The following is a 66063-nucleotide window of genomic DNA, read 5'->3' as shown; positions in this document are numbered from 1 at the left end:
CTCAACTGTCAAAATCAGACTGGTGGCAAGCTTGTCAAAAAGTGTACCTCGCTTTTGACAGTCCATATAGTGTGAACGTTCCGTAAACTGGTTGCGCAAAATAGGGTATACATGCCATTTCTGAGTAAAACAAACTGACTTTTTACAAATATTTTTCCTTTTATAAGTTATTTTCGTAAACCAATATATTCTCTCATCCACAAAACGGTTGGATGACATTTTATTTAACTTATTCGTATTTTTTTTTCAAAACATATTCAAAATAATTCATAAAACATTTATTTTTAAATTATTCTACACAAAAAAAACTTTTCTTCATGTGCACATTTGCTGGCACTTTTACCTTATATTTAGCGTCGGAAGGGTAAAGCGACCAAAAAAAGGGGGCCACGGTCCAGCCAATGTGAGTATCACGGTTCATACACTGAAATAAAAAAAATAGTACCAAATTCCTTTATTCTTTTGTCACTTGTCCTTATTAAGTAATCGGGTTTTTTGGATTGCTTAATAAGGAAAGGAGCCAAATTTTTTAGAATTTAGGAATTTGGTATTTTTATATTATTTTTTTCAGTGTACATACGATTTGACAATTTTCGTTTGAGGTTAGGCTCCAAGATTTTCTCGATTACGGCGTTAGATTCTTTTAGTTTAGATTGAAGATTTTTAATATTTTAGTAAAATTGATTATCAACTGTTTACAGCATAAAATGATATTCTTAAAATGGTTCTTAAAATGCTGTAAGCTTTTTGCATTCAGTGGACCAAAAGTGCCAAATTTTGTATCATTTCAGCCATGTAATTTCTTTTGAAGATAGAATTTTTTAAATGATGTGAAAAAAGTGAAGATTATCATCGATAATTTCTGGATGTAATTTAATAAGCAATAAGGAAGCACTTTTGTGAAATTACATTCCCAAGATATAACCAATTTAAAATCATTTTTTCGAAGAATGTGACTTTATTCTCACTTTTAAAACCATCCTGATATAAATATTTCAAAAAGCTAGTATTTTTATTACAATTTACTGTTATTAACTTTGTCAAGCTAAGGCTTTCCAAAGAAAGAAAAAAAGCTTTCCCATTCAGGTGATATTTATCAATCTTCTGTATCTTAGAAAACTGAAATTTTAGTGCGATTTTGTCATCTCTTTAAACATATTTTGTTTTTCATAATTTCCAAATCACGCCCAACATTTCAAAAATAAATAAAACGTATTATTTAGCATTTCTGAAATGTTATTCAGCTTTTTGAGAATACTTGTTCCAGAGATGGAAAGAACACTATTTTTAAATTTGAAAAAAAGAAAAAAATTCGAAAATTTTGATCAAACCTGATTATAACTTGAAAATTGTGCACTTAATCAAATTTTAACAAACTACTTTTCAATTGCAAATTCAAATTTACATCCAGAAATAACCTTTGAAATAAATCAAGTGCTATAAAATTTGAGTTTTTGTAATGAATAGTCAAAGTAGTTATGACGTGACATAACCGGAATGGCGTTAAATAACATACCTAAACAGAAAAAAATGATGGTAATATTCATCAAGAAATGGTGACAGATTTTGTGTCAAAAAAAAAAAAGATTAATTTTACCTCTGAAAATGTTGTATTTTCATCAGTTTTTGATGAATATTCCTTAGCCTGTCCCATTTTGAGGTCATGTCGAGGAATTTCAGGTGCTTACTTCGTAAATGATAGATTATGATGTTAGAAACAATGTTTTCTTAGACAAGAAAAAATAATAAAATACTTTCTCGCACCCCCTAGTCAATTTACTGAAAAAGTCACTTTTTTAACAAATCTTCTAAAATTTTGGAATCAATACAGGATCGGATTATCATCTTCGAAAAAATCGCATTTTTTCGAAACTTTTTCAGAAATGCTCATTTAATTTTGGGTAGCCTATTTTCCCTAGTAGAACCAATACATGCAGCTTGTAGGAAATTTTATTGCGAACCTTTTTCCCTCTGACAAAATGCAATTTTGACACTCCAGAGCCGAGATATTTGAGTTTTTGTGAGAAAAAAGAGCCAGTTTTCAAAATTTCTCAGAATTTAGAAGCAAGGCCTACTAATTACATGATGTTGCAAGCATATGTCTTAAAGGTCAGGGTATGCTTTCTTATTGTAATTTTGGCCGCTGAATCCGAATTCGGAATCAAATTTCGTGTAAACAGTGATGTTTTGGAGCTAAACCCTTTTGGAATGTTATTTGCGTGTTTAAATCGCTGCAATTTAAATTGCTTGCAAGTTCGGTCATACTTTCCTCGGTTTTCGTTCCACTTTGATTGATATTTTACTCACAGAACTCTTTATATTTATTTTTTTTTTACGTTCTCATTATGTTAGGCAATTCGGAAATCGCATATTTTAATTTATGGGGGCTTATGGACCATCCATAAACCACGTGGACACTTTTTTCTATTAAATCTTAGACCCCCCATTTTTGTACAAAGCAAATCTATTTGATATGGAGCGTGGACAATCGATGACCCTCCCCCTTCCAAAATGTCCACGTGGTCCCTTACTTGAATTTAGGATTGATTAATAACTGGAGAAAATTAAAAGTTCTGCAGCATTTTTTGATGGTTGCAACATATATTTTTCATGATTTTTTTTCGGAAATGTCTTCTCGAACTTATTTCAATGCAATTTTCCAAACAATTTATTTATTTATCCAAATGCAACCACTTTTCCTAAAATTGTTTCTGGTATTTTTTTTTTATAAATCCATATTAGCTTAAGCCCCCGCCAAATAAAAATATGCGATTTCCGAATTGCCTAACATGACATTCCAAATTAGTTTAGCTCCAAAACATCCCTGTTTACACTTTCTGGAAGAGTGCAAAACGATCCACCATGGATGAAATGTTTCAATCCAAGAATTCATTGGGGATTTACCCGATTGGTTTGCAAACAACGCGGCTTTACTGATGCGTATCGTTATCATAGGCCAATGTGACTCCCCGTAATCCGTCACTAATTGCAATCCATCAAATCGATACTGATAACGAAGAAACCCTCGTTTACCCGTTATCTGGACAGGTACACTCTTATCAGTTAACAGTTCTACAACCTATGTAAACATTCCCACAACAAGACCACTTAGTATTTTTTTTTTTTTTGTATGTTGAGGTATTTGTATTTGCTATCCATCATAAAAGCTTCTACGATTTTTTTTTTGGTCGGTGAACAAACAGACTTCCGGTTTTGACACATGCCAGAAAGCCAAAAGCAAACAATTTTTCGATGTGATTTGAGTGCGTGCGTCTGTTATTTCTTAAGGTGAATCGAAAAAACAGGTAAGAAAGATGCCAACCGGGCAGTGTGTTTCTGGAGAAATCAGAAAAAAAATTATAAGAGAAACTTAAGCAAACCAGTTGGAGACTTTTTTTTCGGGGGGTGTTCAGTGAAAGATGACAAAAGTTGGACACGTTGCAGTCCAGGTCGTCGGAGGTTTCAGGGTTGGAGCCTCGTCCTCTCTTCGTTTTTACTTTGTGCGAGTGTGTGTAAATTTCTCGGCCGGTTCTCTGGCTGGAGCAGAAGAAGAACTTGGCCGCGAATCTGAAGGTAATATAGCGAAGGAAAAAAAAAAAGAACAATAACTTGGCGGTGGGTGCTCGAACTCGTGGAGGAGAGAGAGACAGAGAACGCGTTTGGTCAACTGAGTATTAGGGTTTATTTTGATGCGTGAAACGAAGACAGTTTGCATAAGGTGTGAGTGGTTCGCAGGCTTAATGAAATGGAAAGCACGAACTTAAGTATAGCGGTTTATTTTATGGGTGCGTGAGAAGTATTAAAACGAAGAATTTAGCGGTGCGCGGTCGACACAGGCAGCAAGAAGCACACACTCAGATGGGGATGTATACGTTTTAGTGTTTGTATACGACTTAATATAGCAGGGTGAAGACTAGGAGAACACAAGCCCTTCATGACTAAGTCCGACCATCATTTATCAAATTTAAATCAATTTCTTCATTGCTCATGATTTGGTGAAACATTTTTGTAAAAAGTTTGTTTTTATTTAATCATTGAGCCATAACAAATCACAAATTCTTTCGAATATATATTTGTTTAAACAATTGTCAAAACTTTGAAAAATCAATAAAACTACAAAACTTCTAGTCACTTTGTTAACATTGAACTGCAACACACGCTAAATAAAAAAATATTACTTTTTGAGTAAAAAAAAAACAAAAATTATTAAAATTTCACATTTTTGAAAATGTGTTCAAAATTTGTTATTCAAGCCTACCCCAGCTATATGGGTAATTCTCCGTCAACTCACACAGCAGTTGCCCCGACCCCTCTTCGATTTGCGTGAAACTTTGTCCTAAGGGGTAACTTTTGTCTCTGATCACGAATTCGAGGTCCGTTTTTTGATATCTCGTGACGGAAGGGTGGTACGACCCCTTCAATTTTTGAAACTGCGAAAAATGTGTTGTTTTTCAATTATTTGCAACCTGAAACGGTGATGAAATAGAAATTTGGTGTCAAAGGGACTTTTATGTAAAATTAGACGCCCGATTTGATGGCGTACTCAGAATTCCGAAGAAACGTATTTTTAATCGAAAAAAACACTAAATAAGTTTTAAAACTCTGCCATTTTCCGTTACTCGACTGTAAATTTTTTTGGAACATGTCATTTTATGGGAAATTCACTGTACTTTTCGAATCTACATTGACCCAGAAGGATCATTTTTTCATTTAGAACGATTTCATTTTAAAATTTTGTGTTTTATCTAACTTTGCTGGTTTTTTTCTAAGAGTGTAATAATGTTGTAGAGTATATGACCCTATTTTGGACCTAGTACCTATTTTGGACCTATTTTTATTAATCGAGGTAGTTCAGGCTTTTAAAGTACGAAAACACTGAATCCAACCAACAGAAAGTGTAAGCAGGATCGTTTTGTAGCTTACCTCTTCCAAAAATGTTAACATTTTTGATTATTTCCGCTTTTTCAGCCACTTTTTCCAATGCCATTCGTATTTCCTACCATTTTCCTTACACATAGATAAGGTCCAAAAATTCCAGCCTCGTTGCTTATCAGATTTGGCTCGCGACACCTTGATGATTTTTTCTGTTTTGCACTGACACCAAGCAATTTCGTCCGGTTTCCGAGCCATGTAACTGTTGTTTATTCAATTCTTTTATGTTTTTCATCACTAAACCATTGAAATAACTATTCTATTATCGAAAAAAACTCAATTCAAAATATTTTTTCAAATCAGTCGCGTTTGATCAGTTTTTGGACCTACTTTGCCGTCGGTTCAAGGCTATCACCAATACATGTATAACAAGGTGTTGCCAGTTTAGTTTATCAATTTATTTCGATATTTCATTGAAATTAATTGATAATTTTTAATTTAATATTTTGAATTGAATTTCTTTACTGTAATTATTTGAAAGAAATCTAAGTTTTAAAAGCAAATGATTAACAGCAACAACGAAAATATGTTTTTAAACGATAAAATGGCAAATTGATGATAGAGATTTAGATGATTGTTAGGACCGATTGCAAAGTATCCCAAAATTTATACTGATGTTGACTTATTTTTGTCGTAACATCATTATCACCAATTTAGCTGCATATATTTTTAATTGTTGCTTCAAAAAATGCAAACTGGCTACCCTGTTGGAATTGAAGGGGAAACGATTGAAAAACCTAAAGGGTCTAGTTCATTAAATCGTCAGCTGTCACCGTGACAGGAGCTGTCAACATTGCTTACGAGTGGTTTTTGAAAAAGTCGTATGAATTAAATTTAAAAAATCTTGAGTTAGTTTTGAAAAGATCCTAAGCGCTAGTTATAAACAAATCAATTTTTTTTAAATGCTTTGAATTGTCATCTGCACGTCTTTTAAATGCTCTTTACTGGAAAACAAACAAAATTTGGTTTGATTCAGAGAAAAAAAATCAAATAAGTGTCGGAGATCGTGATGGCTGTTAGGACGTATTGCAAACTAATCAGAAAAATATTCATATGGAAAAAAAATTACCGTATCAATCATGTTAAAAACACAATCGAACCAGCTAGAAAAATAAAAATCATCAAAAAAAAATTTGTTAAAGAGGTGCGATGTAAACTTTATGAATTTTATGATTTGAGACATATCTGATTACCGTAAATCTGAGTGACTTTGATAGGTTTGAGATTTTTCCGCAAAATGAAGAGTACAAATTAAATACGTACGGAATGGTATGGAATCATACTGACCGTGGTAGAGAAGTGCTCAAAGTACCGCATGAAGAACTTTTCATGAGATTTTTAATGGTTTAAAAAGTTAGTTAACTATAATTAATAAAATGTTGATAAATATTATTATTTTAATCTTCTCAAAGTGTCATGATTTTTTCAATGAACATAATTTTGAATCATAAAACGGAATGCATTTTCGGATTCTTCAGACAATCTTGTACTAGGAAAAGGTAAAATAAGTTTGTTAATAATAAGTCTTATTAAATATTATATGTTTTTGAAACATAATTAAAAAAAATCTCCTAATTTAAAGGCATTTTCAGTAAAACAAATTTCATATAAAATGTGAAGACTTTTGATTCGTTCTTTAAAATCAGTTAAACATGTAATATAAAACTATAATTTAATAAACAAAACTAGTTTCAACGAATTTCAGGCAAAGTTCTGAATTTTCAACAATTTCACCTAAAACTTATATGTATAAGGTTAAAAAGCTTATAAACTTAGTTAACTAAATATTGACATAAACGATTTTCTTAAAAATTATATCAGCAATCTAAGTGATGGTAAGTTCGAAGTAAATATAATGTTTGAACACCTCAAATCTACTTTTAACAAAACAAACTATGGCTATCAAAGGCACCCTGGTATTCAAACAGATTTTTTTTCAAATATTACATTGTTTTTAAAAGTGCAACATGTAGTTAAACTTTTGTCAAGCAACTGTAAAGTTTAACATGACAGATGAGAAAGTTTCACCAAGTTACAAGCTATTATCTCCCTTATGATTTCTTGATTGTTTAATAATATTTGAACTTAAGCTCTGCGTAAAATTTAGAACCTTTTTCATTGTAACTTGTTATGTATTGTGAATGTATCTCTGTCATTCATTTAATTTTAAGTTAGGTGTTTTTATTGCGACTCATAACGGGTTGTCTTTATGTTCTAATGCTTGAACAATTAGGTCGTAAGAATACGCAAATTGTAAATAGGACAGAGACCTGCTAAAGATGCGCGAGTTTCCATTCAATATAATTAAAACACGTTTTCAAATTCAAATCCATTGTTTTATCATAATTATTTAATTTCTGAAATAAATATTTTCCAAATTATAATCGTGGATAGAGAATTTGCAGCAAAGCTAAATGACACAAGTCGCCACCTATGAACAAATAGCGTAAACCTATGATTTTTTGAAAAAATGACTTTTTTCCGTCGTAATTAACATATTTATAAAACTTATGCCGGATTCGGATGAGAAAAATTATTTCCAACAATTTGATGTACAACTTTCCAATATTTGTTTGATTTTTCTATGAGAAAACTGTTAATTTATAAAAAGATAGTAATTTGGACTATTTGGCAAGCAAGTTCGTCAAAAAATCAATAAACATTGTTGAATATACTAACACATCTGTTATCAACTATATAACTGTTTATTTCATTGATATAATCGGTAAACTCATTTTTCGTGTTCCAAAACATGTTTTAAAGAAAAAGGTAACAAATTTTGAATGCCTGAAAATTGATGTTCATTATTTTAAAGCAAATAATTTTTCTCGTCTTTTGCAACCAGTTTTATTAATATTGATGCAGGGAATCATGAGAAATAAGCGATTTTGTACTTAAATCCAGCAGAAAGGAATACGATTTTAGGCAAGTAACCTCATTTTGGCGCCACCTACATTTGAAACGAAGTCGCGCTGCAAAACCTCAATAGGCCCTTTGGTTTATCAAACCGAGTTTCTGTAAGTGTGCGTGTTGGCGCCGCACGCCGCAATTCGAGGTTGTCAAAATTTCAACCAATCAGAGTGTAGGTCCAAAATAGGTTCAGCGATGTCTCCAAAATACATTCAATAAGTCCAAAAAGCATCCAAAAAATGTTTTACTTGAAATGCTTATTACAATGAAATGGTTAAATTATTTCCAAATTTCAATAGTACACTTTGTTAAGCATAAATTAAGGCACAAAACAATCCTGAAACCAGCCAAATTAGTTAGACCGTTCCTGAGAACAATGCGAAATATGTTGACGCTTTGCATAGTAGGTCCAAAATAGGGTCATATACCCTAAAAAGTTATAGAGCAGACAATTACAAAAAGTTTGGTATACAAACATAAGGGGTTTGGTTATAAACATCACGAGTTATCACGATTTCACGAATTTTTGCCTTCCTCACCTTACTGAGGAAAGGCTATAAAATCACTCGAAAAATAAAATTCTTAATTCGACCTCGTAGACCCACCTTCACGTATACCTATCGACTCAGAATCATGTTCTGAGCAAATGTCTGTGTGGATGTGTGTAGGTGGGTGGACAAAAAAATTGTCACTCGATTATCTCCGGACTGGATGAACGGATTTTGACCGTATTAGTCTCATCCGATCCGTCTTGGGGTCCCATAGGTCTCTATTTAAAATCAGCAAGTTTAGTTAAGTACTTCAAAAGTTATGCTAAAAAAAATAATTTTGGCGTATGTCCGGAAGATTGTAAAAAGGGTGGTTTTTGCAAGAAACCCTATCATGTGATACATTTTCAGAAAGGTATTAAAAAGACCTTTCAAATGAGCTTAAAACATCAAGGATCTAACAACCCTATCAAAAGTTATTAGCACTTAAGTGTTATTTATACACTTTTTGGAGGCCGGATCTCAGATATTTCAGTAAAAATGATATCCGGGTCCATCATGCGACCCATCGTTAGTTAGATAATTGAAAGACCTTTCAAATGAGCCTAAAACATCAAGGATTTGACAACCCTATCAAAAGTTATTAGCACTTAAGTGTTATTTATACACTTTTTGAAAGCCGGATCTCAGATATTTCAGTAAAAATTATGTCCGGGTCCATCATGCGACCCATCGTTAGTTAGATAATTGAAAGACCTTTCAAATGAGCCTAAAACATCGAGGATCTGACAACCCTATCAAAAGTTATTGGCACTTAAGTGTTATTTATATACTTTCTGGAGGCCGGATCTGAGATATTGTGATAAAAATATTGTCTGAACCTTCCATGTGAACTTTCGTTGGATAGGTTTTTTTTTATCAGACTTTGCCGACGATCCAGAAAAATTGAAGGTCTGCGAACCCTATCAAAAGAAATCAGTAATAAAATTGATTTGTTAAATATGTTAAGGGAATGTTGCTATTTTTACTGAATGTATTAACTTTATGAATGTGAGGAAGGCACCAACCACCTAAAGGTGGATTAGGTATCGTTTTTTTTTTGAAAAAGTTGGTCGTCGTCGATTATGGCCATTCATCGTCACCCGCGACAGACACGGACGACGAAACAACGAGAAACGCAAAATGATTTGACACCAACTGTTGTCAAACGAGCGGGGTCACTTTTTAGTTTGACACCCCTTTTACACGGAGTTCACACACACTACCAAACGTTTGTTTTGATAGTGTGCGTGAGCGTCGTGTAAAAAGTGACAGTTCGTCACTTTCTAGTTTGATTTTGACCAACCAATGGGGGGGTACAATCTAAAAATTTGTCAAACAAAAAGGGACCAACCACCGGGGGATGAGTGTATTAAAAATTGCTAAATTAAGCATAACATTTTAAAAGAGTCACTTTTTTTTTGTTTTTGATTAAGCTTTCAAAACATTTTTTATCTGGTTTTATGTCGGTTTCCTTTTTTTTTGTTACTTTTGATCAAGTATGTACTTCAGAATTTAATCTTTTGAACCGTCTCATAATTCTCCCAAGCAGTCACCCTGTTCCCTTTCTCTCCCTAATGAATAACCATAACACAACACAGTGCCCACTTCCAGCCCACCCCCTTCTCACCGACAGACCCACACTAACCTGTTCCGCTGCCGTAAGACCTTCACCTTCGACAGCAACCGAGTCCGCACGTAATAATCCAGCTTCCCCTTCAGCTCCTCGTTGGTGCTGCCGTCGTCCACGAGGACAATCTCCTTCAGGAGGCGCTCATCGGCCGTATTCAACACACTGTGCACTGTCCGCACCAGAACCGAGTACGGTTCGTTGTAGAAGATGATAATGACACTGGTCGAGGGCAGATTCTCGATGTCGTACGATTTCCGCTTGCAGGACGGATGTCGTTCGTCCGGTGGCGTCCGGTTGTAGCTCAGGTGTTCGCTCAACTCTTCGTTGAGGGCGATCGTGGCCAGTTGCTTCTCGCCGATCTCGCGCGCTTCGCCGGTCAACTCGACGCCCTTGCCATTGTCACCGAGGCCACGTTCCTGTTTGGCCAGGTCGGCCAACACCAGCTGCTCGAGAAGGGCATCCTGGCCACCGGTTCCAGCCACTGCAACCAGGATGTTCCCCCGGTTGAGTGCACCGACCAGCCCGTTTGCGATCGGGATGCTGTTCGGTGATTGGCCATTGCCGTTGAGATTTTTAAAGTAAAATAGCACAAACAGGGCCAAAATTGCCACCAGGATGAGCTTGGAGTAGAGATTGCGCCGGATGCTGAGGCCCCGCGGAAAAACATTATTGTGCCAGCATCGACCCAGGCCCGAGGACGTTTGCCCCGCGTTGTTTACCTTTTTATTACCACTAGCATAAAGTGTTCACCAAAGTGGTCATCACTCAACTTTAGCCCTCTTTCACCTCCGAAATCTCTTTTCGGAGGGGACAAAAAAACGCAGTGTGCCCTGGAATACTCTGTTGAATGTGTCAACCACGTTCGCAGGCAGAATGACCAAGATTTTTCTTCTTTCCAAAGCACTCTCTTTACTGCCCAAAACCAAACCACTTCAAACTGGAACCGTTCCTGGTCCACCTTCCCAAACCCGGAACACAATGAAGAACTGGCAATTTATATCAGGAAAAAATGTACACTAACTTTCAAGTTGTAAAAATCCACAACGAAAAACAGGAGCTATAATATTTTAATGTCCACACACACTCTGTACTCTGTTGCGACCGACGGAGGTGGAGGAGAAGGAATTCCAGCGATTGGCCACGGTGGAACGACGCCGAGAATGCACCCTCCGGGAGCAGTGCGACAGCCACTCTCTTCGGTACGTCGAAACTCTTCGAACGATGGACGGGAACTGAAGTCGAAAGCTGAAGAGGAGCTCGAGAAAGAGCGTGTTGCTTTGGACTACCCGGGGTCGTTCATAAGCAACGTGATTGGCATAAAGAGTAGAAAACTGAACGATTTTAATTTCGATGTAACAAGTTAATTTTTTTTTAATTTTTTATGAAACTTATTTTTATTTTCTGCGTCTCATTGAAAAATATAACGTTGGTTATGGATTGCCCCATGAATGAGTCTAAGTTTTATGAGAGAGGCAGAGCAAAAGAGAAACAGCGGCGCAATTTTTGTTGACAAAGCGTTGACAAAGGAGCGAGAGAAGGAAACGTCATCACATGGGCTTGGAAAGGGAGGTCGAATAGAATTTATACACTCAAAGTAAAAAGTATCCTTTTTTCAAGTTCACCCGTCGTCACTCTTTAAAAGGGTATCGAAAATATACTGAAAGGGTGACGCCGGGTAAACTTTAAAAAAGGATAGAAAGTATCCTTTTTGAGGATTGAAAGTACCATTTTGAGGGATACTTCTAACTTTGAGTGTAGAGCTGGCTTTGTAAATTAGAATTAGAATTTATATTTATAGTTGCTTTATCGAGAAATTAAAAGTGAGAGTGTGTGCGTGCAACATGGAGTTAAATTTTTCAAAGTGCCATGGGAACCTTCACAGCAACTGCACAGAAAGTTTAACTCCATGTTGCACACACTCTCACTTTCAATTTCTCGATAGACCCTATTAAAAGGGTCCCAAAGCCCAACACTGAAATAAATATCATGATAAATGCTATTAGTTTTGCATATACACTCAAAGTCAGAAGTATCCCTTAAAAGAGTACTTTCAATCCTCAAAAAGGATACTTTCTATCCTTTTTTAAAGTTCACCCGGCGATGATACTTTTTACTTTGAGAATCCAGGTTTTTAAGCGAAGATGGCGCTCGAATGGTGAACGCCCGAAATGTCAAACTCGCGCAGTAGCACCAACATTAGAAAAAAATATGGCTGTCATGCCATGGCACACTTGTTCCGTAATGTTGGTACCACTGCGTGATTTTGACATTTCGGGCGTTCACCATTCGAACGCCATCTGCATTTGACCGGTACACTCAACCCCCGGTGGTTGGTCACTTTTTCGTTTGACACTTTTTTGCCTTCCTCACCTTACTCGAAACTGAACTTCTCAATTAGACCTCCTAGACCCACCTTCATGTATACCTATCGACTCAGAATCGAATTCTGAGCAAATGTCTGTGTGTGTAAGGATGTGGGTCTGTGCACCAAAAAATATGCACTCGATTATCTCAGCACTGGCTTAACCGATTTGGACCGTTTTGGTCTCATTCGATTCGTCTTGGGGTCCCATAAGTCCCTATTGAAAATTATGAAGTTTAGTAAAGTACTTTAAAAGTTATGCTAAAAAACGATTTTGACTAAAGTCCGGAAGATTGTAAAAAGGGTGGTTTTTGTAAGAAACCCCAGCATGTTATACATTTTTAGAAAGGTATTTAAAAGACCTTTCCAACGTGACCAATACATTGAAGATCTGACAAACCTATCAAAAGTTATTAGCAATTAAGTGTTATTTATGCACTTTTTGGAAGCCGGATCTCAGATATCACGATGAAAACGTTGTCCGGATCTATCATGCAACCCGTCGTTGAACAGGTAATCAAAGACCTTTCCAACGCGTCCAAAACATTGAAGATCTGACAACCCTATCAAAAGTTATAAGCACTTAAGAGTTATTTATACACTTTTGGAGGCTAGTTCTCAGATATTTAGATGAAAACGTATTCCAAATATATCATGCGACCTATCTTTGTATAGGTAATTTAAAGACCTTCCCATGAGCGTGTCTATTTTGAATAGCATTACCCTTTGAATGAGAGGAAGGCACCAACCACCTAAGGGTGGATTAAGTAACGTTTTTTAGTTTGTACCCCGTTGGTTGGTCAAAGTCAAACTAAAAAGTGACGAACTATCACTTTTTACACGGGAAACACACTTACTATCGAACCAAATATTTGGTAGTGTGTGTGAGCTCCGTGTGAAGAGGGTGTCAAACTAAAAGTGACCCCGTTTGTTTGACAACAATTGGTGTCAAACCATCGGGGTTAGAGTGTAAATGCGCTGCACATAAAATGTGTGAGCACTGCACTGCCATTCTACGCATAATTGTCCCTTGTCATTTTTGGACGATTCTGACTTTTTAACATTTTTAAGTTTAGTTTTACGTATACTTTCAGAAAAAAACACATAAAAGCTAGTACTTTGACCAGAAAATCATTGAAAACAACACGAAGTCTGTTTGTCACATCGTTGAACTTCTTTATACGCATAACTGTCCCACCAAGTATTTTCTATCTCGAAACCATGAGTTTTACGAAGCATGTTATCTTGTTAACCTATTGTATAGCAAGAGGATCACAAATAAGGGTGAAAAACTCGAGGAAAAACTGCTAACTGGAGCGATTTGGGACTCGTAGGGCGAATAGGAACCCACGGGACAATTATGCGTAGAAACACAGAAAGCGATCGAAAAAATTCAATCGCGTTTTTCTCAGTTTCTTGTCTGCGTTCCGGGACCCTGCTGGTTTGTTGTTTACCCTCTTGTTGTTGAACTTGTGGGTTTCTGAAGATATTTTTTATTTTTTTTTTGCTTTACGTAATTAAAGAACGCTCCTTAAGTTGCTTTTACTATTACAATTTTATTTGTTTTCGTGGAAACTTCATAAATTTGTTTCCCTTCCACCAATATCCAAATTCTTAGAAATGGAATATTCTATCAAGGGTTTCCAGCAAGGCCTCAGACTGGCAAGTAATTAATAATTACTTTGATTTTAAGCTGGAAATTAGGTAATTCATTAATTACTTAGTAATTCATGGTTATTAGAGTAATTTAAAGTAATTATTTGGTATTTAAAGTAATTTTTAGTAATTAAAGTAATCTTTTTTATATTGTACTTCTTCAACGCCATGATACATTACCCAGTGAAAAATGATTCATGAATCCAAAATCTATTTATTTTTTATAAATAATTGTAAAAATCCAGAGTTTTTTTTTTCTTTAAAGGACCTATAAGTTATTGTCTTTCATATGTTTATAGGGCTCAATAAAAAAATGTCGAGAAATATGATTTTTTTGCAAAAACTAAATTAGAGTTGGTTATTTATTTCTATGTTTTTCCTTCTAATAGACAGCCAAAATTATTTGAAGTTTATGTGGATCAAATATTTAAAACCAAAATTTACTTAATTATCAATTGGGTACTAAAGCCCTATGCCAATTTTTATGTACAACGGTAAAAAACACGATTAAAAACCATTTCTGATCACTTTTTTTCATTTTAATGCAAAATTTTTTTTTGACAAGACAACATTTTTTCGATGGATCAACTATGGTCCCCTTGGAACGACCGCGAGGTAAATTTTTCAAAATTGATTTAAAAATCCATTTTAAGCTCTTTATTGTTGTACAAAGGGTCATTGTACTCAGAAAAATAAGCTTTATCGCTGTGAACAATAATATCAGCAATCTAAGCCAATATTCTATATGATAATCTGTCATAACGAAAGTTTGCCAAATCTGCTTTAGAAATATTTTTGGGTCTTAGTTTTTTTATGTCAAAAAGGCCTTATGCATAATTTTTCGACCTGGCCGTCCGATTCCACTTCTTCGCGATTCACTTTGTAGGGTTCTACTCATCAAAACAAGCAAACTGTCAACGACAACGTCATCGTTTTTCACTGACCAGAAATCGGATGATAAAAATTTTGAACAGGAATTTAACTAAATTAACAAAATCTTGTAAATTAACCAAGTAATTAAATATGAGTGAAAAATCCACCAACCCGTATGACATGGACAGTCCCTGCTTTGATCCGGATCGCTATCTTCAAAAGCTGCTGAAGGTTTGTCCCGTATTTCGTTTGTTTTGATTCTAGTTAACCAATGTCTCCCGAAACAGGAATGCTCTCTGAAACAGATCATGGACACGGAATCGACGATCGTCCGCCAGACGCAGACGCTGCACAGCGACATGCAAACGCTGGTGTACGAAAATTACAACAAATTCATCTCGGCGACGGACACGATCCGCAAGATGAAGACGGACTTCCGGGCGATGGAAGGGGAGATGAACCTGCTGATGTCGAACATGGCGGAAATTACGGAGTTTAGCGAGAAGATTACGGACACGCTGCAGGGCACGCGGAATCAGCTGACGCGTCTTTCCGGGAAGCACCAGCTGTTGAAGAAGTTGCAGTTTCTGTCGTCGCTTCCGGCCAAGTTGAAAACGTTGATAGAGGAGGGCAACTACCAGCAGGCCGTTCAGGAGTACGCGCACGCCCAGAAGGTGCTGCAGCAGTACGGGAAGCAACCGTCTTTTCAGGGGATTCAGGAGGACTGTGTTCAGATTTTGGAGGGGCTGAAGAAGCTGTTGAAGGAGGAGTTTGTAAAAACGGGGAAAACGGCTCAGTCTTTGACTGAGATTGGGGAGTTGCTGTTACAGCTGGATGAGAAGCCTTCGGCGTTGGCTAAGGAGATGCTTGAGTGTGCTACGAAGAGGTTGCACGAGCAGTTGGTTATGCTGCAGGATCAGACCGATCGCGATATGATTGAGTTTATTGATTTGGGAATTGAAGGATTTTTGAATGATCTTACGTTGGTCATTAGCTCATACAATGACATGTTTCTGACGAAGCACATTGAGCAGGAAGCGGATGACTTTGAGCAGGTTGCCAGGGTAGATTTGAACAACTTTGTCAATACGAACATCGACGAATATTTGGCGCTGGTTCAGGATCGTGCCGAGGTTGAAATTGGTCATGGAGATTCACAAATCATTTTGCGGGGACTCGATCGATTGCATCGACGACTGACGGCCATGCGATCGCTGTGTCGAGCGCTAGACATGTGCAAATCCGGAATTGACATCATCATCAATGCTGCTTACCAGTTGTGCAAAGCGCACATGAAATCGCTGAAAGATCACTTTTCAGATAATCTCAGCTCGATTCGACTTGCGTTGGTTTCTGCAAAGTCCGACTCTTCTCAAACTGCTCCTCAAACAAGTCTGAAGGAGCTCATTTCCAACCTGTACGTGTCGACGATGGAGAAGGTAAAAGGACTGCTGCAAGATCTGCTCATTTTTCTGCAACCAGATTGGTCCTTCAATTTGAAAGCCGACACGAAAGGAGCGGCTTGTATCGAGGGAATTCGGGAAAGTTTACTGGTTGGATTTTTGCGCCACATTTGCAGTACCATGAACGGATTCGGGAACATCAATTCGTCCAGTCCGCCGACACTTTTGCTGATTCTGTCGAAAATGTGTCTCGAAATGGACAAGAGTGGTGTGCACCAGCTGGTGAGTCACTTAATATTGAACTAAAATATTCAAAATTAAACGATTTCCCCCGTAGATCTCCCTGGTGGACGAGCTGTACGACATCGACTCGGAAAACAGCACCACGCTGGTCCACGAGACTGAACTGTGCGCCGAGATGCGCGACTCGGCCCAACACCTCCTCGATTCCTACGTCCGACTGCAGGGCCTCAACCTATCCCAAATGCTGCGCAAAAGCGTCGAAACCCGGGACTGGCTCAACTGTCTCGAACCACGGTCCGTCCGCGCCGTCATGAAGCGCGTCGTCGAGGAGCTGGCCACGATCGATAACGTGCTGGGGCAGCTGTACGACACGAACGACATGCGGACGGCCGCCAGCAGCGATTCCAGCCGCAAGACGCACTTTAGCTTGACCGCCTCGAAGCAGTCCCAGTACCGGTCCACGTGGTCCACGTACACGCCCTCGCAGATGGACAACAGCTTCGTGTCGAACATTCATCGGCTGTTTTCGGAGAAGATTGAGATCTTTAGCTCGGTGGAGTTTTCCAAGGTTTCGATCATCACCGGGATCATTAAGATTTGTTTGAAGACGCTGCTGGAGTGTGTTCGGCTGAGGACGTTCAGCAAGTACGGGCTGCAGCAGATTCAGGTCGACGCGCACTATCTGCAGATGAATTTGTGGCGGTTTGTGTCGGATGAAAAGTGCGTTACCTTAGTGAAGTAGATATTTGAAGAAGATATTTACGATTGATCTTTATTTTCAGCTTGATTCACGTGCTGTTGGATGAAATTCTTGGTTCGGCCGTGCTTCGATGTTTGGAGCCGATTCTGATGGAGCCAAATGCGGTTGAGATAATCTGTGAGCGGAACTAAATCACTCAAAGTGAGTATTCCATTATGTTTATTTATCAGTACTTATTATGCAATAGAGGGAGACTAAACAGAATATAAATAATTTATTATTAATCAAAATGAACAAACACATGATCATTATGCAGGTAGAGCGTAAAAGAAAGCCACATTTATCGTTGCAAGTAATTTTATTTGATCATAAAACTATTGAACTTTTGAAAACCTGACCATTATTAGTTTCTAGAAAATTGAGCTTGAGATTGAGAGACCACCCATTGGTGTCCTTCTCCGTAATATCACCCTATCGACGCTCACACGCTTCATCGATCTAGTGATATTGCCAACTAGAAAAATTATACGAAATTATCCTTGGCCACTAACGGCGCCCACCATGTCAGTTTGTAGATTTAGAAATTAGGGGCAGGAATGTTGGTATCGCTCGTTGCTACAATGTAATAACACTCCACAAGCGCTAGGAACCTGACATAGTATTACAGTACTTGTTCGGTAACTGGGCTGAGAACGTAGCCCAGTCACCGAATGCTGCTCGCTAACTGGGCTGAACGAAAAAATTACGAGGGGACCATCGATGCATAATATTTTTCTGATGTAATATAAACATAAAAGTTACTCAAATTGTTTTACAATGCTTACTTTTTAAATTCCTTTAGTTGTGACTTGAAATTAATAAAAGTTATAAAAAAGATGTCCGAAAACGAAGTTTGATCGCTCACACACAGCGCCTAATATGACTGTCATTGCTTGGCGACGGTCGGTGAACGTAAACACAAGGACGAAACGAACGAAAAATGAGCATTTCTCAAGATGCCGCCCGAACGAGACCAACGTGCTCTTTCTCACGTTTCCGTCTTTCTCTTCCTTGTGTTTGCTGCGTGGTGACAAAAGTCATTTGAATGCGATCATGGGAGAGCTGATCGGAACCGCGGTAGAATGTCAAACGATCGTTCTCTGAGCGAATGTATGTGTGAGTGATTTTGCGTAGCACTCATTCGTTTGTGTGTATAACGAACGAAGGTAGAATGTAAAAAGCTGGTTGTCGTGAAGACGATTGGAGTGTTCTGTCACCTATCACAAACAAAGTCGAAATTCCCCGTAAGCACTGTGTGGAAGTATCGAACAGCAATAATTCCCCATACAAACTTTGGAGAAAATCTATACGGCCCTGTCTTAATTTTTGAAAAATTCAAATTGCACGCGATTTTTTGGATCCCAATCTTCATTCTTCCCCTCGAGTTGAGCCGAAATGTTGTTGGTTGGCACATGTTATATTAAGAGGTAAGTTCAATCGTATTCTTTACATAAATTGAATAAAATTTCTTATCTCTCAAAAATATTCTTAGAAATTGAAGATTTTCTTGAAAATCAAACTTCGAGTTTTTATTTCAAGAAGATAATGATTTTAAAAAATCAAAGTTTTCACCAAAGATAATTATTTTTCAAAAAAAAAAAAAACATAGCTTGGCTGCAACATTTTTGTCTATACCTTTATGGATCAAAAGATGCCTTTTTTGCTCCCAAAAATATGAAACTTTCGACTATCTAAAAAACGAATGTTGGTAACTCAATCTTTAGTAAGAAAAGGCATTTAAAAAAGTTATATTTTTTAGAGTGTGACTATTTTTCTGATAAGTCCTTTTGCACATTGTTTAAAACATAAGCAGTTCGAAACATTATTTACATACATTTCTGGGAGTTTTTGCATATGTTTAAGCCAGGGTTGCGAATGAGCGAGCGAGCCAGAATCCGTGCTCGCTCATTCATAAGCATGAGGACTTAACAGGTAGCTCGTGCTCGCTCATGCTCAACGCATGCGCTCGCGCTCAATGAGCGCTCATCAGCATATCAGGTAGATTTTTAGTATTGTTTATGAATCTGGCACAGGCCAATTGGATTGCCACTTTTGAAGATAATTTCATCGCAAAAAAGGGACATGAACTCATCAAAGTTGCATTGGTAATTTAATTTTGGTTAACCGCGGTGAATTAATCAAATTACTGTCTGAACTGTAAAAAATTGATCGCGGTGGATTGCGGGGGATACTTTTCTATCCCAGTTTTTTGTGTGATCAATGTGGTAATGGTAAATTTATGAAATTTTAATGTTGTCAGCCTATATTTTTTCAGAGTTTGATAATTTAGCAAACTAGTTTTGATTAATTTCCAGATAAATGAAAAATGGCTGACACGCAAGTAAAGTGACTTAATTTGCTAAGAATCCCAGACACTCTTTTTAGCTTATTTCACTTTCAAATTTAGAGTAAACTGTCAAGGAACGGAATTTTTAGGTCTTAAATAAGCTGTAAATAGGATGGTAATCGATTTTTTTTATATTAAAATATGTTTTTACTTGTGAGCACGCTCATTTCTCATTTATTTATTTGGATCGACTCCAGCATATAAATAAGATAATTGATGTGAAAATTATCTAAGACACAGATTTGACATTTATTATGCAAAATTATTTACAAATAATTGACTAAACAAGATGAGGTGCCCAAGAATTAAAACATGACTAAACCACAGAGTAAACGTAATACCAAGAAAACATATTTGTATTCTTTAAAAGATACTTTTTGCAATTCCACTGTGAAACTGTCAACTTTTCCTGCCCTTCTGGAGAAACGAAACGGCCTACTTTTCCCTACCAAAAATAACAGAATGGAAAATTAATACCTTTTAATAACAGTGCTGAAAAGTTGGACCTCGTTGGATAAATGTACAACTCGTGCTGAAAAAATCTTCTTTTTGCAACTTGTTGCATAATCTACTATTTTGCAATTCCGAAAAACGCTTCTAGAATTGAATTTTATACTTTTCGGTACTAGTGTTGAAAAGTTCAACTTTTCAGCACCCATTTCAGCAGAACTTTTCAGTACTGGTACTGAAAGGAATTAATTTTCCATTCTGTTATTTTTGGTAGGGAAAAGAAGGCCGATTCGTTTCTCCAGAATTTATTCCTGTCCTGTTATTATAGCACTTATTTCAGTACTTTAAAGTGCAACTTGATTTTTGAGCTGACCCAACGCGAAAGCCAAACTAGAGCGGGAACACAATATTTGTTTTATTGAAATATCAAACTCGGCCGAGTCGTATTTCAGATTTAATGATGAAAAACTGTCAGTATTTATCATTTGACCAATTGTTGAATGGGCAATCGAAAAGCTTTCTATTGTTCTGAGTACTAAGGTGCAATTTTTCAAAAAAAAAAAAAAAAAAATGGAGCCCGAAAAAATATTAATAAAATTAGAATGGTTGTGTGAGAATGAAAACCAATCGCCAAACCTACAGATGACATTTTTCTGTTTGATGGTTGCTGATTTCGACCAATTTAATTTCGATTTAAACCAAATTATTTGGAAAAACTGTAAATTTTTTGTAAGTTCAGAAAAAAAATCAAAATTTTTTAACTTAAATATTGGAGAGGCGAATAGTTTTTGTTTATCCAAAATCAAATCTCATACAACCCGACTAAAAGCTTAGCTTTGATAGCGAATTAACATGTTTAATTTAAATAGCTATATTTGTTAATGATAAATTCATCCCTGCTCGAGATATATTTAGAAATCCGCGTTAGGCCGACTTAACACCCAATTAACGGCTTGAAGCTTTTTCCGCGCCTCGCTAAAAAGCGTGTAATGAGACGATTGAGCCGGTGCTAAAGATAAACGTGGCAAATTGCCGTCACAGTGCGGTTTATTTTTCAACCGACGATCGCACGATCAAAAGTCTGTCAATTCGCCAAGTGAACAAAAAGTGTCGAGACGAGGAGACCATTAAGAATATGTCCCCGCTCTCGGGGAGGGGCACGCTTCGTTGGCGGTTATTAATTGGATGAAAATGTAAATTTTCCTTTGCCCGTTTCATTCTTAATGTTTTTGTTGCTCTTGTTGTTGTTGTTGTTTAATTTTCCCGCTTCGTTCCTGCCGGTTTTCCACTAAATTAACCTAACGAGAACGGTTTCTTCTGGCGGGCTCTGATGAATCGGTCTTCGTCGCTCAACACGAACAAAAAAATGTGAAAAAAGCAGAAACAAATAGGGTATATGACCCTATTTTGGACCTAGTACCTATTTTGGACCTATTTTTATTAATCGAGGTAGTTCAGGCTTTTAAAGTACGAATTCACTGAATCCAAACAACAGAAAGTGTAAGCAGGATCGTTTTGTAGCTTACCTCTTCCAAAAATGTTAACATTTTTGATTATTTCCGCTTTTTCAGCAACTTTTTCCAATGCCATTCGTATTTCCTACCATTTTCCTAGCACATAGATTAGGTCCAAAAATTCCAGCCTCGTTGCTTATCAGATTTGGCTCGCGACACCTTGATGATTTTTTCTGTTTTGCACTGACACCAAGCAATTTCGTCCGGTTTCCGAGCCATGTAACTGTTGTTTATTCAAATCTTTTATGTTTTTCATCACTAAACCATTGAAATAACTATTCTATTATCGAAAAAAACTCAATTCAAAATATTTTTTCAAATCAGTCGCGTTGGATCAGTTTTTGGACCTACTTTGCCGTCGGTTCAATGCTATCACCAACACATGTATAACAAGGTGTTGCCAGTTTAGTTTATCAATTTATTTCGATATTTCATTGAAATTAATTGATAATTTTTAATTTAATATTTTGAATTGAATTTCTTTACTGTAATTATTTGAAAGAAATCTAAGTTTTAAAAAGCAAATGATTAACAGCAACAACGAAAATATGTTTTTTAAACGATAAAAATGCAAATTGATGCTAGAGATTGTTAGGACCGATTGCAAAGTATCCCAAAATTTAAACTGATGTTGATTTATTGTTGTCTTAACATCATTATCACCAATTTAGCCGCATATATTTTTAATTTTTGCTTTAAAAAATGCAAACTGGCTACCCTGTCGGAATTGAAGGGAAAACGATTGAAAAACCTAAAGGGTCTAGTTCATTAAATCGTCAGCTGTCACCGTGACAGGAGCTGTCAACATCGCTTACGAGGGGTTTTTGAAAAAGTCGTATGAATTAAATTTAAAAAAATCTTGAGTTAGTTTTAAAATGATCCTAAGCGCTAGTTGTAAACAAATCAATTTTTCGATTAGTTCTCGATCAATTTACGAATTATAAATAAAAAATGCTTTAATTATCATCTGCACGTCTTTTAAATGCTCTTTACTGGAAAACAAACAAAATTTGGTTTGGTTCAGAAAAAAAAAATCAAAAATGTGTCGGAGATCGTGATGGCTTTTAAGACGTATTGCAAACTAATCAGAGAAATATACACATGGATAATATATTTTTTGTAAGTTTTATCTGATTTTTGCATATTTATCTATATATAATTTTTTTAAATACAGGTATAACGATTTTTTTCACAATAGAGCAATCGACGTGCATATGTATTGCGTGTACGTACAAGAAAAAGATTGAGGTTAAATTTTGTCCGGCCAGCAAAATCAAATGGTGCGCTAGTGTGTGTATGCAAAACGTCATAAAGCTCTATTGGCAGCGTTGGTTTATAATAAATTACACTTTTAAATTTTACCGTGTCAATCATGTTAGAAACACAATTAAACCAGCTAGAAAAATGAAAAACTTCGAAAAAAATAAGCATAAGTGGTTAATGCGATGTTAACATTATGAATTTTATGATTTGAGATATATAGCCGGGTGACTTTGATAGGTTTGAGATTTTTCCGCAAAATGAAGAGTACAAATTAAATACGTTCGGAATGGTATGGAATCATACTGACCGTGGTAGAGAAGTGCTCGAAGTACCTTATGAAGAACTTATCATGAGATTTTTAAAGGTTGAAAAAGTTAGTTAACTATAAGTAATAAAATGTTGATAAATAGCATTATTTTAATCTTCTTAAAGTGTCATGATTTTCTCAATGAACATAATTTTGAATCATAAAACAGAATGCATTTTCGGATTCTTCAGACAATCTTATACTAGGAAAAAGTAAAAAAAGTTTGTGAATAATAAGTCTTATTAAATATTATTTGTTTTTGAAACATAATTTAAAAAAATCTTCTTATTTAAAGGCATTTTTAGTAAAACAAATTTCATATAAAATGTGAAGACTTTTGAGTCGTTCTTTGAATTCAGTTAAACATGTAATATAAATCTATAATTGAATAAATAAAACTAGTTTCAACGAATTTCAGGCAAAGTTCTGAATTTTCAACAATTTCACCTAAAACTTATATGTATAAGGTTAAAAAGCTTATAAACTTAGTTAACTAAATATTGACATAAACGATTTTCTTAAAAATTATATCAGCAATCTAAGTGATGGTAAGTTCGAAGTAAAAATAATGTTTGAACACCTCAAATCTGCTTTTAACAAAACAAACTATGACTATCAAAGGTACCCTGGTATTCAACCAAAGATTTTTTTTCAAATATTACATTGTTTTTAAAAGTGCAACATGTAGTTAAACTTTTTGCCAAGCAACTATAAAGTTTAACATGACAGATGAGAAAGTTTCACACCAAGTTACAAGCTATTATCTCCCTTTAAAATTTCTTGATTGTTTAATAATATTTGAACTTAAGCTCTGCGTAAAATTTAGAACCTTTTTTCATTGTAACTTGTTATGTATTGTGAATGTATCTCTGTCATTCATTTAATTTTAAGTTAAGGTGTTTTTATTGCGACTAATAACGGGTTGTCTTTTATGTTCTAATGCTTGAACAATTAGGTCGTAAGAATACGCAAATTGTAAATAAGACAGAGACCTGCTAAAAATGCGCGAGTTTCCATTCAATATAATGAAAACACGTTTTCAAATTTCAACCCATTGTTTTATCATATTTATTTAATTTCTGAAATAAATATTTTCCAAATTATAATCGTGGATAGGCCCTTTGGTTTATCAAACCGAGTTTCTGTAAGTGTGCGTGTTGCCACCGCACGCCGCAATTCGAGTTGTCCAAATTTCAACCAATCAGAGTGTAGGTCCAAAATAGGTTCAGCGATGTCTCCAAAATACATTCAATAAGTCCAAAAAGCATCCAAAAAATGTTTTACTTGAAATGCTTATTACAATGAAATGGTTAAATTATTTCCAAATTTCAATAGTACACTTTGTTAAGCATAAATTAAGGCACAAAACAATCCTGAAACGAGCCAAATTAGTTAAACCGTTCCTGAGAACAATGCGAAATATGTTGACGCTTTGCATAGTAGGTCCAAAATAGGGCCATATACCCTAATTGTTTAACACGTGTTTCGATCCGATAAGTCGCAGTGCGTAAAATTGAATTACATCAAATTAGCTTGGTAATTAAGTGAACTTGTCACCACGCACCACGCTAATGGGGGGAAATGCTTTCGAAGCGGGTTCCACGTCAGTTAATTTGTTGAGGGGAAGTGTGGAGCGGAGCAGAAATAAATGTTTTTAGAAAATTGGTTTTACCCTACTTATATTGGAAAAAACTTTTAAAATTCAATTCAATAAAAATTTGATATATTTCAAAGCCTGATTCTGTAAATAACCTAGACTTTTGAAAGGTTTTGTAAAAAAAATTACCCTTTAAATTTTATTGAACCAAAGGATTGAAATTTATCGCAAAACTATTTTGAATAAGGCTTTCTAGGCCCAGTGAAAAAAATGTAATTTAACTCAAAAATGACGAACTCCTCGTCACAGTGTCCTGATGCAAACAATGATCGAGCTCAAGCTGTCACAGCCCTGCGAAGTATGTTGGCTGTCATATCGGGCGGTCAGTCAAAAAAAACAGCTAGAAGTCGCCTGACAAAAAACTTTTGCTAGAAAGAGATAGGAAACCTGATGCAAACAATCGTCCAGCTGTAATGTAAACATACTTTGAATGTATTGGTAAATTTCTGACTAAAAAAAGCCTTATTAAGGAATTTTAGTAAATTCAAATCGAACATTCACGCCAAAACATGATAATGCTCGCTGTTTTCTCTTTCCCTTCATGAAATTACATGGAATCTTTTTTTACGCTATGTCAGCGATTTTCCCTGTGTTTGCTGGCTTTTACTGATAATTCCGTAGGGACCATCCACAAACCACGTAGACACTTTTTTTGGAAAGGAGAATGGGCAAATTTGGTCCAAGGATGTACACGAACGGGACCAACTTTTTTCGAAAGATCTCGCCGAGACATGAAAAAAAGTCTTCTGGACCAACTCTCTAAACCCCGGGGTTCAAAAGTTACAAGTTGTTGAAGTTTGAGCATTTTGGGTTAAAATGTACAAAAAATCGAATTTTTGCTATTTCTAAAATCATTCATAAAATCTCTGTTTCATTATGGATTTCGATTTTCTTGACTTCATTCGACGCGTATCAGCAAAAACTATGAGTTCTGATATGTCTTAGCATGATTGAAACATGATTTCTCTTGTTTTTAACCGTTTGTGCAAGAGGCATCCCATAGAAACAAGTCGAAACTTCAAGGTTTTGAACCCGGATCCGACCCAGATTGCTTCAGTGAGTATGGAAGGCTTCAGTGCAATGTTGTAACAACTTATTGGAATGGTCTGAGTCATCCGAGAACTTCTTGGAGTTAAGACCGGTTAGTCTACCGCCGTAACAAGCAAGATGTCGGCGGTTTTTGACCACGGATCATACCCGCATGGCTTCAGTGAGTATGGTAGACTACTATGCTAATGTGTTAGGATGTCCTGGGTCATCCAAGGACTCCCTGGAGTTATGATCTGTAGGTCTACGGCTGTTACAAGGACTTCCTGGAATGGTCCAGAACATCCCAACATAACAGCAATACAGTCTGCCATACTCACTGAATCTTTGCGGTTATGATGCGCGGTTAAAAATCATCGACTTTTTTCTTGTTACTGTGACCCAAATATCTAAACTCCAGGGAGTCCTAGGATGACCAAAGACATCCCAACACATTAACAAAGCAGTCTACCATACTGTATGAAGCTATGAGTGTATGTTCCGGGGCCAAACATCGTCGACCTCTTGCTTGTTACGGCTGTAGCTCCACAGATCATAACTCCAGGGAGTCCTTGGATGACCCAAGACATCCTAACACATTAGCAAAGCAGTCTACCACACTCACTGAAGCTATGCGGGTATGTTCCGTTGTCAAAACCGGTCGACATTTGGATTGTTACGGTAGTAGACCCACAGATCTCAACTCCAGGCAGTCCTAGGAGAACCCAGGACACTCCAACACATCAGCATAGTAGTCTACCATACTCACTGAAGCCATGCGGGTATGATCAGTGGTCAAAAACCGCCGACATTTTGCTTGTTACGGCGATAGACTCATCGATCTTAACTCCAAGGAGACTCAGATCATCCCAATAAATTGTTACAACATTGCACTAAAGTCTTCCATACTCACTGAAGCAATCTGGGTCGGATCCGGGTTCAAACCCTTGAAGTTTCGACTTGTTTCTATGGGATGCCTCTTGCACAAACGGTTCAAACGGATAAAAACAAGAGAAATCATGTTTCAATCATGCTAAGACATATCAGAACTCATAGTTTTTGCTGATACGCGTCGAATGAAGTCAAGAAAATCGAAATCCATAATGAAACAGAGATTTTATGAATGATTTTAGAAATAGCAAAAATTCGATTTTTTGTACATTTTAACCCAAAATGCTCAAACTTCAACAACTTGTAACTTTTGAACCCCGGGGTTTAGAGAGTTGGTCCAGAAGACTTTTTTTCATGTCTCGGCGAGATCTTTCGAAAAAAGTTGGTCCCGTTCGTGTACATCCTTGGACCAGCTCCCATACAAATTTGCCCATTCTCCTTTCAAACTTTCGGTGGCTTTATCTTGAAAACGAGGCCCTTCATCCAAAAATCTGTAATGTTTTTTTTTCGATTGCAAATTCAATTTTACGTAAAAAATTTTGGTAAAAAAGATGTTATGTATAAAATTCGGATTTTTTTAAAACAAAAATCACTTTCTGTTTACTATTTTTTTTCTGCATAGACCTCATCAATACCTACAAGTTGTAGGCTACAACACCAAATTGATCAGAAAATTCATTCAAAAGTTACAGATTTTTGAATCTTTACAAACCATTTCTGTATAGACAGTAGGGTGACAAAAAAATCGATATCAGGGTTACCCTCCGATTCGACTCCTTAGGTAAAAATAAGTAGGGGACCATCCACAAACCACGTGGAACTTTTTTGGGAACCTCAACCCCCCCCCCCCTCTAAAGTGTCCACGTGGTTTATGGATGGTCCCTAGGTGTCCGTGCGAATTTTGAGCCAAATCGGTTAAGGTTTAGGGGTCGCTTTTTATCGTTGAAGTTTATATGGGGAAAATCGCGAAAATGTATGCAAAAAAAACATCGATTCAGTATTTTTATGCCAGGTGGCGCAGGTCTCGCCCAAAGTTGTCTAAGTGTGAGATTCTTGTAGGAAATTTAATTTGCTATAACTTTGTCTAAGGGTGCAAAACGATCCGAGTTGATACTGATTTTTGGTGATATTTTAAGTAAAAAGAATTTTTTTATATACTTCATATACAGTCATGCCCCGGTTTTGATTCGTACAGCTGCCTCGGTTAAGCACGGCCCAGTTCTTAACTGAAGCACAGAGCTTATGGGATTTTGGCTATATGGGAGACAAAATCATGCAAACTTAAAAATATTATAGTGTTTTGGAATCGGGATGATGTCAGCTATGCATTAAAATTATAATTTCATGAAAATTTCTACAAAAATACGTACACCCAACTGGCAGTCGCATGATTGTGATGCATGGCGGCATGAAAGTATATCAGAATCTGCATGAAATCTGTCCTCATGCATTTTTTGCGATATAGGAGTATGACATTTTTGCCCGTTACCGACAATTATCGACATTACCGACGGCTTTTTGGTTGTATTTCACAAAAAAACACTTAGCAGAACGAGGATTGAACCACCAACTTCTTGTTTATTGATCCGACACGCTACCACCGCGCCATGGACGCTTGATGAAAAGTGAGTGAAAGAGCACCAACATATGCTTCTCTTTGGAGTGTTGCTCGGGGACGGGCCAGCTTTATATGTGATGGTGAGAACTGCAGATCGCTGAAATTTTTACACGCGGGCAAAAATGATCTACGGGCTTGCTGCAAAAAATGTTATAAAATATGACATTTTCTTCAGCAAATCCAATGTTGCAGATTTTGAGATATATTTTTCCTTTGGGTGTATTTTTCCTGTATTTTGAAAATGCTCAAAATCAAATAAATAATCAAACCATCCACATTAACGACCCCCGGGTCTTTTGTGGTCTCTATTGCAAGTTTCTGCTCGAACCTAGGAGTCCGAAGGCTTGAATGGGGAGAGCACCCAAACCTCTTTTTACTCCAAGGAACCTGCCACCCCAGTGTTTGAACTGACGACCTTTGGATTGCGAGTCCAACCGCCGCCAGCGATTCCACCGGAGTAGGTTTGGTTTGGTGTGTTGTTTGTACTTATGGCATGGAGACAACTCCTACACCTGGAATGACTTAACGGCCTAACAACCAAGGCCGGGACCGACATTTTACTTCCTCATCCGATGGAAGGTTGAAGCAGATGGGAATCGAACCCAGAATCATCCGCTTACACAGCGGACAGCGTAACCATTCAGCCACGCACTGAAAATGCTATGTTTCTCGAAAAAATACTCAAAATTTCAGTTTTTACAATATGGGTATCAAACGATCAGGATTTTTTCATACATTTCGAATGTAATAACAACATTTTTTGAAGATACTTAAAATTTTCACAAAACTACGTTTTTTTGAAAAAAATACTCAAAATTTCAGGTTTTACAATATCGGTATTAAACGATCAGGAATTTTTCATACATTTCGAATGAAATAATAACTTTTTTTGAATGTACGCATTTTTTGCAAACTACGTATTTTCGAAAAAAATGCTCAAAATTTAAGTTTTTACAATATGGGTGTCAAACGATCGGGCATTTTTCATGCATTTCGAAAGTAAAAAAAAATTTCACAAAACTACTTACAAATGTATGAAAAAATCCCGATCGTTTGATACCCAATTGTTAAAACTTGAATACTGAGTATTTTTTTCAAAAATACATAGTTTTGTAAAAATTTTGAGTGTTTTCAAAAAATGTTGTTATTACTTTCGGAATGTATGAAAAAATCCTGATCGTTTGATACCCATATTGTAAAAACGGAAATTTTGATTATTTTTTCGAAAAAACGTAGTTTTGTGAAAATTTTGAGTATTTTCAAAAAAAATGTTATTACATTCGAAATGTATGAAAAAATCCTGATCGTTTGATACCCAATGGACCATCCCCTACACACCTGTCTTTATTCCGAGTGAATCCATGTTGTCCCAAGACCTGTAGGAACGATTGAACGAAAAGCATAAAAATCCCATAGTAATTTACATGTAAACTTTGAACCGCTGGGGACAGGCCAATTATCAACCAAATAGGCTGATATTTGGCCTGAGAGTCCCTATGGGTATCCTCTACTAGGGGAACCTCGGTTTGCCTGATTCTGAGTACTTTTTTGTTTGGCTGAAACACCCTAATACCCATACTGTAAAAACTAAAATTTGGGTATTGTTTCGAAAATACGTAGTTTTGTGAAAATTCTGAGTATTAAAAAAAAATATTTCAATCAAAATGTATGAAAAATCCTGATCATCTGATACCCATAACAATATATTTTTGGTTTCTTTAGAGAAAAAAAAAGGATTTTCAAAATACAGGAAAAATACGTATTTTGTGAAAATTTTCATGAAATTATAATTTTAATGGATAGCTGACATCATTCCGATTCCAAAACACTATAATATTTTTATGTTTGCATGATTTTTCATACGATTATATGTCTCCCATATAGCCAGAATCTCATAAGCTCTGTGCCTCGGTTATGCACGCCTCGGTTTTGCATCCCCCATATGCGGTGCTAAACCGAGGCATGTCTGTATACCCCTTATATACTTTAAAGGATATAAGCCATTTTCTTTTCATCGCATTGCTCATGAGGATACTCATAAGGATCAATTCGGATCTTCTTGTACCCTTGGACAAAGTTGTAGGAAATTAAATTTCCTTCAAGAATCTCACACTTGAACAATTTTGGGCGAGACCTGCGCCACCTGCTGTCAAAATTCTGAAGCGATGTTTTTCCTTATACATTTTAGCGATATTCCTCATATAAACTTCAACGATAAAAAGCGAGGGGGTATTTCTTCAGATTTTCAAAAAAAAAAATTTGTTTCTTGTCACCCTAATAGACAGCTGTCAAAATTATATGGATAATTGTGTGGGTGAACCAACGACACAAAATGGCTTCTTTGGTCATAGGAAAGGATCCGACAAAGTTTAAGCAAAATAAAAAGCATAGCTTGAAACTAACGTCATGATTCGAATTCCCGGACGCTTCGAAACCCGGACACCTAATCTTGTTTTATCAATAATTTGGATATAAGTTCGCATTATGAATGTCAAAACTGTGTTATTTGATGAATTCTAACATCAACTTTCATTTACAACTTTCATTTAAAGTTTGTTTGAACGCTTAGTTAATGTCAAAACAATAAAATAAAATTATAAGATTACCAAAAATGCGAAACATTTCACGTGAAATATTTCATAGGAAATTTATCGTTTTGATTTCCTTAAATTATAGCAAATTTTTATCTAAAATATCGATTGTTTTGATGTTAACAGCTTATTTGAGACCTAAAGAATGCCATTCACTAACATTTCAGTTCAAATTTGTGCGTAAAATAAGTAAAATCGAGTGTCCGGAATTCGAAGCAAAAGTGTCCGGATTTCGTAACAGCTTTTATCAGTGTCCGGGATTCGAAGCACAAAAAAAGAGTGGTCCATTCTGCCCCCAAATGGATTTTAATTGAACACTTCCGCCACCGAGCCTCTAAATGATTTGAAGGTTCCGTTGTTGTTTGTTTACCTTGGTAGTAACATGTGGGTCATTCTCTACCATCTCACACAGCAGTTTCCCCGACCCCTCTTCAATTTGCGTGAAACTTTGTCAACTTCTACAACTTTGTAGAACATTGTTACACTCTAAAAAATAACCCTGCAAAGTTAGAAAAAACACGAAATTTTAAAATGAAAAATTTTGTTCTAAATGAAAAAATGACCATTCTGGGACAATGTAGATTCGAAAAGTACATTAAATTTCCCATAAAATGACATGTTCCAAAAATTTTTACAGTCGAGTAACGGAAAATGGGAGAATTTAAAAAAAATAGTGTTTTTTTGATGAAAAATACGTTTTTTCGAAATTCTGAGTACGCCATTAAATCGGGCGTCTAATTTTACATAAAAGTCCCTTTGACACCAAATTTCTATCTCATCACCGTTTCAGGCTGCAAATTGTTGAAAAACACCTCTTTTTTCGCATGTTTAAAAATGGAAGGGGTCGTACTGCCCCTCCGTCGCGAGATATCAAAAAACGGACCTCGGATTCGTGATCAGGGACAAAAGTTACCCCTTAGGACAAAGTTTCACGCAAATCGAAGAGGGGTCGGGGCAACTTTCCCGATTTCGTGTGAGTTGGTAGAGAATTAGTAACGTTACAAGCATTGGACAAACTTTTTTCAAACAAACCTCGAAATAAACAACATTTGCGTGGCTTCGTCAATAAATTTACATTTTTGCTCATAATTCGAAAAATGCAATGAATTCAAATGTCGTTTTCGGTATGGTGATGTTATTTGACGTTGGTCTAAATCCATTCTAAAACCATAAACCAAGGGTGGCCCATTGTGCCCCCCTGCCCCTATATAAAAATATTCAATAAATTTATATTATAAACATAACTTAATTAAGTAGTTTATTTATAAGCTTTATGTGCCCTTGATTCGAGACCTGGTAAACAAATCTTTGACAGTCCTAAATTTGATGTGAAAGTTACACTCAGCTCAGCTCCACTTGTCCACCTGTCAGGATGTTTCCGACAAAACATGAACAAAGAGCCAATGTTCAATGAAAACGCAACCACAAAGTGGCTGCCTCTGTCTATCGATAATTCATTATCGTCCTGTGTCTGATGGGTACAACAAACATAACATCGATTGCCCAGCACTGTTCCTACCCCTTTTTCCGTGTTGTGGTTTGAGGTGTAAGTATAGCCTTCATCGCATATAAATACCAATTTGTAACCAATTAAAATGACATAAGCGCGCAATAGAAAGTGTGTGTGTGTGGGTTTCGTTGAACACGCCGCGAAAAAAAACACACATTTGTGGTCAAAAGGGGGTAGAATACGTGTAACTGGTGGAATACATATCAATTACGGACTAATTCGAACAATAGACTGGAATAAAAAATGGTATCATACGAGGGTCGTTAGGCGCCTAATATTACAGAAAAAACTTTTCACTTTTAAAGAAAAACAAAGCATTATTGAATGAATTATAGATAATTTGAGTTATCCTTTGTCAGTTTAAAATATAAAAGACTTTAAAATTAAATTAAAAACATCATCTGTTGAGCATCCAAAAACGCGTGAAATGTTCACAGAGGAGACTGATTAACACGTTTTACCCACCACAACCAACAAACCAAAAAAATCCTTCCGAAATTGGAAAAATTCTTCGCGCCACCCGGTCCGTAACGACGGTCCCACAAAGACAGACCGGGTTTGCCGATTTGATTTCATTCCGCGCCGTGGCGGAATATTAATTTGTCGCTGTGATGAAACTGCCACGTTAAGTAAATGCTTATTTATCACAGAGTCATAGATAAGGAAGCTAATCCCTTTTTTTTTTATGTATTTTTGATATTTTTTAGTTTGGTTTTTGTTGTTAAATTTTGGTTAGTATTGAAATATTTAATAATTTTTATTTTTATTATTTTTAAAATTTCTATCATCAACTACATCCACTTGTCTATGTCCACCCTGGTTTAGTATGCTAAATAGGGAGTCCAAGGAAGTGAAGATACTGCGAGAGACTTGAAAGACACAACCGAAATGCCGCCGTCAGCTAGTCTACATTGTGTTCCATTCAATTTCTCACCATTTAATGAAGTCTTGGGATTTTTTCCTTCACGCAACCGCATCCTGAAACGCATGTGTGGCGAACGGCTTCATTCAGGCTCGGTACCTCATTCTAAAGTCAGGATTTTGCTGCTTTTCACATTAAAAAGTTCAATCACGATCAGAGTTGCCACTTCCTAGAAATGCTTGAAAATGTTTGATCGATTCGAGAGTGCGGAATGTTAATTAACGTCCTTTGGACATGGAGGCAAATTCGAATTTCCGGCGATTCGCGTAACTGATCATTGTTGGCTGGACATCTGGATGAAATCAATGACGGGAGGTTTATTTCAAAATTTGATTTATTTGGAAGTGTATCATCGTATAGGGGAACAGCATCTAATTCCAGCGTGCAGGTCAGAGCTTTGACAATTAAAGCTAATAAAAAGCGTTTTCAACTGAAATCGTGTGATAAATAGCTCAATAAGAAGTGAGCAAGCAAGTTTCTATAAAAAGTTTTGCAAAATTAGTTTTTTAAATAGTGAAAATCAGCAAATTGGATGGAGTTAGGAGCGAGAGCTTACCCTAGCTTAGCTTACAAGGAGAAAAAAGAGTTCCCAAAATCATGAAAATGGGAACCACGAACAAAGTGTTCAAATTGCATGGTACGTTTTTCAAAAACGTGTGCGTGGTTCCCATTTTCATGCACGCATGTTCACGATTTTGGGAACTCTGTTTTCTCCGTGTAGATAAAGATAAGTGGATTACAGTTGGGCTTATTTTTGCTCTCCACAAGGGACCATCCATAAACCACGTGGACACTTTTTTTGGGATCTGTTACCCCCTTCGTGGACAATTGTCCATACAAAAAAAAATCTTTTGTATGGATCGTGGACAATCGCCATACCCCCCCCCCCCTAAAGTGTCCACGTGGTTTATGGATGGCCCCAAGGAAAAAAATGAATTTTGTAAAGTAGAAATTTTGGTTGGTTGTAGAGGTGAGCGGCTTTTTCTTTTTCAAAATTTTGATGTTTTTTTTAAGAATCGTGTGATTTTGAAAGTTATTTCACACTGATTTTACAAATTATTTGATAAAAAAAAACTGAAAACGAGAAGATGTCCTTGAAAACCATAGGTCTTGGCGGTCTCTATGTCAAGATTTCTACTCGAACCTAAACATTCGAGTAATTGAATGGCATCCAAACTTAAATCTAGGATGTTGGAAAAATTGCTATTAATTTTAAAATTGCGTTTATTTCTGCAAGAATTGAACTTATGCTGATATATTATTTGGAAAAACACTCTGTGAACTCTTTTCTACATTATGATTTAATCTAATCTAATCAGAACCTAGCGCAGCCAATCTTTCGAAGGGATCCTGGAGAGTGCCTTAGGTTAGATGACGCCTAGCACTCTTCTTGTCATTTGTTAACGTTTGTAGTGCGCCATTGCATTAGAAATGCATAGAAACATCACAGGCGTTAAAGCGGCCAGGCCTACTGCGTAAAGCCGTATCGCAGAGATGTCTCGTAATTGGGTTGAGTTTGAGCACTGAGTGTTCTGAATCGACAGGGGAGGAAGAAGCGTAGGGACACACCACCATACGCTCCGAGATTTGGTTGTATTCGTTGGGAGCACCATGCTAGGAAGGTTTGGTACTCCGGGACCCTCTGGGATGGGACATTGTATTTCCACGAATGCCCTGGACACTATTTGCCGTGGTTATAGCGCCACAACTCGCTCTCTGTAACAGTATTCCTAATTCCAGTTCAAGCTTACCTAGTCGTCATGGCCTAGTGGTTAGCATTTTTGCCTACCAATCCAAAGGACGGGGAATCGAACCCCGCCTCGAGCGACTTTGATTTTTCGTTCATATTCATCATTTCAAATTCTGTGTACTTAACATTCTCGTTGGGAGCAGATGGGAATCGAATCCAGAACCATTCGCTTACAAAGCGAACACCGTAACCAGTCAGCCACGGCCGCTCCCCTATCTTTTTTCATGACACTATATACAAACAAAATTACAGAATCAATTATTTATTTCCTATTTTCTCAGGAGTCTGCGATCAGCAGAGAAGCGAGTCAGACGTGCGTCCCTCACAAACCAAAAAAGTGCTAAAAAGTGCAAAAAATGCCTCACGGCAAGTAAAAGAGGCGGGCCTCACCAGCAGGATCGGCAGATTTGAAGAAGCTAAAGAATGCCGAGGTGCTACCTGCAAAGCCAGGCAGTTTGAGCAAGGACGCTCAAAAATTGTCTGGAAACCAGTTCGCTACCCTCCCTGTGGACGTGAGCGAGAAGGAAGAATTTGAACGACGGGAAAAGTTGCCACCCATTTTTGTGAAAACATCGTCATCGGATTCGGTGCGAAAGTGGCTGACCCGAGGGGGACGTCACTCCGCGATAACACAAGAAAACGCACGAAAACGAGCTCGAAAAGCATCAACGCTACTCATCGAGCCGTATTTTCACATAACGCCACAAGAAAGCAAGTTATCGCAAGTTATCGCGCGTTAAAGCGATTTAGAGCGGTCAGCGTCTGCTCGACTTTTGAACCAAACGAATCGATCTTGCAACCCTGCTGTCTTAAGTCGAGCAGTTATTTTATGGGGTTTGGCAACTCGGTATTTGTTTTGGTTCTTTCCTGCAGTTTCGGAAAAAATAAACAAAGCAATCTGTGAGATTTATTTTTGCTTACGCTCCGAAAAGTTTATTCCGGTGTGAACGTCGGTTGCAGCAAAATCGGTGGCAAAATCGTTGGAGTGTTGTGCCACTCCTCACGGGGCAGGTGGCGCGTTAGACTCGGACGGGAAAAAGGCGTTGCAAAAGAACGAGAAGCCGGTAGATGTCGAGGGATTTTTTGGGCCTTGGGCAAGTACGAGGATGGAGAACTTAGGTCAAGTACGAATGGGACCAAGCAAGCTGAGATCGAGGAGATGATGCCCGAAAAGCAACACCGGAACCAAGGCCGGAACCGCATGACTGAGGAGAAGTACGCAAAAGAACATAGCCATTCGTTTCTGCATCCACCGCACGATGTCGGGGTTTTTAAGTGGTAGGCTTACATCCACACCTGGACCGACCACACCAAAGGCATTTCCTCAAGCATTTCCTGCATCTGTTGTTCTGCAGCCCGGCTGCAGTCGATGAAAACCGGCGCTTCGAGACGACCTCCGAGGACAAATGCTTGCGCGTTAGGGAATGTGACATTCCCGTGGACATGAAGTACATCGCCGATTCAACGATGCACTCGATACTCCCAGTCACTCTTCCCCGAATTGCAAGTGGCCTGCCAGAGCTTGGAAAACAAGGTAGCAATCTTTGCCGGCGCCCAGCTGTGTGCCTATGTAAGTTGCTTCGGAAGTTGCTTTATGAGTTTAAGTGGTTAAATTCTGGTTCTTTTGCAGACCTACAGCAAATTCTCGAGTTTCTTCTCCTCGCGGATGCGACCCACAGCCGTCCGCTGTGAAACCTGCGGGGACAACAGTGTGCCAAAGAAGCACGTTTTTACGCGGAAGTTTCGGCTGGACCACGTTAGAGAACGAACACGCCGGATCGGGGACGTTTCGATGTTAATCCAGCTGGCCGAGGTTGACCACTTTTACAACAATCTGACGCTGGACGCGCTCAACTAGCTGGGCATTATTCGGAGGAAGATCAACGACGAGATGCTGGCGGTGTTCGACATGGGACGTTCTCGAGCCACTGGTCTAAATGGCACCAACCTACGGGACCATACCACGCAACGAAGTGATCGATAACGATTGGTTCAACAAGATGCGCAGGACGACCCACAGCGCAAGCAGTAGCTGCCACAATTTCTCCTTACCCGATCCCGCCGCATCCGAACCACTTCGGTCTGTTGGTTTTCTCCCAGAAGAAACCCCTTAACGTTTTACAAAGAATTGAATTACGGATAGACTTCAGTGGAAGATTTATTTATACTACAAATGTACCACACTACAAGTGCGCAAGTTTTAAATACTAAAATAGTTTATTAAATGCAAAGCTACTTAAAAAAACAGAAACCAACTTTTTTCACTGTATCGACAATCTCAGCGTACTTAGCCACCACGTTCGGCAGCTCGATGCAGACGCTTTCTCCGCACCGGAACTTTCTCGTTTTTCTGCCGGTTGATGTTAAGGGAACAGGCGCTTGGCCGATTTCCGACCCGAGCATCCACAATTTCAGAGAGAAGCGTCGGATTATTGAATCCTTCTTGAAAAATCTTGGGAATGTGATACAAGGACACATGCCTTGACACGTGCGATTCGTTCAACCACAGTGTACTGCCAATCGTATCCATCTGGTTCGCTCCAAGAAGCTTTGACAGGATATCCTGCCCGACGTTTGGGCACCGTGTGGATCTACCAGAATCCACTAACCACAATCAGTGGCCTCAACTCCTTTCTTGTGACCTTGCAGCCACCGGTTTTGCCCTCCGCAGGTTCATCGTCGTACAGCTCCGTTTGCAGGCTCTTCGCACCGGCCCGGAACACGCCCGTTTTCATTAACGTTCCGTCCGGATGTTGCACTCGCTGAAGCCGGGTCGCTGGTGTTTCTCTTGATCAGCACAACGCGGCCAGAATCTTGCTTCCTCCCCTCCAGGCGCACCCTTTTTTACCACCATTCGTCCGGTGACGGAGAAAAATTTAGCAAAACAAACTGCTCGACTAATTTGACAACGAGAACTGTCATTTGCTCTTGACAGTTCTCGCTGTCAAAAAAATCGAGCAGTGTGATGCGAGAACGCAAAAAAAATTAAGCCAAAAAGCAAATTAACGCGGTTAACGCGCCTTAAAGCAAGTTAAAGCGGAAAGGTGAAAGTAAACGCTGCAAAGGTTTGAAAAGGAAGCTTTATCGCTCGGTTAGCGCGGAAGTGACGTCCCCCTCGGGCTGACCGGGTTTATCAAATCTGGTGCTTTACGAGCTTCCATTCGCTTGTGTGCTGATGGACTCAAAATTCTGCTACCTACCAGAAAGGATTACAACTACGTTCGGGATTTCCTGAACAGCACAAAGATTGAATACTACAGCCATGACGATCCAGGTAAACGCCCCATGAAACAGGTCCTCCGAGGCCTGTACGACATGGATGTGAGTGTGCTGAAAGAAGAGCTCAAAACTCTTAAGTTGAACGTGATCGAAATCTTCAAGATGACGAGACACAACAAGGACATCAAGTATCGTGATCAGCTGTACCTGGTTCATCTCGAGAGAGGATCGACAACGCCGTCTGAGCTGAAAGCAGTTCGGGCAATTTTCAACATCATCGTGACTTGGGAACGTTATCGTCCAGTGCACCGTGACGTGACACAGTGTTCGAACTGTTTGCAGTTTGGGCATGGTGGAAGGAACTGTTTCATCAAGAGTCGTTGTGCAACCTGCGGAGGTGAGCACAAAACACAAGCTTGCGAAACAATCAACGAGAACATCGAAGCGAAATGCTTCAATTTCGGCGGCGACCATTCTACCAAGAATCGAAGCTGCCCAAAACGTGCTGAGTTTGTGAAAATTCGGCAGCAAGCGACGACGAGGCACCAACCTAATCTTCGCAAAACACCACCAACTTTCACAGACGTGGATTTTCCTGCTTTGGCGTCACCTGGAGCGGGATCTGTTCGAGTGGTTCCAAGTCTGCAGCCTTTGCCGTTGAATCAGCGGCAAAAAGTTGCAGAGAATACAACACCTCCTGGCTTCAGTCAGCAACCGAGAGAAAACCAACCAGCATCAACGGATGAAGGCAAGAGTGACCTGTTTTCATTTTCATCGAGATGACAACAACACTGCGTGGTTGCAAAACTCGTGCGGAACAAGTTAGAACGCTTGGAGGATTCATCTTAAAATAAAGTTCGTAGTTTACTCGTTCTAATGATTTTGAATATTTCAATGAATTTGTTTTTTAGTTTTAAGTTAGGATTAGTTGTTAAAGTGATTTTTTTTCTTTTTACCCAAATGTATTCGATTCAATGCAAAAATGTAAAACAATTTGAAGTAAATAAATGAATGTGAGCAGTTAATAAGAAAACGAAAAATATAACAAAGATGAAAAGCATGTAGCCATACCACTTAGAATGTAAATGAAATGTAATTATTATAAGAAAGTTCAATAAAGACATATTTAATTTCAATTTTTTTTCTATTTTCTTACTATTTTATATACTTTTATAATAATGGCAAAATTAAGGTTTGCCAATTTAGTTATCGTTTCCAAACGGTCTAGAAACTGCTGCCCCTATTAAGACTGCAGTCCCGATTCGCCCCAGTTGTTGGTATTACTTTTTCATTGTTCACACAACCGAGCTGTCAATTTGAACAGAAATTTTAAGTTATAATAATCCAACATCACGTCATCCATTGTAGTTTCTCCAATAAAACAGCTCTTCATTAGGGTTGTCAATTTGCTACCAATCAATTAGTGTGAACTAAATTTTAACATTGTCATCGCAGCTGCTGAGAACCACTCCAACTGGTGTAGCTTAATTAGACTCACTAATTGAAATGTGTTCTCTTCGACGGTAATTTTTAACCTTCGATGAAATATCCATTTGTTGGCCTAACTAAAGAACTTTTACACTTGGACGAAGAACTCACCAATACACAAAAACGATACGCTCATGCGCTCATTGAGAAACTCTCAGTCAACCAATCGCAGAGTTTGGGGGCGGAGCCGAAGCCACCATTGAAACCGTCTGTTTCATTCACTCTTTCCCTAGAGCGACGATCGTTTGTTGAGGTTTTCCACGTTGACTTTATAATTGGATTAAGACGTGTGCTGTACACTAAATTGAGGTTGCCCTCTCTCTCTCTTTCTCTGTTTGAAAAGTGGCTTTTTGTATACTGTTACAAATTGGTTGAAAAGCGAAGATGACATAAACGCTTTCATTGAGCGACATGTGAGTTACAGTTTGTAAGCGTAATCGCTTGGCAATTATGAACTCGTTGTAACGTTTGGATAACTAAGTTTAGGGAGGGGTATTGCACCAACGCCTGTTTGAAATAATATTTTACAATTGTCGTTTCAACTTGAATGAAATTACACTTTGCAAAGTTTTATTTACTTCATACTGAATTAAATTGAATTGAATACAAAAATCTTCCTTCGTTAATTTCAGCTGTTTCGATTGCCCCAATATTTGTTAGTTTAAATTCTAAGCAAAATGGTTTAGAATTGTTGAAAAATTCATCTAGGTGTATAGACCCTATAAATTCGAAGAATATGATATCACTCTGAAGGTTTATCTGACATGAAGGCTATCAGCATCATCTCGTCCTGACACTTTCTTTTTGTGCACTAACTCGAACGTATCATGTGAGAGATGTGCAACATTCGCTCTGAAAGCAACGGCAAAAACACAGACTGAATGCTTCATGCACAGCACATGTTCTTGTAATAAGTGATAGGGTAGACTAGGGGGAATTAATAAATTCTCCAAGTAATTCTGTATTCCAGTATTTTAACTTTATTTTTGTTAAAAATTTTAGGTACAAAAGTAAAATAAATACATTTTAATAAACTATTTTAAAGTTTTTTAAAAGATTACTTTAAACCCAAATTTGAAATCATGCTGTACCAAAATGCACAATTGGGTACTAAAGCCCTGTGTCAATTTTTATGTACAACGGTAAAAAACACGATTAAAAACCATTTCTGATCACTTTTTTTCATTTTAATGCAAATTTTTTTTTGCTTAGACAACATTTTTTCGATGGATTAACTATGGTCCCCTTGGAACGAGCTGTCAAGTAGAAGCTTTTCTGTCAAGAAGGACCGTTAGGTTAATTTTTCAAAATTGATTTAAAAATCAATTTTAAACTCTTTGTGGTCGTACAAAGGGTCATTGTACTCAGAAAAATAAGTTTTATCGCTGTAAACAATAATATCAGCAATCTAAGCTTCATTTTAGGACCCAATTTATTTAAATCTGTAATGTCCATAGACGATTCGAAATAACTACTGAATCCGCTTTGTAAATGTGCCCCCGATACTCTCCATGGGTCCATAGGGGCAAAAAAAAAATGCTTTTATAATTCCTTTAATTCGCAGGATATTGATAATTTTAAGCATTAAAATATTTCTTTTTTAGGGGATGGTAAGTTTCGTGAAACACGAAGGAGGTGCATAGAAAGTAATTAAATAAATTCATTATTGTATTACTGAGTTAACTTTAGAGTTCTTTGAAAGAGATTAAGTTTCAATAATGTTTTGGTCTCATTCTGAATATATTGTAGAATAATAATCCAGAACAATGCAAAATACACTCAATTTTTCAAAGTGCTTTGAGTTTCGATTTGTGCTTTAGTTAATATTTTTAAAATTTGTATTCAATTTGGAAAATGGTAGAGTTTTCCATAGTAAAAAATTTGAGATACATTGAAAGTGATTTTTTTTATTATTTCATTTCCTTCTTTATTAAAAAATTATAATTAAATGTTGTTTCACTGTAAATTTTTTTGTATTTTTTGTAAAAACATAGAAAATGACATATGACACATTCCTCAGTTGCAACGTCGCGATTTTTTTTTGATTTTGTTTGTCTCGTATGAAATCAAAACCATTCCTAATATTTTAAATATTATCCCAAATTCGGAATACAAATGGAATTGGGTACTAAAGCCCTATGCCAATTTTTATGTAAAACGGTAAAAAACACGATTAAAAACCATTTCTGATCACTATTTTTCATTTTAATGCAATTTTTTTTTTTGACAAGACAACATTTTTTCGATGGATCAACTATGGTCCCCTTGGAACGAGCTGTCAAGTAGAAGCTTTTCTGTCAAGAAGGACCGCGAGGTTAATTTTTCAAAATTGATTTAAAAATCAATTTTTAACTCTTTGTGGCCGTACAAAGGGTCATTGTACTCAGAAAAATAAGCTTTATCGCTGTAAACAATAATATCAGCAATCTAAGCTTCATTTTAGGACCCAATTTTCTACAAGTGGTGAGTATGGAAAACTAATCAAGGGTCAAACAACTTTCTTCTCAAAAAACTTCAAAATTTTATGGAAATAGAAGTCTAATCAACTGCAAACAATTTGAAATACATTTGTCTGCGTAGGAAATCATATTTAGCATGTTTGGGCTCGTTTAAAAATAGTTCGATTTTTAACGTTTTAAGTTTATTTAGCCCACCCCAAAATTGGTCAGAAAAATCATGGGGCAGAACGATTTCTTCTCATTTTTTTAATTTAAGGATTTTAAAATTCATTTTTGTAATTCCGTCGTGAAACTACTTATTTTTCCTGTCATTCTTAAACGACGAAATAGCCTACCTGTACCAAAAATAACAGAATCGAATAGCAACACTTTTCAAAATAAATGCTAAAAGTTCTACTTTTCAAAAAAAAAAAAAAAAAAAAAAAAAATTACAAATTTCACTGAGTGTGTGTTTTTTTGGAATTGCAAAAAATGTTGTATGAAACTCGTTGCAAAACTTGATTTTTTCAGCACTCTTCGTATTTATCCAACTCGGTGAACCTCGTTGGATAAATGTACGACTCGTGCTGAAAAAATCCTCTTTTTGCAACTTGTTGCATAAACTACTATTTTCTGCATTAATAATCATATTTTGCATGTTTGGGCTTGTCTAAAAATATTTCGATTTTTTTTTATGAAATTCCAATGCACAGCTTCACTAAAAAAATCCCCCATGCATGTCCCGACGAAAAAATGCACTATTTCATTCAAATTTTGAAACCAAAGATTTTTTTTCAAAGCTTCTATACTGCCCTTGATCGCATAAATGTCCCATATGCATTTTCATCACTTTTGAGTTATTGATGCAGGTTGGTTCAAAATCGTGGGCTCTTTCAAAAGAGCTCACAACATCCAGCACTTTGTTCTAGAAATCAGGAGGAAATCCATTTTTTTCGCGAAAGCTTAACACGTAGCCTTATGTGTGGGAAAAACTTCAAATGCGTTTTTCTCAGCTTGCTGTTTTGCATATGGGATATTTTTGCGAACATGGCCAGTATATGCATGTAAAGCAGCTTGTAATGAAATTTTTTATATTTTTTTTGTTGCTTGATTTTTTGAAATTTTCAGTACTGTTATTTATGCTGTTATACAATCGTTGTATTTAATGTATTTTTATATGTACTTTACTACCCATAAATTACTTACTTACTTAAGGGGTTACATACATGAAGAAAATTGCAAAATTTCATATTACAGAAAATTTATATAATCCATTCAAAAGATAAATTTCAATCACTCCTGAAAGTTTCATGAAGATATTTCATGATTTAACTGAGTTAGAGACGATTTAAGCTCAGAATTTTGCCATGCGCAAAGCAAACTGTCAAACTTTGTAAGCGTTTTTCACTTAACACTGAGTTGATTTACGAGTGCCACGATATCTCGAGATGGGACGGACCAAATTGGCTGAAATTTTAGGTGAATACTCTCAAGACATATCCCGTGTGCATGACGAAGCCCGATTTTGAAATTTTGAATTTTCAAAAAATGCAAAAATCAAAAACTGACGATTTTTTATACGAAAAACACAAAAATATTTTTTTTCTTTTTTTTTTAAATAAACTTTTTGAAAATCGGCCTTCGTCATGCACACGGGACCGGTTTAACTAGTCTTCACCAAAGTTTTGAGCCGGTTTGGTCAAGGCAGTGTTGAGATATCGTGGCACCCGTTTTTTGAAACTGCTGACTTCAAATAGCTCACTCCCTGTTCAACTTTCGTTGGGTTTGGTCGTCTTTCGAGCTAGCTTAGCGCGTTTTTGACGGTGTTTTGTTAACTTTCGCCGACGGCCATGGCGGCGGCCGCGACGGTGGAGAGTGAGTGGACGGAGCACAGGGCTGAGAATGGAAGGACGTTCTACTGGAACGCGGCCTTGAGGAAAAGTGTGGGAGAAACCGGACGGGTTTCAACCCAAGACGCAGGCGGCGACGGGCATGGAGGTGGAAGACTCCGAAGGAGGAGGAGAGGACGGGGGCGAATTTCGTCCCGTGGTCAAGGTTCGCCGCAGGAAGGCTAAGGAGGAGATCAACGTCGGCGATGGCGGCAACGACGGCGATGTGGAGAAACTGCTCAGCAACAACAAGTTCAGCCCGCTAGCGGAGGAGAGCAACAACAACAACAATGCGAACCCAGCAGCAGAGAAAACCATCCCCGTGGTACCAGCAACCGGCAAGTCGGCCGGGGAGAAGAAGCAGCCGCCGCTGGTGGTGAAAGAAACAAGCTTCGCCCGCCTTGCGAAGGTGATGTCGTCATGTGATGTCCAGCCGGAACACAAACTGACGCGGTATGGCACCAAAATTACGTGCTTCTCGAGCGACGACTTCGACGCGGTGCAAGCCCACTTGAAGAAGAACAAGGTGCAGTTCTACACGCACGGAAAGCGCAGTGCGAGACCGCACCGGGTAGTAATGCGAGGTCTCCCGAACGTGGAACCGGATTACATCAAGGAGCTGCTCAAGACGGAACATCAGCTGGACGTCTTGGCAGTACACGCCATCAGGCGGAAGCAGCAGCATCCCGCCATCGATGAGACGCCTTTCATCGTGCTCTTCCCCAAGGGGCACACCAGTTTGAAGGAGTTGAGTAGTAAGGTAAAGAAAGTGGGACCAGTCGTCGTCCGGTGGGTGGCCTACCGGAACAAAGAACCGCACGTGACCCAGTGCAAGAACTGCTTGCAGTTCGGTCACGAAACCAGTAACTGCCATCTCAAGCCAAGGTGCAGCAGCTGTGGGGGTGCCCACAGCACAGAAAAGTGCAAAGCAGAAGAAACGCAAGCCAAGAAGTGTGTCAACTGCTCTGGATCCCACGAGGGTCTGGACCGCAGCTGTCCCAAACGTGCGCAGTTCATCCAGTCGAGGCAGCAGGCGTCCAAGCCGAAGCCGCCAGCATGGAAGGAGGACAAACAGACTCCGGAAGGAGCCGCGTTCACCGCGGCGGATTTTCCTCCGCTACCTGGAGCGGTGCCGTCCGTCGGGACGGAAGATAAACATCCTCGTCCCGCAGGAAGAAGTCGAGAAAATACTGGCGCCGGCGCCGGTGCAACCCCGAAGGAGCAACAAGGTGAACGGAAGCTGTACAGCGAGTCGGAGCTGTGGACCATTTACCGAGAATACAGAGCTCGCTTGAGCCAGTGCAAGACACCCCAGGAACAGATTGACGTGATCGCACACCTGCTGACACATGGCACGAGAAAATAATCATCTTATTCAATTATGGTTTTTTATTTCATTATTTATTATTTTTGTACTATTGATCCTCGGTCCTAACCTGGTCACAGCACGAGGGGTAGCTCACTTCGCGTTAGAACAACAAAACGCACAAAAAGTAGCTCGAAATTTGAGAACGCTTCACAAGGCGACGATTTTTTTCACAACGCCACGAGAAGGCATGAAAAGGCAAGCTAACGCGCGTTAGCGCTCGCAGGGCGGCTTGTTTCTGCTCGAACGAAAAGCTACAAGAAATCGATCTTGCAACCCTGCCAAAACAGATCGAGCAGTTTTTCCCCAAGTTTGGCAACTCGGTGTTTGTTTTGTTTTTTCTAGCAGTTTGATTGTCAAAATGAAAAGCAACAAGAAACTCGGTGATTTTGGCGTGTTTCTGTATACGGACGCTGAGGAAGTGCCGCCGGCGCCGGCCGCCGATGAGTCCAAGGTGCTGGACGACAGCATCGAGTGTTCGCTGCCCAGCTCGGACAGAATGACCTACCGGTTAAAGCAGCGGTTGGATTTGATCTCGAACGGAAGCAGCACAATGAACGCGGCCGTCAGCTCGAGCAACGTGTACAACTCGACCCCGATCCAGAAGCAGTTCGAAATCAGCTCGGAGAGCGTGAGCAAGATTACGCGACCCTCGGTAGACAACAGCCACCAGGAGGACGAGAAAGAGCACGGCGCCATCGTGGCGGACAATTCAACGGCCGGCTGTTGCAGCGAAGGAGCCGGAGCCAAGAAGGATGCTCCCGAAACAAGCAAGGAATCTGTTGCCTCGTCGGTGAAAGAAGAAAACAGTCTGAAATCGTCGGAGGTCGATTCGTGTACAGGTTTGTTGCACCGGGTGGGAGCTTGGATTGCAGGAAGTGTTATTTAATGAATATTATTCTCTCGCAGAGAGACCAACCTGTACGCCAGCAACGCCCAAATTCAACGGAATCTCCTCCACGTCAGGATCCGAGCTAGAAGATAAATCTGGCGTGCAGACGCCAGCAAATGTGACGACCACTGCAGCCTCGACCACAACGACAACCACCGACGCCAACAAGCTTGACCTCACCCAGGCACTGACTTCCGAGGATGCGCTGTACGAGGTCAGCGTATGGTTCGACGGAACGGAGTTGCAGTTCTTGTCGGTGGAGAAGGTGATCGAGAACAAGCTGGCATCGCCCGGTTTGGCCGAGTCCACCCAAGATCTGACAGGAATTGACTCGTCAAAGCAGTCCTCCAATGGTAGCGTGGGAAGTCTTGGCCCGTTCCAGCTGCCTTCGGCGAGACCGGCCGCCGATTCACACTCAAGCGCAACGGACAGTTCGGGGACAATCTCCAGCCAGTTGAAGGCACCACTATTCAAGGTTAAGCACACCGTCCGAGGGGCCAAGTTGATGATCGAGGAATTCACCAAGATCAAGCCGGCGCTCAGCAAGGATGATGAGCTATCGGACGCGGAACTGGACCAAAGTAGTTCCAACGCGAAGACGCCCAAAACAACCACCGAAAAGTGGTCGAGGAATGAAGCGACCCCGCACCGAGTCGGAAGTCGAAGCAAGCCTCCTCGAAGAGCGCCAAGAAGCAGAAACCGGACACACCCGTACCTGCCGAGCCGGAACCGCAAGTGAACCAGGACGATTGGTTGTGCTGTATGGCGCGGTGGTCCGACCCAAAGTACTATGCAGGCAAGGTCACAAGGGAGACAACAAGTTCATGATGCTGTTCGAGGACGGTGCCTCGAAGGCCCTCTCCAAGGACGTCATCGTGATCGGCGACAAGGACACGCTCCCGATCGTCGGCCACGCCGTACACGCGTTCACCGGAGGCGACACCTACGAGGTCGGTTTCGTCGACGAGGTCAAGCGGAACGAAACCATCAACGAAGTATTGTACGTGGTCCGGATCGGTAAGGGCACCGTCGAGGTGACCGCCTCCGGCCTGTATCTGAACGAGGAGCAGGCCAAGTAGTCAACTGGGCATGCAAGGCCGCCGAAGGAGGCGCGGACGATCCGATGACAAACGCGACAAACACGACGATCCTACAGACGAAGCGTCCGCCGCGGGTGGTGGCGAGAAGGGTTCGCGGTCGATGCGGAGCAAACCCAGCAAAAAATCCAGGTTCGGGATATCCCACGCTAAGCCAACCGCACGGACCTCCGACCACGTCGATCTCGACCAGTGCCTCGATATCGTCCAATAAAAACCACCGGAGCGCCGACCTACACACCGACTCTAGGACAAACCTCTTCTCCAAGTCCAGCAGCTAATGCTCCGATCTCCATCGCTGCTCACATTCTTCCAATCACGTCGACCGGATATGCCGTAGGTCTAAGCGCCCCCGGTGCTCCTCCGCCAAACGATGTTTTTTTTATCTGTTTTTTTTTCAACCGTTTCAGCTCGTTCTCCCGGCAGTGGTTTGTGTGCTTTCTAGCCAGCCCGTGTTTCGGCAACTCGCCTGCGTTCCAGAAGGTCATCCTCCCAGCAGTGGCTCGCGTTCCGAAGAGTCGTCCTCCTGTTTTTGTGCGCGTCCCAGCAGCAGCCCGCGTTTCCGCAACTCGACCGTGTTCAGGAGGGCCGTCTCTCTCTACGGCGGACTTCCGGTAGAATTCTGGTTGCGTAGCCTGTTACCACCGCGGCACCTTCAGCTTGCACGAAAGCACAAGAACCTTCAGGGCGCTGAGATGCAGGTACCTGCGTAGAATTTGGATTGCGGTCGTCGACCTTCGATGATTTGATGACCGCCAGACTAGGAGAGCATCACAGATTGCCACCAGGATACATGTTTTAGTCCAGGTTGAAGCGGAGCCGTTGAAGAACGTGCATCACGTGTGCCAGTATTGTCTGGCAGTTTGAGCCAAGAAAGCAGCTGAACGAAAAAAAGGTTGGAGCTGAGTAAATATTCGAAAAGGTTCATTAACTACTAGGCGCAGAGTACGGGAACCTGATCTGCACTGAACGACTCAACTCAACTCAGATCCGCATATGACATCAGTTTCAAAAGTACATCAACGAACTCGACACGGCGAGATTTTAATAGGATTTAATAGGGTTTACAAAAAAAAAAAAAAACGATACTAATAATACTAATAATTGTATGGAAAAACCTCTTACACTTTTCCGCACGTTTTTTATTCAGAAAAATTAGAAAATAAAGTCATGCAATATAAAAAAAGTGAAAGTTTTTAATACAAAAAGTTTATTTGCGTGTTGGTGTTTGCAAACGCCCAGCCGGAGCAGCAAAGGCCTCAAATATCCGCGTTGGACCTTTTACGCTCTCTACCGCCGGCCATCGCCGGAAATCTGCTTCACATTCCGGATTGTGGTGGAACTATCCAGCTTAAGGGTCGGCGATGGTGACCTTGACCTCTACACCGGGCTTGATGTTGATCGAGGTTATCTGCTTGACGATCTCGGACGGCGAGTGCAGATCGATGATACGCTTGTGCAGGCGCATCTGGAAGCGATCTTTGGAACCATCACCGCAGGTCAGCGCACACCTTCTCCAGGCTGCGGACATTGCGCAAGCTCAGCGTGACGCGGTTCTGGTGAAGGGTCGCGGCCTTTCGATGTCCTTTCTAGTGGCGGCCATTTTGCACGATTTTCTTCCGCCCAGCTGCCGACAGTAAAAATCAAGCGTGATCACCTAGAATTAACCATGCTTTTCTCCCCTGCCACTGACTAGCTTATTATCAGATGCTCCTCCTGCTTGGCCACCGGTAGCCGCGTAATACCATTTACTCCGCGGCACAGGTTCCTTGGCCAACAAATGTGAACGTGAAAAAAATGAAAAGATCAAAACAAACTGCTCGACTGATTTGACAACGAGATCTGTCATTTGCTCTTGACAGTTCTCGTTGTCAAAAAAATCGAGCAGTCGGAGGTGCGAACGCAAGAAAAGGCAACAGAAAAGGCGAGCTAAGGCGCGTTAAAGCAAGAAAAGGTCAGATAGGGTTGAATAAGGTGAAATAAAGAGGAGCGAACGCCGAATTTTTTTTAAAAAGGAATGTCAACGCTCGACCAAGGCAGAAGTGAACCACCCCTCGTCACAGCACCTAAAAGGACCTAATAAAAATAAGTTATGAAGAAAAAAAAAAAAAAACTTCAAATAGCTATATCTCGCTAATGATGCTACCAAATGTCTTCAAACTTGTTTTGTTAATAGATGAAAATGTATACTTGAATGCCCTGAAAACAGATTTTGAAAAAAGTTGAAGTGTGTGCTCAAACAACCTTTGAATTTTTTGCCGAATTACATGTATGTAGCCCCTTAATCATAAAATTTCGAAATAAACAGTCTGAAGCGATGTTTTATTCTGTGGATTGATTTTTTTTTTTTGAGATGATGAAGCCAAATCATTCCATATGAATAAATGTCCAATTGCATACAATTTGATTTGGTGATGGATCCAGAACAAATTATACGTGAATGCTTAAAAATCCACGTGGGATGAATATGCTGCCGTGGGGAGTGTACTACCGTTCTACGCATAATTGTCCCATATTTGAAAACTAGCAATTATGAAAAGCGCGCATAATTGTCCTAGCTGTCCACAATTGTCCTATTTGGGTTCGGCCCAGTCAGCATTTTTACCATCCTTTCCTCTATCTAATAAATAAGTACAGAGGCATCGATTTGGTGACAACATGTCAGAATCGGTAAAATGACATAGGATAATTATTCGAGGTTATATTTGGAGGTATAAGTTAATCAATATTCATTTATTTTATTGTGTTATTGTCAATCTAAATGTAAAACAAAAAAGCAGGAAGGAAGAAAGGAACTCCAAAACTGTTTAATGGTCAAATTGGAACCTGATTATCATATTTTATTTTTATTTATTTTTTGTAGTTAATTTTAGAAAGTAGTTTTTAGTAAATAATTCCACATTTCCCATCGCACTGGCCCTAAACGCCCTTATAGACTTTTTGTACCACATCTCAAAGATCTCTCGAAAGACAACTTCACACCGAGTGATGTATAAATTTACCCCCAAGATGCCGCCAAGAAGTGTGAGACCGATTACCGAGCAATAAGCGAAAACAAACAAATTTTATGTTGTTTGCCAGACCCTCTGGCCAACACACCCCGAACCCATCCCGACGCAATCCTCCGAGGGGAGGGGTTTAGGTCGCATCTGTACACACATTCACAACGACAACGACGACGACGACGAAACAGCGAATGAGGGAAGGAACTAGCAGACGAGCCGGCTGGTCCGCAGTTGGAGAGTGTCACCGGTTCGACCAAGTCACGTTCCGCGCGGCGGTCTACGACAAAGAGTACGAGTACGACTTGCGGTTGGACATTGTAGCTTTGGTTTGTGTTTATGGGTTCGGTTCCGGCGAAGAAATGGATAAAGCTACAACGGAGTTGATCCAGCCGGAGGAACCGTTGAAGCTGTCCCGGCTCGGCAATACCCCGTTTTCGATCGAGAACCTCATCGCGGGCAGTACGACGACTGCGACACGGAGTCAATCTCCGGTCGAGCGGTTCACCGGTGATTCCGCGGGTCAGTATCTGGCCGCCGGGTACAACGCCGCCGCGATGCTGTCCTTTACGAACTTTCCGCTGTACAATCCGTGGGTCGGCTATCTGTCCCAGACGGCCAACGAGAAGCTGTCCCAACTGTTTGCCCTCGGTGGAAGTGCTGCTGTTTCAAGTGCTGGTGATAAACAACGTGTCGCTCATAAATCAGGAGTAGGAGTGGGACCAAGTGATCCGACGCCGGAGTCTGCCGGTAATGGCCTGGAACAGTACTTTGGGGCTGCCAACGTGAGGCGGTCCTTTTACGGGGAAAGTGGAACCAACAACAGTGGAAGAATATACCTGAGGAATTTCAATAGTGACCTTGCGGCGACCGGAACAGCCGGACAGCCGGATTCAGTGCAGCAGGACTCGCAGGATTCGAGTCGGCAGTCGTCGTACTTGAACATTGACAGGGACGATGAGGGGGAAGAGGGGGAGATGATAAGAGGGGGAGGTGGAATCGATAGTAACGACGATGGATCGTACAGTGACGATATTAGTTTGTCCATGTCGCCGACGGGTTGCGGGAAAAGTGGAGGTAAGAAAATGATCCCGAGATTTCCAAATCCGCATTTCAAGTTTTCATACAACCTTTTCAAATATTATATTTTCAAATATTTTTTTTTAAATGGTGGTTTTGAGCAAATCGACTAAAATTACAATTTTTGACCCACCCTAACACGACATACACAGTAAAAAAAATCATGGTAATATTACATCTGGGAAAGGGAACATCTTTTATGTCAGAAAAAATGAGTGATTTTACCTCTGAAAATGTGTAATATTACCGCTTTTCAGCCTAAATTAAGGTAAAATTACAACATTAAAGAGGTAATATTCAACCTTCCAAAATTACACCTTCCAAATTTACACTTTTTTTTTACTGTTTAGGGCCAAACAAAAAATAAGGGTCTGATTATTTCGGCCAAGGAAATCCCACTCCAATTTTGAGCCAGACCAGACAACTTTTTTTCATCGAATCATGCTGTTTTCGTGCGGAATTACTGTATACTGCCCATGTTCGCATAAATGTCCCATACGCGAAATAACGTTAAGCTAAGTTGTCCCAACATAAGACAACGTGTTAGCTTGTTGCGAAAAAATTGATTACCTGAGATTTTGAAGAACAAAGTGCTGTTTTAAGTTTTCGTGACAGTATACTTTATCAGTATCATGATTGAAAACCAAATTGCTTCATAGGGGGATGGCGTCGCTATTTTTAAACCACGTTTTCCACCTTTTCTCCATTGAAACCGATTACTTTATCGACTTCGTTTTGCTGGTCGAGATAATTCGCCGTCTATTTTTAGCACTTTTCCACTCTTGCACTTAAAAAAACCAGATGACAGCACGATGTAACGCCACGTCCCTATTAACTCAACAGTGATGAAAATGCACATGGGACATTTATGCAAACATTTATGCATAACTTTCTAAAAAGCACAATTTTCAATGCTTCCGTAATTTTATCGTGCAATTATTTTTTTAAATAAAATATGCTATAACGTTTGTTTTTGTATAAACAGTCAAATATGGATATTTAAATCTTGTCACATATTTTGGATTTAGATACGTAAATTTTTATGTTTAAAAAATGGGCGGACATTTTCCTAGCCTTTTAATATATTTTTTAGAGATGGACGAGGACAGCCACTAGGCATAAAAAGCTACAAAACAATCCTGGAATGAGCCAAATTAGTAAATCCGTTCCCCAGAACAAGGCGAAATATCAAAAAATCAAATTATTCGCTCTACAACATTGGCCTTGGCGTTCTCGATTGCGAGATTCCTATTTGAATCTAGGCTAGGTTTGATTGTTGAGGCAATTGCAAATCTCTTTTTACACCTAAGCTTCCATCCACCCCGGGGGGTTCGAACTAACGACCTTTGGATTGATGGTTCAAATGCCTACCAGCGACTCCACCGAGACAGAACCCAGGGAGACGACTCCTACACCTGGATTGAGCTAGCGACCTAACCCTTTAGATTACCGGAGCCAACATTTACTTCCCCGTCCGACGGAAGGCGTGGTCAGACAAATCTCGTCTCGAAAAATGCCACCGGGACCGTCTGGGATCGAACCCAAGCCGACTGGGTGAGAGGCAACCATGCTTACCCCTACACCACGGGTCCCGGCGAAATATGTTGATGCTTATTATAGTATGTCCAAAATAGGGTCATCTATCTTATTTAAAAGAATAAAAAATATGTAACCACAAAATTGCTTAAACTCAAAACAGTGAATTTTATCAAAAAATCTAAAGTAATTTTAGATTCCAATTTTAGATATTTTACAAAATTCAATTCATAACTAATCGGAAAACTAAGTTCCGTCATACCCAATAGCTCAAATGTTGGCACTTAAGTCACTAGAGCATATAAATAAATTAAAAACTAACTTAATCCACTTATGTGGTTGGAGCCTTCCTCACAACAATGGCTGTACACAAGTTTCATCTATTTTTTAGATCCGGCTTCCAAAAAGTACATCGATATCACTTAAGTGGCCATATCTCGAGACAGGGTTGCCAGATCTTCAATGTTTTGGGCTCGTTGGAAAGGTCTTTTGATAACCTAACCAACGTTGGGTCGGATGATGGACCCGGACATAGTTTGCATACAGTTAAGTGAGATCCAAATATATGTGAAAACAAATTTTTATACATAACTTTTGAACTACTTATCGAAACTTCAATCTGTATAAAACTCGATCTATGGGACCCTAAACCAAGTCGAATGCAACAAGTTCGGGTCAAATCGGTTCAGCCAGTGCCGAGAAACATGAGCTAGTTTGTTGGTCACATACATACATACACACACATATACACACACACACACACACACACACACACACACACACACACACACACACACACACACACACACACACACACATACACACACATACACACAGACATTTGTTCAGTTTTCGATTCTGAGTCGATATGTATACATGAAGGTGGGTCTACGACGTTTTTATACAAAGTTCATTTTTAGAGCAGGATTATAGCCTTACCTCAGTGAGGAAGGCAAAATGGAAAGGGTTTAAGTTTGTCCATATTTTTTGGTGATAAAAGGTTAGTTAAAAATTAGTTATTTTTTGCGTGTACATATTTTTTTCCGAATAGTCCAATTCATAACGTTTTTACACTTTTTTTACTTCACTGTTTTCTGACTTATTGGATTGATTTTAACCTACTTTGCCGAAGAATGTTAATTTGTTAAAAATATATTTTGAGGAATTTTTGTTTGGAGCCCGTTTAGAGGCGTGGTTGGGCTATAGAAGGTCAATGGGAAGTGTGCAAGTCTTTCCTCCAACAAGTTTCGCTGTTTAAATAACGGAAATCGGCAAATTGTATGGAAAGAGGACCGAAACCTAACCAAAAATTTCTCCCAGTTTACTGCCGTTCTACGCATAATTGTCCCATGTAATATTTGGTCGATTCTGTTTTTTTTGTCATTTTTAAGTTTAATTTGATGTATAATAAAAAAAAAACACATAAATTCTATTACTTTGTTAGGAAACTCATTAAAACAACATAAAGTCTGTTTGTCCCATCGTTGAACTTCTACGCATAATTGTCCCACCAAGTATTTTCTTTCATGAGTCATTACGGGAAATTTTCAATCAATTTCCCGGGAAATCCCGGGAATTCCAGGGAAATTTTAAATTTATTAAAAATTGTTCTGATTTTGGTTCTGATTAATATTTTGCTACCAAATTGTATAGGATAGCGACTTTAATGGTTAAAATAAGTCTGAAGGTCAATTGACAGCTTGACTGCATGTAAAAAATCATACAACTACAAGAAAATTTATATTTTTTCTGATTTTATAAGTTCAAATCGTACGATAAATTAAAAAAAATCTCAGGTGTTTTTGATGAGAAGTATTTTTATCACAGTTTTTTGAAAGTGAGTAAAATGAATCCATACTCCACAATCATAAAATTTATTTTTAACTTGTTTCCGTGATCAGTTTGAGAGAGTGTGTTTTGACACATGAAGTTAAAATGAAAAAAAAAAAAAAAAAACGCAGAAATTATGTTTTTCATGACAAATTACTTTTCTAAAACAAATCTTACTGGTTTCAGCCCTTGAACAAAATGGCTCTTTAGTTTTCCTAAAAATCTTACTTCTCGTGTTTGATTTACAGTCATCCCTCATATTCCGAACAGTTTACAGATCGGCCAATGTTCAAAAAATCATAGCAAATCGATTATTGAACTTAATGATTCGCTTTTACCTTCATAAGAAAGCTTTTCTTGCGATCTATCGAATGCTGTAACGAACAACTGCAAATTTTAACTTTTAAATCAAGTTTTTGAAGAAAAACTTTGACCCTTGAAATCCACAAATTCGGAACACTTTTTTCTTACGGATGTAAACAAACTTTGGATCTTTCCACTGCAACCAGCGATACTCAAGCTTAGTGTTGTTTTATACATGGTCTGATAACTTTTTTGTGAAAATATCAGTTAAATTCAGGTGTTCCACAATTGTGGGAGGCAAAATAACAAACCACAATTATGAAACAGGCAATTTGGAGGCAGTTTTTTGCTGCTCGGAAGAAAATATTCTTGAAATGCTGTTTTTTGTTTAAAAAGTACTACTTTTACTAGTGAAATAGCAAGAGAATGTCCAACTGGAGGTCCTAAAAATAGTAGGGTCGAGAGAAAAGCTGCATTTGGCATGCTATTGACAAATTATCACAAAAGTGTTCCGAATTAGTGGGTGTTCCGAATATGTGGGATGACTGTACTTCAAACAACTCAATGTTTTCAAAGTTTCAAGTTTTTGAAAATATTTTTTGTATTTTTTGGGCACCTCTCAAACAACGGAAAAACGAAATCGACGTAACGCCTTATAATGTGGCCCTCTTAAACCTTGCGGTTTCGTCAACGGATCCACAGGCGTGTATATTTCCAGTTGCTTCAGAAATAAATCTTGATATCAACATTTCTGATCATCTGATTAATTCTATATGGACTAAGCGTTAAATTTATTTGAACAAGCATTTTCAAAAAATGGTTCCAAAAGTAAAGAAAATGTATACTTCCGTTTAAATTTCGGGAATTCCCGGGAAATTTACAAATTTCCCGGGAAACGGGAAATATTTGTTTTCGGGAAATCCCCGGAATTCCCGGAATTTTTTTTTCCCGGGACGTTGAGTTAATTTATTATGCTTCTTTGGATAGATTTATTTTCAATTCTTCTACTAATTAGTTCATTTGAGGGAATTTATTCGATTCCGATCCGAAATTTGATATCTTTAAATAGACTTATCCTACTTTTTTCCAAAATCCAAATTGAATCAAAACACGATTAGTGTTGTAAGTTAATGTTACATTGTTCTAATTTCCACTTTTTACTTTCCATCGCAAAACACTCATAAAATATTCATAACCATTCGCCACCCTCGCTCAACCCATTTCTCTTTTCCACCCAATTTGTGACAATAAAAATAAATCCCGGCTAAACGACGGCGGATCATACGCCACGGTTCCGTCCCCGGAACCCGAACGGCCGTCGCTCGTAGCTCACTGTTGAGCGTTCGCTAATTCACTCTTGAACGATTATGAGTGATGTGGCTAAAAAGTTGTTTTTCCCCCTCTCGAGAAATACGCCGCTATATGATGGTTTATCAAGTTTAGTCAATTGAATTAAGCATTTAGCAGAGAGGGGTCGTCGTCGTTGTCGTTGATTCATATCCAGAGGAAGTTGTGGCGGCGGATGGCATCAGTAGCTAAACAGATTTCCAAGATAAACACTTTTGTGCGTGTTCTGCGAAGGTGGGGGAAGCCCAGCAAGTGACAGTATAAATAGGCGGAAATTATGCACTTTTTTCTCCCCCCTGGTGAGCCTGCAAATTAATTTCGATGTGCCCACGAAAACGGGATGTTTATGAAGATTAATCGCCCTTGACGCACGTTTCATAACTTGGTGTGAATAGTTTACGAGTTGAGATAAATGTAATGAATAAGTTTAATTTTAACCCTCAAACAAATTTTTGAAGCCGGGTCAGTATTTTGGATTTTAAAAAGTTTTTTTTTAATTTTATCATTCTACTCCATTTTTTTTAAAGCAAAAAAATGTTATGAAGATGGGTTATTTTTTATAATGATTTTTTTATGATAAAATATTTCAACGAATTTAGACTGTTTTTTTAAATTAAAAGTGTTGGATATGCCAAGAGAGAATAAAAAAAAAACGGGATACTCCCAAGAATCACGTGCAATTTGAGTTTTAACCAAATGTTAAAGTAGAGCCGAATGTTTTTATTTTTAATGTTCGTATGGAGAATTGGCCGGGACCGTGGTGTAGGGGTAAGCGTGATTGCCTCTCACCCAGTCGGCCTGGGTTCGATCCCAGACGGTCCCGGTGGCATTTTTCGAGACGAGATTTGTCTGATCACGCCTTCCGTCGGAAGGGAAGTAAATGTTGGTCCCGGACTAACCTAAAAAAGGTTAGGTCGTTAGCTTAGTCCAGGTGTAAGAGACGTCTCCCTGGGTCCTGCTTCGGTGGAGTCGCTTGTAGGCAGTTGGACTCACAATCCAAAGGTCGTCAGTTCGAATCCCGGGGTGGATGGAAGCTAAGGTGTAAAAAGAGGTTTGCAATTGCCTCAACAATCAAGCCTTCGTACACCTAGTTTCGAGTAGGAATCTCGCAATCGAGAACGCCAAGGCAATGCTGTAGAGCGAATAATTTGATTTTTTTTTGATTTTGATGGAGAATTGGACAGTTCGATGCTTTGGAAAAAAACCATTGCTTCCCCTTGAATTCGAATGTGCAGATGTTAGTTTTCCTTTCTCAAATACAATTGAATAACAACATAATAGAAAGGGACCATCCATAAACCACGTGAACACTTTAGGGGGGGTTACAGATTCACAAAAAAGTGTTCACGTGGTTTATGGATGGTCCCAAAGGCACCGACAGTTTACGGATGGATTGAAATATTTCGTCGGGAGGTAAAAAGCAACTCTTTCAGTTTTGTTTTCGATTTTATGAGATATATTTCTTTAGAATGTCGTTGGAAATTGCTGGAAACAAGTACATTGTAAATATTTCTCAATTCATGTCAGCAAAAAAATCTTAGCCTATATTTTCTAGTGGGTCTCGTGGCGCAGGGGTAGCGGCTTCGGCTGCCTATCCCGATGATGCTATGAGACGCGGGTTCGATTCCCGCCTTATCCACTGAGCTTCTATCGGATGGTGAAGTAAAACGTCGGTCCCGGTTTCTCCTGTCTCGTCAGAGGCGCTGGAGCAGAAATCCCACGTTAGAGGAAGGCCATGCCCCGGGGGGCGTAGTGCCAATAGTTTCGTTTCGTTTTTCATATTTTCTAGTTTATAACTTTGTTTAAAATTACCCCAAAAACCATGCTGAAAGTACTTTGAAAACCCAATTAAAAAATCATGGGCACAAATTATTCTAAAAATATATCAAACACAAATTCGATCAAAAATACGAATTCGATCTAAGTTCAATAAGATTTCCATTTTTTTTAGGAAATCCTCTTGCCCGATTACATTATGACATTTCTAGACATTATCGATGCTATCAGATTGTAGAAAATAGTTCGCAGAACATGTTTCATGAAGAAAGTATCAAGTTTGCTTCAATAAAAGTAGATACACATTTACTCGTTCTATATTTGAATTTTCACACAAAAAATAAAAGGCCAAAAGAATCATGTTCAATATTTTTTCAACATTACGAAAACGGGAAAAATTAACTTTTTTCACTAAAACTGCGATAACTTTTAAATTTTAGCGATGACATGTTTGGGTACCAAACGTGCGTCTTCAATTACAAACAAATGGTACCCAAAAATGTATTGGTCATCGCTGAAATTTTGAAGTTATCGCAGTTTTTTAAATGTTTTGTAAAATTTTCCGAGGAATCCGATTAAAATATTTTCAGACATAGGCTTTTGGTCCCGAGAACATCAAAACAGCATTTAAATTTTTTATTCGACCTTTTCAAATGTTTGGCTAGATATTTGAAATTTTAAACTATTTTTCTTTAAAAGCTTATCTAAGGGAGCGTTCTTTTATTACGTAAAGCGAAAAATCGGACTTTTAGACCCCCCCCCCCCCCCCCCCCTCGTAACAAAATTTCCATACAAATTTTAAAAATTTTGTATGGAGCGTAACACGGCCTCCGACCCCCCTCCCCCCCTACTGCGTTACGTAATAAAAGAACGCTCCCTTATAACGTTTCGTTTGCGTCTAAGACAGCTACAGTCGGGTGAAATGGTGCGGAGTAACGATTTTTTTGAAAAATATGGTTTTTGCGAAAATCGACGAAAATTGTAATTTTTCGAACCACCCTAAAACGACGTAGGGGAAATTCTCGTATGTTTGGTAGGTTAAGCACTCGCTCCTAACTCTATCCAATTTGCTGATTTTCACTTTTCAAACAGATAATTTTGCAAAACTTTTGATAGAAACTTGCTTGCTCACTTCTTATTGCAGGCCAAGGATTGATACCTAAGAGCATGCAATGGCACTGACCTTGTTGCGTGCTCTTCGGTTGACGTCCACGTAAGAAACATCCTGGAAGGAGCGTAACTAACTACATCCGTAGTTCTGTTAGATCATCCGAATTATCTTGATCAGAACAGTATAGCTCTGGTTCCTTGCGAGTGTCCTATTTTCTTACCTCCACATTGGCTTGATTTTCATGATGACCTAGCTGGTGGCCTGTGGAAACGACTCGTAAACCTTTGACCACCGCGGGTCAGAGTCGAGACGGCTAAAAGAAAGGGGCGCGACAATGTGGGAAAGGGAAGTAGTTTGTGATTGTAGACGGTATTGTTTTGATTCGCAGTATGTTGAGTCAACTGCTGTGGATGTACCTGAAACATCGCACAACGGGGTTTCTCTTCTCTTCATTCTCAGCTACCACCTATCTCCAATTTTTAATTTTACTAACATTTGATTCTCTTATCTCTCAAAGCTTTTCCACTCTTTTCTATCAATTGATACTGCTGTAACAAACTTTGTTTTGTTTTTTTTTTCCTTAAAAATATACTTTTCCTTAATGTACTAGTAATATCAAGTCTATTTATCATTCGTCTAATCTTTTTTGATTTTATTGCGAATTTATTTATTTGAATAATTCTTTATCTGTCCTATAAATTATCATTACTATAATCTAAGCTTGTTTTGTATCTCTATTTATTAACTATTGTCTAATTTTACATCTAATACATCTAGCTTCTCATTTTTATTCTTCAAAATACGCTCATCATTCTCTTACTATTGATACTTGATTTTTATAAAATAAATTCTCTTTTACTGTCTATTGTTTTCAATCTTCACCCTTTTTTTCAAACAAGTGAGGTTTGAGCCCTTACTCAATTTATGGAATGGTTATAGGATTAACACAAATATTACTATTGTATTTTTGGTAAACTTTTATAACATGCTTAGGACCAAAAATTGTAACAAAACACCGCGACAAAAGAAATAGCAACAGATAAACAGACTCAACAATAGGGAAGATTTCAGGAGAAAACAATACACAGTAAATAACAATTAGTTTTTTGAATTCAAACTAAAAATAAAACAGTTTTTGCTTTAATGAAAGTTGGTAGGCACACTATAAATGGTTAGGCGCTTATACTTACATCAAACCCTACGTAATGTACCACCCCCGGCCGAGTTAAACTGCGTAACCGGAAAAGAAGGTGTGCATGCCTGGCACGAACACTCAAAGCGTGTTCTAGCGTGCTGCTCGTACTGACTCAGAGCAAGGGTGAGATGTAGGTGTAAGGGCAGTGCGTTTTCGTCGGGAACCTAGTGCATAAGATTGGTCAAGGCCCGTTCTTACACTGAAAATTGCGAATTGCGAACTTGCTTGCTCACTTCTTATTGATCTATTTATCACTCGATTTCAGTTGAAAACGCTTTTAATTAGTTTTAATTGAATGTCAAAGTTCTGACCTGCCAACATTAGAGGCACGCTGGAATTAGATGCTGTTCCCCTAGGTCACCCTAATGGAAAAACAAAAAATAAGGGCCTAATTATTTTGGCCAAAGAACCCCCAGAAAAATATTGATCCCGATCGGAGAACGTTTTTTTTCGAATAATGCTGTTTTCATGGAGAATCGCTGTACATGTTTTCTTAATGTTCACAGTCCCAGTTTTTGAAATAAATTTTTATTTTTAGAAATTGTGCATTATTATTCCTGACTTTAAGATTTTTTGCTGGGCCAGTTGGAGGCGATATCTTTTAAAACAATTGTATTTGCCATATTTCAATTGAAATAAATCGCCCAAATAATTGAACACATAAGCTAAATTTAAAATTCCACCAAATTAAAAATTTCTTATACTTTTCTTACCCCCAAGATCTCGACGAGTCCGACTCGGAAGCGTGCTCCGACGACGAGGCGAACCCAAAATCCTCGGGCGGCGGCGCTGGCGACAACTGCTCCAAGTCCCGCCGGCGACGAACTGCCTTCACCTCGGAACAGCTGCTCGAGCTGGAACGGGAATTTCATGCCAAAAAATACCTTAGCCTTACGGAGCGCAGCCAGATCGCGACCAGCCTCAAGCTGAGTGAGGTCCAGGTTGGTGAAAATTTAAAGTAGATGTGGTTCAAGTTGAAATTTTAAAGAATTTTCTTGCTTTTTTCTAATAGGTAAAAATCTGGTTCCAAAATCGACGCGCCAAGTGGAAACGGGTCAAGGCCGGTCTTAACTCGCACGGACTGGCCAATCGGGGCGCCGGAGGAGCAGGTGGACCCGACGGAGCTGGAACCGGAGGCGGTGGTACCAAAATCGTAGTTCCTATTCCGGTGCACGTGAACCGGTTCGCGATCCGGTCGCAGCACCAGCAGATGGAGAAGATGAACCTGGTTGGACCGAAGGCCGAGCTGCGGAAAGATCTCGGACTGGAACCGAGCAGCTTCGAGCGGTTCGGACTGGCCAAAGTGATTGGAGCACCGAAACCTCATCCGCCGCCGGCGGGTACTTTTTGAGAGGCGCGCGAGCGCGAGTGTGTGATAGATTCTAGTGAGTGCATGTGTTTTAAGGTTCCCTCTCAGATTGTAGATATTTGTGTATTAAGTTTAGAATTTTACCACGAGAGCAATTTCCTCATTAGCTGGTAATCACCGTTTGACGAGGGGGTTTAATAAATTAGAGTAAACGATGTACTTCAATTTGCGCGTAATCGCCGCGCCAGTATGCAAGCAAATCATTGTGAGTTTTGTGTAATTGGGAATTGTGCATGTGTGCATGTGAGACCGATTAACGGTGCAATTGAGTGTGCCACTTTGCGATGGACACATATTTTGGGGACATTTACAACAGACAGCAATAAGAGGCAGCGAGCAGGGGAGGGGAGTAAGAGAACGAGTGGAATGAAATCCACTTGGATTTAATAAAGAACATCCAATTCTATAATTGTACAGTAATTGTTAAGTGTTTTGTTTGATTGTAATGAGAAAAGAAAATCCTAAAAACTCCCGTTCCAGCGTTGCACCGACGTTTATTTTTTAGATTTGAAACTTGTTTTTTCGGTGAAAAAGGCTATGTAGCAAGCACTGAAGGTAAAATACTTTTTTATGGAAATACAATATTTAAAAAAACGTTACTTAATCCACCCTTAGGTGGTAGGCGCCTTCCTCACATTTAAAGGGTGCCATCCAAAATGCAAAAATTGCGTAAATAACACTTAGGGGAAATATACCCATTTTAATCACACTAAGCCGTTCGACCAATTCTAACCACTTTTGCCGTTTCCACTATTAAATCAACATTTTCAGATGTATCAACAATGAAGAGTTGCTTGCTCACTTTTATTTGAGCTATTTATTTCTTTGAAACAGTCAAAAACACTTTAAGCTGTAATTCATTATCAAAGTGCTGATAGGCCGATAATAGAAATAGGCTGAGAAAGGGTATAGTTCCCCTAAGTGCTTATAACTTTTGATAGGGTTGTCAGATCTTCAATGTTTTGGACGCATAAATAACATTTAAGTGCTTATAACTTTTGATAGATTTGTCAGATCTTCAATGTCTTGGACGCGTTGGAAAGGTCTCTTTCTGAAAATGTATAGCATGATGGGTTTTCTTACAAAAATCACCCTTTTTACAATCTTCCGGATTTTTGTTAAAATCGTTTTTTAGCATAAATTTTGAAGTATTTAACTAAACTGCATAATTTTTAATAGCGACTTATGGGAACCCAAGACGGATCGAATGACGCCAAAACGGATAAAATCGGTTCAGCCAATGTCGAGATAATCGAGTGACAATTTTTTTGATCAACATCCCACCACACACACATACATTTGCTCAGAATTTGATTCTGAGTCGATAGGTATCTAGGAGGTCTAATTGACTGCCGCTCCAATCTAGTCCGTCCCATATGTAAAAAGTGAGTGCTGAGATATTGCCGTGAGAAGCCCAAAAAATGTTTCACCTTTTTTTACATTTCTAATCACAAATTTTTACATACTTTTTCAACAACTATTTCAACATTGGTTGAAAAAGTACCCCTATCCTAAAATTGACTCAAAAAATTTGAAATTTAAAGGTAAATTTGGTAAATTTTCGTGCTGGGACTGACCTGACTTTATTTATCCATCAATAAAGGCAAGTCTGTCTGTTTATCAAGGTAGGCTTGAACATTCACAACAGAAATTTGCCTGTCATTTGTTGGTTTGTTTTGGTAGTTTTCCAAGTTATTTTTATCAAAGATATAAAAGTTTGATTGTTTCAGGTTAATTTAATTCGGCAGATGATTTTAGAAAATTTTCTGGCTACAAAAATGTAACCAGCAACGTTGTATTATTTCTTTACCTTTTGTAGCAAAACAAATGAATATTTGATTGCATGTATCAACATCTGGACCCTTGAATTGAGTAACCTAGAATCGTTGAACGGAAGGGGAACCTAATCCAGAACCAGACCATGGATATGCATTCAAGAAGGAATAGTACTGATTTTACTGAATAACGTCATGATTCGAATTCCCGGACGCTTCGAAACCCGGACACTTCATCTTGTTTCATGAATTATTTGGATATAAGTTCACATTATGAATGTCAAAACTGTGTTATTTGATGAATTCCAACATTAACTTTCATTTAAAGTTTGTTTGAACGCTGTAACAAACGCCAAAACAATTAAATTCAATAAAATTATAAGTTTACCAAAAAATCGAAACATTTCAACTGAAATATTTCATAGGCGTTCGAAGCACCAGGAAGGCAAAGCAGAAATTTATGGTTTCGATTTTCTTAAATTCTAGCAAATTTTTAAATAAACTATCGATTGTTTTGATGTTAACAGCTTATTTGAGACCTAAAGAATGACATTCACTAACATTTCAGTCCAAATTTGAGCGATTCATAAGTAAAATCGAGTGTCCGAAATTCGAAGCAAAGGTGTCCGGATTTCGAATCAGCTTTATCAGTGTCCGGATTCGAAGCACAACAAGTCATTTTAATTTTAAAATTTGATGAAAATTGATAGAAAATACATATTTTGCATGCTTTTTCTTGAAATTGACTGTTTATACTACATCCTAATGATATTTCTACATTTCCAACTTTTTACATGATTTTTTGCCAGCTATAACAAAAATGATATGCTACTAAGTGTCCGGATTTCGAATCATGACGTTATTGGCTCAATGGTATGTAGTTTTTTTTTATTACTGTGGTTATCTCAAGCATGAGGAAAAGGCAGGATAGGTTTTCGATTATCGACAAAATTCAAAATATACCGTAAACATGACAACTTTATGTGTTTTGAAGTTCTGCTAGTACTTAGGTACATAGTTTGTATAAAAATAATAATTACACAATTTTTTCTATTGATTTGTGAGACATTTCCATGGGACCATCCATAAACCACGTGGACACTTTTTTGGGAATCTGTAACCCCCCCCCCCTCGTGGACAATTGTCCATACAAAAAAATACTTTTTTGTATGGATCGGACAATCGCCATACCCCCCACCCCTAAAGTGTCCACGTGGTTTATGGATGGTCCCCATACAAGAAACTGACTTGCCTTTATTTTGCATATGGGACAGCACCAAAGTGATTTTTGTTTTGGAATTTTTAGAACAAACATAATTTTTTTATTAAATAGGCTTAAAGTAGATGTTAAAACAAGACAATTCTTAGGTTTATCTAAAAATCGACAAAAATACATATGGGACGGACTTGCTTCGAGCGGCAGTTGAGAAGTTCATTTTTCGAGTGATTTTATAGCCTTTCCTGATTAACGTGAGGAAGGCAAAAATTTTGTTATCCTTCAGTTCAATTCTACTAATGTTTCTTTAAATTTCAATTGAGAGGAATGCACTTGTATTAAAAAGAAAAGAAAAAAAAACAAAAAGTCAATCAAACCACTTCATCGACCCCCAGGTCTTTTGAGGTCTCTATTGCAAGTTTCGGAATAAAAGTTCCGGTGAAAACCCGGCCATATCTAGGTTCCCCGTGGTCCACCCCTCTGCAATCGATTTCCAGGACTTTTTTGCATAAGAAATGTCTTAGTCGAAGTAATGTGTTTAAAAAACATATGGCAAAATAAACTGTCCCAATTCGCTCCAGATGATGGTATACATTGTAGAATAATTTTTACGTTCGTGATAAGAAACCGCGTGTTTGATCTTGAATTTCCATGCAATATGAAAAAAATTGTACCTTTCTGGTAAAAATATTCACGAGACTGATAAATCAAGTCTGTCTTATAGAAATTGTTAAAAACCATCAAAAACCTTTTTGTTAACATTTTTATTTTTAAACCGCTGCAACTTCACAAGAATTGGACTTAGGACAGTGGTCAATATGAAGACTTTTATGTAAAATTGTTGATTCCCGTATTCGGTTTTTCAAAATTTTGACGTTTAGGGCTCTTTTAAAAAAAAAAACAGTTTCAGTAAATGATTTTGTTTAAGTGAGTTGCTCCATTTTGCATTTTTCGTGAGTCTTTGTGTAACATCTTAGGCTATATTCACACAAAAAAATTAACGAGAAAAA

General features: G+C 38.6%; 3 protein-coding genes and 1 pseudogene across 3 annotated transcripts; 2 read left to right on the top strand and 2 right to left on the bottom strand.

Annotated features, from left to right (window-relative positions):
• Nucleotides 1-9844: 9844 nt before the first annotated feature.
• On the bottom strand, nucleotides 9845-10742 carry LOC6048596 (polypeptide N-acetylgalactosaminyltransferase 1; the record flags this gene model as incomplete). Its single annotated transcript, XM_038261283.1, has 1 exon — nucleotides 9845-10742. A coding segment is annotated over one exon (747 nt), but the record flags the coding sequence as incomplete, so codon positions are not given.
• A 4183-nt stretch (nucleotides 10743-14925) lies between these two features.
• Nucleotides 14926-17533, top strand: LOC6048595 (vacuolar protein sorting-associated protein 51 homolog). The gene is made up of 4 exons (XM_001865457.2): nucleotides 14926-15124; nucleotides 15181-16578; nucleotides 16634-17259; nucleotides 17322-17533. Exons 1-4 carry the CDS (start codon nucleotides 15044-15046, stop codon nucleotides 17428-17430), a joined length of 2214 nt encoding a protein of 737 aa, XP_001865492.2. The 5' UTR covers nucleotides 14926-15043; the 3' UTR covers nucleotides 17431-17533.
• A 31166-nt stretch (nucleotides 17534-48699) lies between these two features.
• On the bottom strand, nucleotides 48700-49289 carry LOC119769444 (annotated as a pseudogene).
• A 1473-nt stretch (nucleotides 49290-50762) lies between these two features.
• Nucleotides 50763-62482, top strand: LOC6044401 (homeobox protein unplugged). Its single transcript, XM_038261891.1, has 3 exons — nucleotides 50763-51592; nucleotides 61414-61634; nucleotides 61706-62482. Exons 1-3 carry the CDS (start codon nucleotides 50878-50880, stop codon nucleotides 62042-62044), a joined length of 1275 nt encoding a protein of 424 aa, XP_038117819.1. The 5' UTR covers nucleotides 50763-50877; the 3' UTR covers nucleotides 62045-62482.
• Nucleotides 62483-66063: the final 3581 nt, after the last annotated feature.

Source organism: Culex quinquefasciatus, chromosome 3 (genome assembly GCF_015732765.1).
Source record: "Culex quinquefasciatus strain JHB chromosome 3, VPISU_Cqui_1.0_pri_paternal, whole genome shotgun sequence".
Taxonomy (NCBI): Eukaryota; Metazoa; Arthropoda; class Insecta; order Diptera; family Culicidae; genus Culex; species Culex quinquefasciatus.
Note: the sequence above shows the minus strand (reverse complement) of the source record. Positions and strands in the feature narration are given on the sequence as shown.

Excerpts from the sequence above, each read along its gene's own strand:
- LOC6048595 (XM_001865457.2), top strand. The coding sequence starts at position 15,044 with ATGAGTGAAAAATCCACCAACCCGTATGACATGGACAGTCCCTGCTTT. Across the intron at positions 16,579-16,633 it reads AGAGTGGTGTGCACCAGCTG|ATCTCCCTGGTGGACGAGCT; the intron begins GTGAGTCACTTA and ends TTTCCCCCGTAG. Across the intron at positions 17,260-17,321 it reads CGGTTTGTGTCGGATGAAAA|CTTGATTCACGTGCTGTTGG; the intron begins GTGCGTTACCTT and ends CTTTATTTTCAG.
- LOC6044401 (XM_038261891.1), top strand. The coding sequence starts at position 50,878 with ATGGATAAAGCTACAACGGAGTTGATCCAGCCGGAGGAACCGTTGAAG. Across the intron at positions 51,593-61,413 it reads GGGTTGCGGGAAAAGTGGAG|ATCTCGACGAGTCCGACTCG; the intron begins GTAAGAAAATGA and ends CTTACCCCCAAG. Across the intron at positions 61,635-61,705 it reads TCAAGCTGAGTGAGGTCCAG|GTAAAAATCTGGTTCCAAAA; the intron begins GTTGGTGAAAAT and ends TTTTTCTAATAG.